The 71,871-nt window shown below is 48.8% G+C and overlaps 1 protein-coding gene across 2 annotated transcripts; it reads right to left on the bottom strand.

Moving 5' to 3' along the window:
• Positions 1–13,015: 13,015 nt before the first annotated feature.
• LOC123403953 lies at positions 13,016–40,163 on the bottom strand. 2 transcript variants are annotated; one of them, XM_045097855.1, is made up of 12 exons: positions 39,548–40,157; positions 32,292–32,389; positions 32,116–32,202; positions 31,814–32,027; positions 31,307–31,434; positions 31,035–31,223; positions 30,848–30,923; positions 30,630–30,762; positions 18,205–18,318; positions 18,015–18,108; positions 13,903–13,982; positions 13,016–13,383 (listed from the first exon to the last, which is right to left on the bottom strand). In XM_045097855.1, the coding sequence occupies exons 1-11, from the start codon at positions 40,109–40,111 to the stop codon at positions 13,946–13,948; spliced, it is 1,734 nt and encodes a 577-aa protein (XP_044953790.1). In that variant the 5' UTR covers positions 40,112–40,157; the 3' UTR covers positions 13,016–13,383; positions 13,903–13,945. The 2 variants fall into 2 exon arrangements, with proteins under 2 accessions (XP_044953790.1, XP_044953791.1); XM_045097856.1 differs by lacking the exons at positions 13,016–13,383; positions 13,903–13,982; positions 18,015–18,108; positions 18,205–18,318 and adding an exon at positions 28,387–28,579 and having other exon boundaries at positions 39,548–40,163.
• Between the last annotated feature and the right edge of the window lie 31,708 nt (positions 40,164–71,871).

Raw genomic sequence — 71,871 nt, 5'->3', positions numbered from 1 at the left:
ACTCTTACTTTCTCAAACTTTTTATAACTATCACGCAATACATGAGCGCGAGCCATGGATATAGCACTATAGGTGGAATAGAGTGTGGTGGTGGTTGTGAGACAAAAAAGGAGGAGATGGTCACATTGACTCGGCGTATCAAAGAGCTAAGGAGATGCCCATTAATAGACATCAATGTGCATGAGTAGGGATTGCCATACAAGAGATGCACTAGAGCTATAAGTATGTGAAAGCTCAAAAGGAAAACTAGTGGGTGTGCATCCAACTTACTTGCTCACGAAGACCTAGGGCAATTTTGAGGAAGCCCATCACTAGAATATACAAGCCAAGTTATATAATGAAAATTCCACTAGCATATGGTAGTGACAAAGCAAGAAGCTCTCAATCATGAAGAACATGGTGCTATCATGAAGCACAAGTGTGGAAAAAGGTAGTAGCATTGTCCCTTCTCTCTTTTTCTCTCTTTTCTTTTTTTTCTTTTTTTCATTTGGGCTCTTAGGCCTCTTTTTTCCTTTTTTTTATTTCCTCACATGGGACAATGCTCTAATAATGATGATCATCACAATTTTATTTACTCACAGCTCAAAAATCACAATGATGACTCCATAGGAAATGCCTCCGGCAGTGTACCGGGATGTGCAACGATCTAGCATGGTGTATGACGTTCAAACATCTCGCTAGCTATCTTACAATCATGCAATGGCAATATGAGAGTGACGGCACAAGTCATGAGACGGAACGGTGGGAGTTGCATGGCAATATATCTCGGAATGGCTATGAAAATGCCATAGTAGGTAGGTATGGTGGCTGTTTTGAGGAAGGAATTTGGTGGGTTTGTGCACCGGGGAGAATTGTGCGGCACTAGAGAGGCTACCAATGGTGGAAGGTGCAAGTGCATCTATACCGTGGACTCACATTAGTCATGAAGAACTCACATACTTGTTGCGAAAGTTTTTATTAGTAATCGAAACAAAGTGCTAGACGCATACTCCGAGGGGAAGGGTTGGTAGGTGTTAACCATCGCGCGATCCCGACCTCAACACAACGGATGACAATCAATAGATCAATTATGCTCCGACTTCCTAACATAGCAGTTCACCATATGTGCATGCTATGGGAATCACTAACTTCAACACAAGTATTTCTAGATTCACAACACCCTACTAACATAGCTCTTAATATTACCGAATCCACGTCTCAAAACTAATTGAGAGGAATCAAAACTTCTCTTTCTATTCAATGCACATGAAGATGGAGGTTTTTGCATCCTCTTTGGGTATCTATCACCTTTGGGACTACTTTCATAGCATAAGCCAACTACCAAATCATGCACCGCCGTGCTCTAAAGATATAAGTGAATCACAAGAGCAAAAGTATCTAGCTCAAAAGATATAAGTGAAGCACTATGAGCGTTCTAGCAAAATCACGATGAGTGCATGTATCTCTCTCTCAAAAAGGTGTGCAACAAGGATGATTGTGACACAACAAAAGGAAAAGACTCCTAAGATACAAGACGCTCCAAGCAAAACACATATCATGTGGTGAATAAAAATATAGCTCCAAGTAATGTTACCGATGGATTGAAGACGAAAGAGGGGATGCCTTCCCGGGGCATCCCCAAGCTTAGGCTTTTTGGTGTCCTTGAATTTGCCTTGGGATGCCTTGGGCATCTCCAAGCTTGAGCTATTTCCACTCCTTATCTCATCGTCCATGAGAACATCACCCAAAACTTGAAAACTTCACAACACAAAACTTAAACAGAAACTCGTGATAACATTAGCACAAGAAAACAAACTACCACTTCTTTTGGTACTGTAGAAAACTTGAATTCTATCTATATTGATATTGGGCTACTGTATTGTCACTTTTCCATGGCTAGTACCCCCGATACTAACCATAGTTTCATCAAAACAAGCAACCAACTCAACAAAAACAGAATCTGTCAAAAACATACCAGTCTGTAGAAATCTGTATACTTCATATACTTCTGGTACCTCAAAAAATCTGAAAAATTACGACTACCTGGGAAAAACGCATATCTACCAGCAAAAAAAAGAATCAACTAATGAAAAATCATCTCGTGAGCAAAAAGTTCCTGTCTTTTTCCAGCAGGATCAAACAACCATTACCGAGACTAGTCATAAAGGTTTTGCTTGGCTCAAACACAAAAAGAATCACAAAAAACACAATCACAACAGAATTATGGAAGTGTGGACGCAACAAAACAGAAAGAAAAAGATAAATTCATTGGATTGCCTCCCAACAAGCGCTTGTTTAACGCCCTTAGCTAGGCATAAAAGCGATAGAATCACATATCGTCGTCTTTGGTGCTCAAACCATAAGTGGCCCTCATCATAGATTCATACGGCAATCTTATTTTCTTTCTAGGAAAGTGTTTCATGCCCTTCCTTAAAGGAAATTGAAATCTAATATTCCCTTCCTTCATATCGATGATAGCACCGATAGTCCTTAGGAAAGGTCTACCAAGAATAATAGGGCATGTAGGATTGCAATCAATGTCAAGCAAAATGAAATCCATGGGTACATAGTTCCTATTTGTAATAATAAGAACATCATTGATTCTTCCCATGGGTTTCTTGACAGTACAATCAGCAAGATGCAAATTAGGAGAACACTATTCAATCTCATTAAAACCCAGAACATCACATAAAGACTTTGGAATCGCAGAAACACTAGCACCCAAATCACACAAAGCATTGCATTCATAGTTTTGATTTTGATTTTGATGGTAGGTTCCCACTCATCATGAAGCTTTCTAGGGATAGAGACTTCCAATTCAAGTTTCTCTTCAAGAGATTTTATCATAGCTTCGACGATATGATCGGTAAAGGCTTTGTTTTGGCTATAAGCGTGTGGAGAGTTTAACATGGATTGCATAAAATAAATGCATTCAATCAAGGAGCAACTATCATAATTGAATTCCTTGAAATCCACGGTAGTAATTTCATTACTACTCAAAGTTTTAACATCTTCTACTCCACTTTTATTTCTTTTAGCATCAAGATAGATGGACTCCGAATCGTTGCGGCACTTTTCCACCAAAGTGGATTCATATCCAGCCCCATAATCATTAGGTTTGACACAAGAAAACAAAGATTCAATGGGAGTCACACCAAGCACTTTAAGATCTTCGTGATTCTCATCACGAGAACACGCCTTTTTAAGCCATTCATGTCTAGCACGAATTTGAGCGGTTCTTTCTTGGCTCTCAATCATGGAAACACGCATAGCTTTCAATGTTTCATCCATGTTGATTTTGGGAGGAGCACATCTAAATTTCAAAGCATCAACATCACTAGACATTCTATCAACGCTCTTAGCCAAATCGTCAATTTTGAGTAGCTTTTCCTCTATGGACGCATTGAAAATCTTTTGAGAGTTGATGAACTCTTTGATATTACTCTCTAGATCAGAGGGTAATCTATTGTACTTTCCATGAGTATTGTTGTAGGAGTTGCCAAAGTTATTAGAGGAGTTACTAGGAAAAGGCCTAGGAACATAGTTTCCTCTAAAAGCATTGTTGTTGCCAAAGTTATTCCTACTAGGAAAATTAACGTCCAAGCTAGCGTTGGCACTCTCAATCAAAGAAGACAAGGGTATATCATTAGGATCCAAATGAGCACTTCTACTAGCAACCAAATTCATTAACTCAACCATCTTAGCACTCAACGAGTTAATTTCTTCTATAGCGTGTACCTTCTTACTAGTAGGTGACCTTTCAGTGTGCCACTGAGAGTAGTTTGACATGATGTTGTCTAAGAGCTTTGTGGCTTCCCCTAACTTGATTTCCATGAATGTTCCACCTGAGAAGGAGTCCAAGATATTTCTAGAAGCGAAATTCAAGCCAGCGTAAAAGATATGAATAATCATCCAAAGACTCAAGCCATGAGCGGGACAATTTCTTATCATTAATTTCATTCTCTCCCAAGATTGTGCAACATGTTCATGATCAAGTTGCTTGAAATTCATGATTCATTACAGAGAGAGATGATCTTAGCCGGCGGAAAATACTTGGATATATAAGCATCTTTGCACTTATCCCAAGAATCGATACTATTTTTGGGCAAAGAAGAAAACCAAGTTTTTGCGCGATCTCGCAACGAGAAAGGAAAAAAGCTTCAATTTAATCACGTCATTATCCACATCTTTTTTCTTTTGCATATCGCAAAGCTCAATGAATGTATTGAGATGGGATGCGGCATCTTCACTAGGAAGGCCAGAGAATTGCTCTTTCATAACAAGATTCAGCAAAGCGGCATTCATTTCGTATGACTCCACACTAGTGGCGGGAGCAATCGGAGTACTAATAAAATCATTATTATTAGTATTCGAGAAGTCACAAAGTTTGGTGTTTCATTCATGGTGACTTCAGCAAGCAAGCAAGCACACAAGCAAACAAAAAGCAGGCAAGAAAAAGGACGAACAAAAAGGGAGAACGAAAAAGGCAAACGAAAAAGGCAAATTGGTGAAGTGGGGGAGAGGAAAACGAGAGGCAACTGGCAAACAAAGTAAATGCAAGAGATGAATTTGCGACACCTACTTGAATGAGTTCTTGACTTGATCTTCCTCCCCGGCAACGGCGCCAGGAATTCTTCTGCTACGGCAACAGAAGTCCTTCCCCGGCAACGGCGCCAGAAATCCTTCTGCTACTTCTCAAACAACAGCGCCAGAAATTGACACGTTGACGGAGACTAGGCTTGCGTTGGTTTTTCCCTTGAAGAGGAATGGGTGATGCAGCACAGGAGCAGTACGCATTTCCCTCAGTTTGAGAACCAAGGTATCGATCCAGAAGGAGGGTCTCGTCAAGTCCAGAGTACCTGCGCAAACACAAACAAGCTTGAACCCAACGCTTCAAAGGGGTTGTCAGTCCCTTCAAGATTGTTTGCAAAGTGAGATCTGAAGGCGGAAAGTCCAACGAAGTAAAAGTGTAAGGCTGAAAATATGGTGTGGAATAGACCCTGGGGGCCATAGTGTTCACTAGAGGCTTCTCTCAAAATAGCAAATATCACGGTGGGTGAACAAATTACTATCGAGCAATTGATAGAACCACGCAAAGTCATGACGATATCTAAGGCAATGATCATACATATAGGCATCACGTCCGAGACAAGTAGACTGATACTTTCTGCATATACTACCATTACTCCACACATCGACCGCTATCGAGCATGCATCTAGTGTATTGAGTTCATGACGAACAGAGTAACGCCTTAAACAAGATGACATGATGTAGAGGGATAATCTCAAACCAATGATGAAAACCCCATCTTTTTACCCTTGATGGCAACAACACGATGCGCGCCTCGCTACCCCTTCTGTCACTGGGTGAGAATACCGCATGGTATGAACCCAAAACCAAGCACTTCTCCCATTGCAAGAATCATAGATCTAGTTGGCCAGACAAAACCCACAACTCGAACAGAATTACAAGGATATGAAATCATGCATAAGAGATATCAGAAGAAACTCAAATAAGATTCGTAGATAATCTGATCATAAATCCACAATTCATCGGATCTCGACAAATACACCGCAAAAGAAGATTACATCGGATAGATTTCCATGAAGATCATGGAGAACTTTGTATTGAAGATCCAAGAGAGAGAAGAAACCATCTAGTTACTAGCTATGGACCCGTAGGTCTATGGTGAACTACTCACGCATCATCGGAGAGGTCATGGTGTTGATGAAGAAGCCCTCCGTATCCGAATCACCCCTCCAGCAGGGCACCAGAACGTGCCCCAGATGGGATCTTGCGGAGACAGAAGCTTGCGGCGGCAGAAAAGTAATTTCGGTGATCTCTTAATTTTTTTGGGATTTTTAGGGCATTTATAGGCGCAACCCCTAGGGCAGAGGGCGCCCAGGGGGGCCACCTGCCTATGGGCCGCGGCCTCCCCCCTGGCCGCGGGTGGGGGCTTGTGGGGCCCCTGAGGCTCCCCTGCCTTGGCTCTCAAGCTTCCCGATCTTCTTCCGTTCTGGAAAAAATCTTTTCGGGGATTTTCTTCCGTTTGGACTCCGTTTCAAAATCTCCTCTGAAAGGGGTCAAAAACATGGAAAAAACAGGAACTGACACTTGGCACTGAGTTAATAAGTTAATCCCAAAAAAAATATAGAAGGCATGCATAATATCCAAAGTTTGGCAAGATAATAGCATGAAACCATCAAAAATTATAGATACGTTGGATACGTATCAAGCATCAATTGTTGATGGTTAGTAAAACCACTAGTTTCAAGAAGGGCAAGGGCTAGAAAGGATACTTCATGAAACGGCAAACCAGTTGCTGCTCTAATGAAGAAACCCAAGATTGAACCCAAACCCGAGACTAAGTGCTTCTGTTATGAGGGGAACGATCACTGAGGCGGAGCTACCCTAGATACTTGGTAGATAAGAAGGCTGGCAAAGTCGACAAAAGTATATTTGATATACATGATATTGATGTGAAGTTTACTAGTACTCCTGGTAGCACGAGGGTATTGGATACCGGTTCGGTTGCTAAGTGATTAGTAACTCGAAATGAAAGCTACGGAATAAACGGAGACTAGCTAAAGGCGATGTGACGATACGTGTTGGAAGTGTTTCCAAGGTTGATGTGATCAAAAACATCGCACGCTCCCTCTACCATTGGGATTGGTGTTAAACCTAAATAATTGTTATTTGGTGTTTGCCTTGAGCATGAACATGATTGGATCGTGTTTATTGCAATGCGATTATTCATTTAAAGAGAATAATAGTTATTCTATTTGCTTAAATAAATACCCTCAATGATTTATTGAATCTCAATCGTAGTGTTACACATGTTCATAATATTGGTGCCAAAAGATACAAAGTAATAATGATAGTACCACTTACTTGTGGCACTGCCACTTGAGTCATGTTGGTGTAAAATGCATGAAGAAGCTCCATGCTGATGGATCTTTATGCTCACTCATTTTTGAAACGTTTGAGACATGCAAACCATACCTGTTGGTATAAACGCATGAAGAAACTCCATGCGGATGGATCGTTTGGATTCACTTGATTTTGAATCACTTGAGACATGCAAAATCATACCACATGGAACAAGAAAGTAACTTGTTGGAAGCAATGCATTTTGATGTGTGCAGTCCAATGAGTGCTGAGGCACGTAGTGGATATCATTATGTTCTTACTTCGCTAATGATTTGAGTAGATACAGGAGTATTTACTTGATGAATCACAAGTCTGAAATGTTGAAAAGTTTAAAGCTATTTCAGAGTGAAGATCGTCGTGACAAGAGGATAAAATGTCTACGATATGATCATAGAGATGAATATCTGAGTTGCGAGTTTTTGGTACACAGTTTAGACAATGAGGAAATTATTTCACAATTCATGCCACCTAGAACACCATAGTGTGATGGTGTGTCCAAACGTCATAGTCGTGCCCTATTTTATATGGTGCATACTATAATGTCTCTTATCGAATTACCACTATCGTTTATGGGTTATGCATTAGAGACAACCACATTCACTTTAAATAGGGCACCGCGTGTTTCCGTTGAGATGACACAGTATAGACTATGGTTTGGAGAAACCTGAGCTGTCGTTTCTTGAAAGTTTGGGGCTGCGACACTTATGTGAAAAAGTTTCAGTCTGATAAGCTCGAACCCAAAGCGGATAAATGCATCTTCATAGGATATCCAAAACAGTTGGGTACATCTCCTATCTCACATCTGAAAGCAAAGTGTTTGTTTCTAAAACAGGTCCTTTCTTGAGAAAAGGTTTCTCTCGAAAGAGTTGAGTGGGAGGGTGGTGTAACTTTATGAGGTTAGTGAACCGTCACTTCAACCAGTGTGTAGGAGGGCGCAGGAAGATGTTCCTGTGGTGCCTACACCAATTGAAGTGGAAACTGATGATGGTAATCATTGAGCTTCGGATCAAGTTACTACAAACCTCGTAGGTCGACAAGGTCGCGTACTACTACTAGTGGTACGGTAACCCTGCCTTAGAGGTCATGTTGTTGAACAACAATGAACCTACGAGCTATGGAGAAGCGATGGTGGGCCCGGATTCCGACAAGTGGCTGGAGGCCATGAAATCCGAGAGAGGACCCATGTATGAGAACAAAGTGTAGACTTTGGAAGAACTACTAGATGGTCGTAGGACCATTAAGTAAAGATGGATCTTTAAAAGGAAGACAGACGATGATGGTGAAAAGTCACCATTAAGAAAAGCTCGACTTATCGCAAAGATGTTTCCCACAAGTTCAAAGAGTTGACTATGATGAGACTTTCTCAGTCGTAGCGATGCTAAAAGTCTGTTGAAATTGTGTTAGCAGTTGCTACATTATTTATGAAATATCGCACATAGGATGATAAAATATTGTTTCCTCGAAGGTTTCCTTGAGGAAAGTTTGTATGTGATACAACTAGAAGGTTTTATCGATCCTAAGGATGCTAACAAATATGCAAGCTCCAGCGATCCTTCTATGGACTGGTGCAAGCATCTCGGAGTTGGAATATACGCTTGATGAGATGATCAAAGCTTTTGGGTTTGTACAAGGTTTATGAGAAACTTGTATTTACAAAGAAGTGAGTGGGGGCACTATAGAATTTCTGATAAGTATATGTGGTTGACATATTGTTGATCGGAAGTAATGTAGAATTTCTGTGAGGCATAAAAGGTTGTTTGAAACAAGTTTTTCAAAGGAAGACCTGGATAGAGCTACTTGAAACATTGAGCATCAAGATCTATAGAGATAGATCAAAACGCTAAATAGAACTTTCAATGATATGCATGCCTTGACAGGTTTTTGAAGGAGTTCAAAATAGATCAGCAAAGAAGGAGTTCTTGGTTGTGTTGTAACGTGTGAATTTGAGTAAGACTCAAAGCCCGACCACGACAGAATAAAGAGAATGGACGAAGGTCATCTCCTATGCGTTAGCCGTAGACTCTAAAAGTATGCCAAGTTGTGTACCGCACGTGATGTGTGCCTTGCCATGAGTCTGTCAAGGGGTACAAAGAGTGATCCAGGAATGAATCACTGAACAGAAGTCAAAGTTATCCTTAGTAACAAGTGGACTAAGGAATCTTTTCTCGATTATGGAGGTGGTTAAAGAGTTTGTCGTAAAGGGTTGCGTCGATGCGAGCTTTGACACTAATCCGAATAACTCTGAGTAGTAAAACAGATTCGTATAGTAGAGTAGATATTTGGAGTATTTTCGAATAGCACGTAGTAGCAGCATCTATAAGATGACATAAAGATTTGTAAAGCACACGCGGATCTAAAAGGTTCAGAACCGTTGACTAAAACCTCTCTCACAAGCAAGACGTGATCAAACCCCAGAACTGTATGGGTGTTGGATTCGTTAAAATCACATGGTGATGTGAACTACATTATTGACTCTAGTGCAAGTGGGAGACTGTTGGAAATATGCCCTAGAGGCAATAATAAATTAGTTATTATTATATTTCTTTATTCATGATAATCGTTTATTATCCATGCTATAATTGTATTGATTGGAAACAAAAATACATGTGTGGATACATAGACAAAACACTGTCCCTAGTAAGCCTTAGTTGACTAGCTCGTTGATCAAAGATAGTCAAGGTTTCCTGATCATAGACAAGTGTTGTCACTTGATAACGGAATCACATCATTAGGAGAATCATGTGGTGGACAAGACCCAAATTATAAATGTAGCATGTGATCGTGTTATTTTGTTGCTATTGTTTTCTGCGTGTCAAGTATTCATTCCTATGACCATGAGATCATGTAACTCACTAACACTGGAGGAATGCCTTGTGTGTATCAAACGTCACAATGTTACTGGGTGACTATAAAGGTGCTCTACAGGTATCTCCAAAGGTGTCCGTTGAATTAGCATGGATCAAGACTCGGATTTGTCACTCCGTGTGACGGAGAGGTATCTCAGGGCCCACTCGGTAATACAACATCACACACAAGCCTTGCAAGCAATGTGACTCAAGTGTAAGTCACGGGATCTTGTATTACGGAACGAGTAAAGAGACTTCCCGGTAACAAGGTTGAAATAGGTATACGGATACCGACGATCAAATCTCGGGCAAGTAACATACCGAAGGACAAAGGGAATGTTATACGGGATTATATGAATCCTTGCCACAGAGGCTCAACCGATAAGATCTTCGTAGAATATGTAGGATCCAATATGGGCATCCAGGTCCCGCTATTGGATATTGACCGATAAGTGTCTCGGGTCATGTCTGCATAGTTCTCGAACCCGCAGGGTTTGCACACTTAAGGTTCGATGATGTTTTAGTATAGTTGAGTTACATGTGTTGGTGACCGAAGGTTGTTGGGAGTCCCGGATGAGATCACGGACGTCACGAGGGTTTCCGGAATGGTCAGGAATCGGAGATTTATATATAGGAAGTTGGTGTTTCGATTCCGGAGAGTTTTCGGGCATTACCGACAGTGTACCGGGAGTGACGAATGGGTTCCAGGAGCCCACTCGATGGGCCCACCACGCCCCAAGGGGTCCACGTGGGTTTATTGGATGTACAATAAGGTATAATGGGCTGACAAAGTCATCCAAGGAAAGCCCATGAGGAAAAAGTGGAAAATCCAAAAGAGGTGGGAAAATAAGGAAGGAGTCCTAATCCAAGTGGGATTGGAGAAGGACTCCTCCCTCCCACTTCGGCCGACCCAAGGAGGGTTTCCTTGGTGCGCCAAGGCTGCCCAAGGCTGCCTCTCCCCTCCTCCTATATATACTAGAGGTTTAGGGCTTTTAATACACAACTTTGCCACGTGCAACTCAAACCTACACCTTGTAGTTTTTCCTTTAGATTAGATTTCTGCGGAGCTCGGGTGGAGCCCTGCAGGAATAGATCATCACCAACACCGGCGCGTCGTCACACTGTCGGAGAACTCATCTACTTCTCCATCTCTCTTGTTGGATCAAGAAGGCCGAGATCTTCATCGAGCTGTACGTGTGCTGAACGCGGAGGTGCCGTCCGTTCGGCGCTAGATCGGAACGGATCGTGGGACGGATCGTGGGACGACGGTTATTTGAATCATGAAGTTGTACCACTACATCAACCGCTTTTCTTAACGCTTCCCGCTGAGCGATCTACAAGGGTGTGTGGATCAAATCTCCCCCTTGTAGATGAACATCACCATGATAGGTCTTCGTGTGCGTAGGAAATTTTTTGTTTCCCATGCAACGTTCCCTAACAGTTCTTCCATTTCAGCAGGAGCCAAGGCAGCGGTACACCTGATGTACGATTATCCTTAGCGTGTGTGGGGGGGGATGCAGTCGCTGATGAGAGTGATAACCCTATCCTGGCAATTCTTTCTCTCCAATCGCCGAGTGAGAGAATGGCCCTCGATCGATAGGGCCGTCATCAACCCCCAATCCTCGAGGGTCACCGTCATATCACCGCATGGGAGATGGAAATTGTGTGTCTCGGGCCGCCACTAGTCCACCAAAGTTGTGAGAGCTGAGTGGACGAGCGTTGGCGGCTGACGCTTGAACTGCAACATGAAACCCAACAGTCGGGCTCTCGTGAAGTACGGCGTGTAGCGCTCGTCGTACTCTATCTCAATGGCATTGGTGTGTCCCCTCTCCGTAGTGGCGGGAGCATCTATCAAAATGTAGAATCAAAATAATTAGCAACTTATTTTCATCCATTTGAAATCTTTGGTTCAACCATGGTAATTACCACTCTATTCTCAATGAAACGGGCACAATGACCCTTGTCGAACGTAGGGTAAGCATGAAAGTACTTAGTGCTTATGTTGTCCGGAAGAGGGGGGATGCTAAAAAATTTGCATAAACATAAGCATTGTAAGCATGAGCATAAATAAAAGAACATGATTCATTCATTTATTCAGTTTGTAAAAAAACATGAACTAGGGTTCATCTTAAGCATTATTTCTTCAACAACATCCAATATACATCATGCGTCATATCATATCAACATGCATCATATCAAAACAAACATATGAATTAATTCCTCCAACATGCGTCATATCATCACTTTTTCAAAAAAAACATGAACTAGGGTTCATCTTAAGCATAATTCCTCCAACAACATTCAATATTCATCATGCATCATATCATATTAACATGCATCATATCAAAACAAACATAGGAGTTAATTCCTCCAACATGCATCATATCATCATTTTTCAAAAAAAGACATGAACTATGGTTCATCTTCACACTACTATTCCAACTAGTGACTAGAGTTAATATTCAACCCCCATAGAAAATCTAGAATCAACCTAAGACAAAACTAGGATCCAATTAAATCTAGTTTAAAAATAGGATTGGTTTGAAGCTATTTGACTAAAACTAATTGAAGGGATCGAAGAAGCTTACTTTTCTTGTTTCAGAGCCATCTCGATCCGCAAAAACGGTGAAGAAAAGAAGAAAATCCAAGGGGGGGATGGAGGAGATGAGAGAGGAGGCGAGAGGAGTTCTTCCTTTGTTCTTCGGGCGTCTGGGAGGGAAGAGATGGGGGTGGGGCGAGCGGCCCGTGGCTTATAACTATCCAGAGGCTACCGCCAGGGAGCCTTGCGATAGGGTGGGACGAAGGGGCGGCAGCTGTTTAATGCTATTGACGTGGATTAGTTGCCTACCATCAAGGTCCCTGGCAGTAGGGTATGTAACCTTACCGCCGATCTCCCTGACGGTAGGCAAAAGGGTCAGATAAAAAAAAATCAAATGGGGTCACATCCAACTAATCTATCCACAAAGGGTCAAAACACGAAATTTTGCCTCAACTAAGTCCTGGCTCAGCCTCGCCAGGCACACCACACCTCGACTGAATTATCCAAGTGTGTTTTCCAAGCAATTTACCTAATCAGATGTAACACCTGCATCCATCAGGTTATGGTCCTTACAGCCTTGCGGGATTTGAAGAGGCGCACACGCTGGCCCTTCAGACAGGCAGCAACAATGCGGTTTCCCCAGACAGAAGCGCTAGAGACTATCGCCAGGCACCACCTCTCACTATGCCTACCCAGGGCACCAACCAGACGCGCCACACATAATCAATTAAAGCTCTCATGTTCGAGACAGGAAGTAATCCTTTCCTGCCATAGAACGATTAATAATTATATAAATACAGACAGGTAAATTTGACTGTACTCCATTCAAATGTCAATGATAAATTTCCCTCAATTTCAAAACATCCAGGGAACAGACTTTGGAAGGTGCTACAAAGTCTTGTCGGAGTTTCCATATGGAAAAGATAAAACATGCCACAAGGTTTGTATCCAGATGCTGTGACTGAATCTTCGAGAATTGTTGGTTGTTCTGTAACTGTACAACCTTCCTGTAGAAAAACTGCTGTCTTCTTACGGCCTCTACATTGCACATGTTCCCAGGTCTCGGCTAGGGTGGGTAGTCCATCCACCTGCCAAAACAGAACATCAACACAAGATGAGAATAATCCACAGCTCCCACTCTGAACTGAATACTTAGATCAATAATCATTGGAGATACTAAGAGCGTAAATACTTAGTAATTCGATGCGATGACACACGTTATGGTGGCACATAGGTATAATATGATTTTATCCTATCTATTTTTTATAAACTAGCCTAAATTATTGTTTCAGGGGCAATACCAGCAACACTAGCATAAGTGATATTCTTTTTACACGCACTAGCTTTTTCCTGACATAGCATGGGCAAGGGGTTTGAAGAAGCAACTGAGATCCCCTGTACAAATTTCTGCACATCTCCGCTATTATCTTTTACATAAGTTTCCTGATATAGCATGGGCAAAGGGGTTTATATACGCTTTGTTGTTAGAACATAAATATAGTGACGGCGTAGTTGTAAAAGAACATATTTCCATTTCCCTGTAAAGGAAATGTGGTGTATCCCAGAACCCATAAAAAGAAAGGCACAAAGAAAGGACAAGTAAATACCATGAAACAGTTGAAAGAGCAGGAGACTGGGATCAGTAAATCATTACGCCCAGTTATGATTTCTCCGCAGACGTCGGGATCTATTTTAAACAGTTGCAAAAAGATACAGGGTTAGCCAACAATTACTTCCATAGTGAGAATGAAGGCCAACTTGCCAAGCTGGTAGAACTTCTCAGGTTAAAAGAAAAGGAGAATAAAATATCCAGCCCAATCTAAACAGGAAATTTGTTAATACCAAGCATATTGACACAGTTCTACACAGTGAAGGAAAGACTGAAAACATTTTTTTTTTCGAGAAAACGCAAGCATTGAAGGGGGGGGAGGGGGGGGGAGTTACATCCTCCTAGGAGGCTAGTACATCGGTGTTACAGGAAGATCAATGGACGTCCCAGGATGAGGGCAGAGATATCCTAAGCCCTTTAGCCCCGGCTTTAGCCCACCATCGGGATTCGTCCTTGATCTTGTCAACGAGTTCATCTAGCGACGGAGTTACATGGTCGAAAACACACGCATTTCTATGCTTCCATATCATCCACGGCACCAAGAGTACAACCGAAAGCAGCGCTTTGCGAAGCGGGGTTGGCGTGGCATCCCTCGCCCGAAGCCACCAGTCCTGGAGCGTGGCATCCTGAGCTGGCGCCGGAGCCGGCAGGCGCAGCCAGGACAGGATCTCATGCCAGGTCTGCCTCGCGAATGGGCATGTGAGCAGCAGGTGCCAGATCGTTTCCGGCTCTTGGTCGCAAAGGAGGCACCGAGGGTGGTGAGGAAGGCCATGGCGGGCGAGACGCTCTGCGGTCCAGCAGCGGTCCTAGTTGGCGAGCCAGTGAAAGAACTTTACTTTCGGCGATGCCCAGCCCTTCCAAATCAGCTTCCACGAGCGGCAGGTTATAGATCCGTGGAAGGTGGCCCGGTAACATGACCGCGCTGTGTAGATGCCATTGGCCATCCAGTTCCAAACGAGCTTGTCCGGCTCGGTGGACAGGATGGTGTGCGACACAAGCAGCCATAGTCTGAGGTACTGTCCAATCTCTTGCAGGCCAAGGTTTCCGTGGATATCCCGCGCCCATGCATTGCCGCCGATGCCCTCCGCCACCGTTCGCGATTTCCTTCGGTTTTTGTGATGCACAGGTACAGCAAGGGCGCGTGCTCGCGGATGGACTGACCGTGGAGCCAGCGGTCCTCCCAAAATAGGGTTGTCGCTCCGTCCCCGAGCTGCATGGTAGTGGAGGCGTGGAAGAGGCCGCACTCCTCAGGGGTAAACTGCAAGTCCAGGCCTTGCCAAGCCCGGTCAGTGTCCGTCCTCGAGAGCCATAGCCACCTGAGCCTGAGGGCAAGCCCGGTGCGCTCAAGGTCGCGGACACCCAGTCCACCATACTCGATCGGCCGGCAGACCCGTCGCCAGTTCACGTGACAGTGCCCTTCATGGGCAGCCTCGCGGCCAGCCCAAAGGAATCCTCGCTGAATCTTCTCGAGTTGCTTCAGGGTTTTCTTCGGGGACGCAAGGGCGAGCAGCTGATGAATGGGGATAGCACTGAGCACTGACTTAACGAGCGCCAGCCGCCCGGCCTTGTTCATGAGCCATGCCTTCCACGACGGGAGGCGCCCAGCCACCGTGTCAACAAGCGGCTGCATCTGGGCCGCGGAGGGACGGGTGGTGAGCGGGATGCCAAGGTATGTGATAGGCAGGTCCGTCGCCGGGCATCCAAGAATCTCCAGCAAGTCAGCAGTCGACTCGTCACCATGCAGCGCCGTGGCGGAGCTCTTGTCGTAGTTCACGTGGAGTCCGGAGGCTGCACCGAAGACCCCCAGAATGCTCTTCATAGCGAGGACCTCATCGGTCGTGGCGTGGCAGAACAGCATCACATCGTCGACGTATAGCGAAATAGCTAGGATATCACGGCGAGGGTGAAGGCGCCGGAGGATGCCGATCTGCAGGGCCCGCTGCATGAGGCGGCCGAGCGTGTCGACAGCCAGGACGAATAGCTGCGGGGATGACGAGTCACCTTGGCGCAGCCCGCGGCGGTGCCATATCGGGGGGGCGGGCACTCCTTTAAGCATGACACGAGTGCTAGCCGACGATAGGAGGATGGCAAACCACTCCCGAAATCTCGCTCTGAACCTGTATTGGCGCAGGACCTCGAAGAGGAAGGGCCAGGATATGGAGTCAAAGGCCCGAGTGAGGTCGAGCTTGAGCATAATTCTCGGTGCGCCCAGGTGGTGAAGCAGCTTGAGGGATTGCCGGACAAGGATGAAGCTGTCGTGGAGCATACGTCCGGCAATAAAGGCATTCTGGTAGCGGCTCACCAGGCTGTCGAGCTTTGATGCTAAGCGCAAGGACAAAACCTTTGCAAAGAGCTTAGCCACAATATGGATCAGGCAAATCGGCTGGCAGTCGCCAAGCCTGTGGGCGTCGGCGCGCTTCGGCAGGAGGGTGAGCAGCGCTTGGTTGAGTTTGCTGAAGCCGCGCCCGCGCAACGCCTAGAGTAGCTCGAAGACCTCGAGGATGTCCTGCCTGATAATGTTCCAGCAAGCGCGCAGGAACTCCACGGTGAAGCCGTCCGGCCCTGGCGCCTTGTGCGCGGGCATGCGCCTGATCGCCTCCCAGATCTCCTCTGGGCTGAATGCCGCCTCCAGGCTCGCCAGGTCGACGGGCGTGATGAGATGCTCGAGGTCTAGCGTGTGGGCTCGGTCAGGGGCTGTGCCCAGCAACCCGTCAAAGTGCGCAAAGGCCGCCTGGGCCATCTCCTCATGCTCGCAGAGCACCTGTCCATCGACAAGCAGGCTGTGCACTCGGTTCTTCTGTCGGCGATACGTGCATTGCCTGTGGAAGAAGCTCGTGTTCGCGTCGCCATCCGAGAGAAAGGAAATGCGAGCGCGCTGCCGGGCAATCGTGCGCTCGAGCGAGGCCAAGCCAAGATAGGCCATCTTGAGCTGTTTGCGCAGCCAGTCTTCCGGGGGGAGCGCGCGAACCTCCATCGCCTGGTCAAAGTGCGAAATCAGCTCACGGGAAATAGCAAGTTTGTTCCTGATGTTGCCCGTAGACTTGGCGCTCCAGCTTGTGAGGGCACGGCCTGTAGCCTGCAAGCGCCTGACCAGCCGCCGAAAGGGGTCGGGGTCAGTCACCGATCCCCAAGCCGTGGCTACCGTATCGTGAAAGCCGTCGAGGCACAGCCAATACTCCTCGAAGTGGAAGCGCTTGTGAGCCGAGGGCATAGGCGAGCAGTCCAGCAGCAGTGGGCAGTGGTCGGATACGACGGATGCCTCAACCGCCAGAAGATCAATCATGTTGTGCAACCGTCTTGAATGCACAAGTATTTACAGAAAATTCTTTTTGAGACCCAAACAGTTGAGCAACTGAGCATGGCTTACAGAACATATATATTGGTTATAATAGTATACAAACAAATATTTTATCTCGATACCAGATATGAAGAAACTAAGACTCGGGCTATTCGTTTCCAAAAAGAAACAGAGGACCAGAACTCCACGAAATTAAGGCATCAACTATCTATTTAGGAACTCCAGACTACATTATTCAAGCATCCGGAAAACCACTAGTGAAAAAAGTTCACCTAAGCTTATTTGGAGAACCTTTCAATGTAAATCGGTTACCTTCCTAAAAAATAACCATATCACCAATGAAACTTTATTGAAGCATTTGCAGATGAAATACTGGTGATGGTGAATGCTGGCTAGCTACTGCTTTTCATGAACATGTGAAATGTATATTGCCAAGGAAAGCCTTTTGACAGCATACTGTAAGACAGGAAAAATATATATATGATCCTTTCTTAGAATGCTACACCCTCTATTCGTTAAGATCAGACGTTCTGGCAATTTAATTTCAACAGCCAAAACGTCTTGTATTAATGAACAGAGGTGGCACTTCATAGCATTATGCTTCACTATAATGTTAAATTTCCCAATCATGGCAGCACAAATACACAATACCAAAAAAAACTTTTTACGTAATTAATTTAGCAGATCCAACATTAAATAGCAGATGGGGTAACTACAGTAAACACATTGGTGGCAGAAAACAACTTGAAGCAGCAGGCATACAGGCTTTAGGAAAGAGGGTTACTGAAAAATAAATTGGATGAGCTCGATACCTTGTAGTTACATGATCTTCAACTACTTTATGCTCGTCTTCAGTGAACATGAACCACATGTCTTTGTTCTTGGTTCTATTTTCTTCATCGAACTCTGATATAAACATGGTATTGCTAGTCACTATATATTGCTAATCACTATATATTGCTAATGAGTAAAATGAAAACTAACATCGTAATAATTACAAACCTTGACGCATGATGTTTATATTGTTATTACAATAGCCACCCAGCTTCCAGTATTTTACTCCTTTGTCTTCCATAACAGGCGTGGTCCTATGAACACGTTTCAACACCCCTAATTCTGGCACAGTTGGGAAATACAAGAAGAAAATTAATATAGAACAGCTATATACCTTTATTTTGCTGAACAAAGCTTGGACTATTTACACATCACATGAAAAAACAGAAGGATAAGAAAGGCACCCTAACTCGCGAGTCAAACGAGACTTGGACCTAAGTGATGATGCATACGTCTACACCTCCCACCAACTGAATTAGGCTCATGTTGGTTGTAGTAATTAGTAAAATAAACAACCAGTGTATGTTTGAAATGCTAAGAGAATGGATTAAACATTTTCAGTTAGTCCACGTTCCGGAAAATAAACTACCCGGCCAGTCTAAGACTTCACATTATACAAATTATGAACACAAAAATATACCAAAAGTTACAAGTAGAATATAAATTAATTGAAAATAAAAACCTTAGACACTCGGATTATGCTTATTTTGCATACTAAAGGTTGTCAATGAAAGATTATGTGAGGTTCAAAGGGGTTCTTCATGATTGCTTCTGTTCTACCTTATTAACTATAAATAGGGATTAATTACTTTAGTTCTGATTTAAGACTGACTTCTGTATCATATTAAAGAAAACAGACAAATTCTCAATTCAAATTTTTAAGGTGCATCTCATATCCACCCCTTTTAGTAGGACAAGTTATGACGACTAATCAATATTACTGCCAGACCTGGCTTTAGAAGCATTTGCTGTAAACCTCAAGCAGCCCATGGCGCACACCTTCTTTAAAATCTAACACCAATTGTACAAGTTCACACTACCACCATCTAGATTTGCCATAGCTACCCACTATTTAACCTAGACTAGATTCAAGTGAACGCTATTGTGTCCTGATGGGGAACACAGTAGTAACTGTGATGGATAGTAGGAAGAGAAACGAGATGCGAGACTAATATTCCATGGTGCCATCACAAAGACTGCAAGTGATACGGCACGGAGAACAAAGAGGAAGAAGTTTGGTAGGACAAAGAGTGCGTATAAAGGAGGTGATGCAACATTATTGGGCAGTCATATAAGTGGACCAACCAAAATAAAAGAACATGACTAAGTGTTGATTATATTCTTTTCGTAAAAAAGAGTTGACTATATTGCACCAGGTGCATCACATTTCTCCCTCTAGCAAGACAACTTATCATCGTGTTGTAATTGGCTAGCAACCAGTCTTAACCTCGGCAGAATTTTTTCGAGAAAACGCAGTGAGATACATGCGTTTCTTTGTATTGAAAAGGAAGAGTTTATATTACAATCCTCCTAGGAGGGGCAATGCTGGGAATTGAAAAGCCTATGACTAGTGTACATCCCAGGTCTGTGGGTAGATGATACGGAGACCGGCCGCTCCTGCCTTGGTCCAGAGCGACGCCTCTTCCTTGATCTTGACGACCAGGTCGTTCAACGAGGGTTGTGTGCCCTCAAACACACAGCTGTTACGGTGTTTCCATATCATCCACGGGGTCAGCAGGGTCACGGAGGCGAAGCCTTTGCGCATGGGGTGCGGCATGCTCCGCTTGGCGCGGTGCCACCAGGCGAGAAGGGAAGTCTCATTGCTGGGGGCGGCGCAGGGCAAGCGGAGCCAGGCGATGATGCTTTGCCAGACCTGCCTGGAGAAGGGGCAGCGGAGGAGTAAGTGATCCAGAGTCTCGGGGTCCTGGCAGCACAAGATGCAGGGGTCGTGGTGCTGCAGCCCTCGGCGTGCTAGGCGGTCGGAGGTCCAGCATCGATCCTGGTCGGCAAGCCAGTGGAAGGACCGTACTCGGGGTGGAGCCCAACTCTTCCAGATGAGCTTCCAGGAGGCGCTGGGGATGGATCCTTGGAGGGTGATCTTGTAGCAGGACTTAGCGGACTAAGAGCCATTCGTAGTCCACTTCCAGGAGAGTTGGTCAGGCGTGTTGAACAGGGTGGTGTGCTCGATGACGTTCCAGAGGCAGATGTACTGGCCAATCTCGTGGACACCGAGAGTGCCCTCGATGTCGCGAGCCCAGGCGTTGGCATTGAGCCCTTCAGCAACTGTCCGCTCCTTTCTTCTGCGCTTGGGGATGCAGGCGAGGAGCCGCGGAGCTATCTCGCCGACAGAACGGCCGCCGATCCAACGATCGATCCAGAAGAGGGCCGAGAGGCCGTTCCCCAGGGACATCGTGATGCAGGCGAAGAACAGGGCGCATTCGTCCGCCGAGAACTGCAGGTTGAGCCCGCTCCAAGCTCTGTTCCGGTCGGTGTGGCTGAGCCAAAGCCATCACAGGCGGAGAGCCAGCCCGGTGCGCTCTAGGTCTGGAATGCCAAGGCCTCCAAGCTCGATGGGGCGGCATGTGCGCCGCCAGTTCATGTGGCAGTTACCCCCATTGGCAGCCTCGCGGCCCGCCCACAAGAAGCCATGCTCGATCTTCTCTAGTTACTTGATAGTCTTCTTGGGCGGAGCAAAGACAAGCAGCTGGTGAATGGGGACTGCGCAGAGGACAGATTTCACCATCGCGAGGCGCCCAGCCTTGTTCATAAGCCAAGCCTTCCATGACGGCAATTGGCCCCTCACCTTGTCTACCAGAGGCTGTAGCTGCGCCGCCGTCGGTCGCCGGATCATGAGAGGGATCCCCAAATAGGTGATCGGGAGCTCGGCGATGGGGCAGCCGAGCAGCTGCACTGCCGCGGTTGCCGCCTCCTAGTCACAGCGAATGAGCGTCGCTGTGCTCTTGGCGTAGTTGACGTGAAGTCCGGAGGCGCGGCCGAAGAGGCGCAGGATGCCCTTGACCGCGGTGATCTCGTCCGGCGAAGGATGGCAAAACAGCACGACATCGTCGGCGTACAGCGAGATTGCCGGTACCGTATGCCGCGGGTGTAGTCGCTGCAGGAGACCCAGCGATGTAGCCCGGTTGACGAGCCGGCCGAGCACGTCGACGACAAGCACGAAGAGCTTCGGGGACAGCGGGTCGCCCTGCCGGAATCCTCGGCGATGCCAAATCGGGGGGCCCGGGTCGCCATTGAGCAGCACTCGGGTGCTCGTCGAAGATAGCAAGATGGCCAGCCAAGCTCGGAAGCGGGTGCCGAAACCGTAGCGGTGCAACACCTCGAAGACAAAGGACCAGGAGGTCGAATCAAATGCTTTGGTCAGGTCCAGCTTGAGGAGGGCGCGCGGGGCTTTGAGCTGGTGGAGAAGCCGCGCCGATTGCTTGACGAGGACGAAATTGTCGTGGAGGCTGCGCCCAGGGATGAATGCGTTTTGGTTCGGGCTGAGGAGGCGATCTAGCTCAGGGCCGAGGCGGAGGGAGAGCACTTTGGCGAACACCTTGGCGACGAGGTGGATGAGGCTGATCGGCCTGTAATCCCCGAAGGTGGCGGCGTCGGCCCGCTTGGGGAGCAAGGTGAGCAGCGCCCGGTCGAGGCGGTCGAAGCCTCGGCCGCGCATGTCGTAGAGCTGCTGGAAGACGTCCACAAGGTCTTGCCGCACCGTGGGCCAGCAAGCGCGCAAGAACTCTGCAGTGAAGCCGCTGGGGCCCGACGCCTTATGCGCGGGGAGTCGCTGGATAGCGTTCCAGATTTCCTCGGCAGCGAATGGCTCCTCGAGGGCGAGGAGGCCGTCGGCGGGCTCGATGAGCTCGTCAAGATGGAGCGAGCACTCGCGGTTGACGGCGGTGCCAAGCAGGCCATCAAAGTGTCCGAAGGCCGCGTCCGCCATGTCGACGTGGCTAGAGATCGTGTGCCCGTCGATGCTGATGTTGTAGATTCTGTTCTTCTGCCGACGGTAAGTGCTCTGGCGGTGGAAGAAGGAGGTGTTGGCGTCACCGTCCTTCAGCGAGATAACCCGCGCTCGCTGGCGGGCTATGGTGCGCTCGAGCGAGGCAAGCCCGAGGTAGGAGACCTTCAGCTGGGAGCGTAGCCAGCTCTCGTCGGGGGTGAGGGCCCGGTCCTCTTGCGCCTTGTCGAAACGAGAGATCAGCTCCCGCGCGATAGCAAGCTTGAGGCGGACACCACCAACCGAGCGGGCGCTCCAGCTGGTGAGCGCGTGGGCGGTGGCCTGGAGACGTAGCACCATGCGCTGGAAGGGATCGCAATGAGTGACGGAGCCCCAAGCCATGGTCATCACGTCCTGGAAGCCATCTAGGCGGAGCCAGAACTGCTCGAAGTGGAAACGTCAGTGAGCGTGAGGCAGGAGGCAGCAGTCCAGCAGCAAAGGGCTATGGTCGGAGATGACCGACGCGAGGCAGCGTAGGTGGCACTCCCCATGAAGCTCTTCCCAGTCGGAGGTGCACAGGACGCGGTCGAGGCGCACGAGCGCCGGCGGCGATTGCTCGTTTGACCACGTGTACCGGCGGCCGTTGAGGTAGACTTCCTTGAGCGCGAGGTCGTCGATCAGGCGGCGAAACTTGCCCATCATGCGGCGCTTAAGGTTGCGGTTGTTCTTGTCCTCCTCGCGGTAGATTAAGTTGAAGTCCCCGCAGAGCATCCATGGTCCAAGGCAGGCAGCTCGCACGTCGCGAAGCTCCTGTAGGAAGGCTATCTTCGCCGCGTCGGCTTGGGGCTCGTAGACCACGATAAGCCATCAGGCGAGGGCGCCAGGCATGACAACTTGGGCAGAGAGAGTGTGTGTGGCGAGCGACTGGTTGGAGAGGGCGACGAACCGGCTCTTCCAGGCCAAGAGTATGCCGCCGCGGGTGCCGACTGCCGGCAGAAAGACGTATTTGTCGAACTCGGTGCCAAGCGTCTCAAGGACGGTCGACGAGCAAATGAACTCCATCTTAGTTTCTTGAATGCAAACAATGGATGCCTCGGTGGTACAGATCAGCGAGCGGATAGCCGAGCGGCGAGCGCACGCGTTCAAGCCGCGGGCGTTCCAGATTACAAGTTTGAGGTCGTAATTCATGGTAACATGTTCGACAGGAGCTGCACCCAGCGATTAGATCGCGATGGGGCCGCCGTCCACCGGGGTCGCGGTCGGCACCGGTCCCGGGGGGAGGCAGCTCGCGATCGACCAGCGCTGCGATCACAGCGAGCACGGACCGGGGAATGGGCGCCGCGAAGATGCCGTTGTAGGCCCACAACTCGGCGGCGGTGATCTGCTGGTTGACGCCGAGGATGCCGAGGGTGCGGAGGACCTGCACCTGCGCCCGACGCTCAGCAGTGGGAGGAGCAGCGGTCTTGGAGGCCGATGAGGACGCAGATCGGCCCCGCCGGGGAGAGAAGTTCAGTGCCGGCTGGCGCGGGCGCTTTCCTGGGGTGGGGAGGACAGCGCTGATGTGCTTAGTGGCGGCCGAGAGGAACTCCCCTAGAGTCCATGTCTCGGTGGGACGCCGGTGACGCGGTCGCAGCATGGTGATTGGCGGGGAAGCGAAACGGCCCGCAGGGGAGGCGAGAGGACTGCATGGCGCGTCTGCAGGGCTGATTGGCGCATTCGCAGGAGGTGGGGTAGACGGGGTGCTGCCATGCGCGTCAGCAGGGGGTGGGGCAGCCGCAGTGGTGGTGGGCGCGGTAGTGGTGGGCGCACCCGCATCAGCCGCGGTAGTGGTGGGCGCATCCGCGTCTGGCGAGAAGGTGGGGGCGGGACTGGCAGGGTCCACCGTCATCGCGCCTCCACCGACCGGGCCAGAGTCTCATCATCTGTGCAGGGATCGGCCTCGGCAGGGATCGCTGCGTCCAGAGATATGGACCCCACTAAAAGCAGCTGATCCGGTTGGGCAGAGGGGGTTGGTGCAGCGCGAAGCTGTGTCCCGATGCCCTCTACGATCGCGTCGGGCGGCCGCGTGGTCGAATCTAAGCTGGGGCCCGCGCCAAAGTTGGGGGCCTGCGAGCGATCCAGAGCCACAGGTGTGGGCGCCCCCTCTGCGGCATCTGATCCTGTCGGCCTGGGGATCAGAGGCAGGGCAGGTTTGACTGCTTTGTCGGGCACTTTTCCAGGCGGCTGACGAGGTCGACGTGTACCGCGGGCCCCGCGTAGGCCAGGCCAAGGGCGGATGATGAGGAACGGGAGGGGCGCCGCCGGCTGGGTCACAGTACGCCGGACTTCGCAGGTCGAAGACCAGCCAGCAACCCCTGCGATGTCGTCGACGCGCTGCGGGCGCGGGTTGCGCGGCCAGGGGAGGTCGTCCATCTGCATGCCGTCGGCGCGACCAGCAGGGATGCAGCCTGTGTGGCGTCTCTTGCGACCACGGCGACGTTGGCGGGCACGCCTGGCAGGGTCGTCGTCGCGGCGCTCCTGGTCGCCGTCCTGGCCGTCGTCGGGATCAGCCGCGGGGGCGTGACTTCTCGGCGCAGGGGCGTTCAGCTCAGCGCGGGCGAGCGTGATGGCCACCTGGTACGTGAGGGTGGTGATGGCAGGGGCGTCCGACTAGTGGCGCAAGGGGAGCGACTCGACGATCTCCAAGGTGGCGTGGCGGTGGATGCGGGCCGGGTCGGGTGTAGCCTCTCGATCTAGCAGCTGCTGCCCAGGATGTGCTCCGCCGTGGAGAGATGCCAAGCCTGGGCGGGGATCCCACGGAGCTCGAGCTCGACGCGGTAGTCCAACCTGCCAGAGCTGGCATGCGCGAGCTTGCACCATGGGCGCAGCGAGAGGGAGAAGCGAGGGCCGGAGATGAAGTGGTCGCCGGCGAGGTGGTCCTTGAGCTCGCGGGAGGCGAGGACGATGAGGAAGTCCTCCGGGTGGTGGAGGTGCACGGAGAAGTCGCCGGGGTGCAGGGCGAGGGAGGTGTGCAGCAGCCCGGCCACCTCCTCCGCGGAGACGGCGGGCCGCGTCCCAGTGATGGTGGCCACCATGGCCCGGCGCAAGACGCCCTCCGTCTCCTCGATCTCGACGGAGCGGGTGAGGATGACCCGCACCGGAGCAGACGGGGCATCGGGGCGTGCCTGGACCTCCATGGGGGGCAGCGGCGTTGGTGTGCGGAGCGCCACGGGACGCGGCATCACCGGCGGCGCGGTCCTCGTCGTAGCTGCGCGCGGGGAGTGGGCGCGAGTGCTGGTGCGGCGGCGGTCTAGGCATTCCCAAGACTCGTGGCCAGACACAAGGCAACGGCGGTAGCGGACGTCTCCTGTGCAGTCGCGCACCCTGTGGCGCGAGTCCAGGCAACGGAAGCAGAGGCCCGTCGCCTCCTCGACCGAAGGGCTGCGGGGACAAGACGGAGCGGGGCCTTGCTCAGCGGCGCGCCGAGGGCGGGGGCGTCGGTCCCGACGTCGAGGGAGTTCGAACCCCTCCTGGTCGACCTCGGCTACGGCTCCAGCACGCTCCACCTGCTGCTTCCCAAACGCGGCCCGAGGCGAGCCGTGGCCAGCACCCTGCGCACACCAGCCGCAGGAGGAGCGGGTGGGTTGACGCGGGGCGGCGTGGCAGCCTGCTGGCGCGCCGTTGGGGCCGGGGAGCTCGGGGAGGTGGCGACCTTGCTGTAGGAGCGCGCGGAGGAAGAGCCGTCGAGGGAGACCTGCCTGCGGCGCTCGTGGCCGGAGGAGCTCGCCTCGCTGGAGCAGGAGAGGGCCATGGCTAGGGGAGGGCGCCGGCGGAGCTCGACTGCGGCGGGAGGATGCGGGGCAGAGCTAGGCTAGGGGCGGGTGGAGTGGGGAGCTGGGCGGAGAGCGGAGCGGAGCGGAGAGCGAAGCGGAGCCATCAACCACGGCAGAATGACTCATCTCATTTGTGGCATAAGCCCTTTCTAGCGGTGGTCCACCAACATTTAGTATGAGGCAGCAAATATGAGCAAAGCTCAAGCAATTACGACTTGGCAGGGTACATAATGAGCATCCCGTCGGTTAACAACAAGATGATGCCAAAATAAAAGCAACATCGGCGACACAAGGAATTCCCAACGATGTTTGAGTAGCTATCTATGTTGATAATCGCAGTTGGATCTCACTGATATTGGCAGCATGTCAATGTATGTCTCAAGGACCAGTGATGGTTGTGTTCTTCTCAAGAACAGGCTCACAAGAAGAACACATTGATGTTTGTATATTCCTAGTGTATGCCAACGAATGTTGAGTTGTTGATGGTTACTTCTTATACGTAATAAAAAATTTGGTTCGGTTGGTCCGTTCATGCTTGATACTTAAATTTTAGTGCATGTTGAGTCATGGCCACAACAATTGCGCATTTGATAAGACAAAACAATGGCTTTGATGCCAAGTTGCCACATCCTCGTTGCTTGATCTTGGAAATTAAGTTGGCAACGCAAGAAATAACTTATGTCAGCAAACCATATTGTCCTAGGGTCGCGATGGTACGAGATCAAAGAGGAAAGAGGATTTGTAGAATAGAGAGGATGTGTAGGGATGACAACACAAGCGGTGGAGATAAGAGAGATAAAATTTATTGCCTTGTGCTCCCAAAATAGCAAGTCAAATCTTATAAGAATCACACAAACATGGAACCTGATACTATGGTAACTAATTGATAAGGTAGTAACTTAAGATATAAGCAAACTAAGTGACCAAGCTTAATTAACTAATGTTCGTATTAACTCCCCTACAAAACGCATGCACTGGTCCATTATGAGCACGATGGCATCTCCACCCTTGGAAAGACAACGCATTCTATCGTCGTAGTTTAGGGGAGCTATTAGTGATTGTCTCCATTGTTAGATTTATCTGGAAAAGCACCAATGCTAACAAATGACTTCAATGGAAAGGTGCCCATTTACTCGTTTCAAGGATGAGCCATCTACCCGTGATACACTATCTCATTTAACAAGCATTGGGGAATGAGATGGCTATCCTTTGAAAACACCGATATCTCATAGAACTACAAAACCGAATGTCGCTTGTAAGTTCATCGGATTTCAAAACTTCACGGCCATGCCGATATGATATGCTAGTCTGATAACCAAGCTTGGGTTAATTTGGATTGTTATTATATCCTAAATTTGTCGTCGTATGAGGAATCTTCATTGAATTGAATTTACTACCAAATGGGATAGCGTTCATCATGTGTATGTCCATCAAAACTTGACTGGGTGGGTGTAATAGGATCACCATGACTCTCGAAGTGCCATGAGGGATCGACTTAGTGCATTCACGAAATGGTGATCTAAGTTTTCTAGCGGTGGTAGGTCAAAAAAGGAAGATGTCCAATGGTGTAAAGAGCAAGGCTTTTAACATCAAAATTGGTAGGTTGGTGACACCTATAGAACACTATGCGACATTCATATTTCAATTATCGTTTGTATCCATCCTTGTCGCAATTGTTTGTATTTTGACAGGGAAAACAATAATGGGTCCGGTGGTGTCTAACGTCTTATTCTCGTCGCAAGGATAATGCGAGGTTGTTGTTGCATCTCAAAAACCTTCTTACTCCGCCCATTAAGTTGTATAAATTGCTTACATTGACTTTGAATAGTTGATCAATGGCCATACAAGTACATACCTTAAAAGTCATAGAGAATGGCTTTAATATGAACCTGTTACACCCCTCACACAAGGAATGCAAGTATTTCGAGTAAGGGGGAGTACAACCTTCAATCGGGTGCCATGAAGAAGATATTCACAACAAAGTGGAGAGAGGGGAGAGAGAGATGGGCCAAAAACCCTTTAGGTTGGTGATCTCCGGTGGCGGTTTGCGTTACTCGGTTTTAGCGGTGCTCCATCTTCCATGCTGGCAGAAGGTGATAAGGTTCCCCTTCCTGGCGACAAGCTGACAATGTCACAACGGAAGCCGAGGGCTCCTAGGAATTTCTTTGTGGTTGGTTGCTCTGCTCCCTTCTCTTCGTGTCATCTTGGTGCCATGCTTCCTCCTTCTTCGACGGCCATCCCCGGTAGCTTTCCTGCTCCTTTTGGTTGTGCGTGGATAGCGGCGGGTTGCCGGCAAGGTATATCCCAAGTCTAGGTGGTCGCTCTAGGGCTACTTCACACTGCGAGGCTAACATCCTTCTAGCTCTCAAGTGTGCATTTTTGAATTCCAATGGAGCGACACCTTTCGTTCCAAGGCGAGGGGGTAGAGTCCCCCTTAAGTGGTAGAGATGGAAGGTGTTGTGCTTGCTCCAGTTGCAAGGTGTACATTGAGTATAATTCCCCTAGGATGGTCAGCTATGTCTTGCTTGGCTGCTTCGGCCATGATTTCTTCAGTGCCAAGCATGGAGCGCTTCTTCTTTTGCAAGTTGTGCTCTCTTCTTTTCCTTTTCATAGGTGCTTGTAATGGTTGTAGCTGTGTTTGCTCTCCAGTAAATCCCATTGTATCAGTTCAGCCGTTGTGTTTCCCTGGTGTGTTGCATTTCTTGGCGGTTGATGGCTTCGTTAAATCAATCGGGCTCATCTAGAGCCTTTTGTCCAAAAATGATGTGTCGTAAAAGGGGAACACAAAGCACTATAGTGGAAACAAGTTAGCCAACATATAACAATCTTGATTTACTTGACTCTAAAAGGATGATCAAGTTGCATTTTATCATGAGTTAAAAATTCCATCCCATTGTGACAACGTCATGGAGCACGTATGAATAAATTAAGGTATCAACATATTACCGTATGTTTCCTTTTATGGTATCCTTTACTATCCATATCCATAAACCCTATTGACATATCCATATCAGTTGCTCTCTTAACTTAATTTCACATGTATTAATTGGTGCAAAATAACCTAGAATATCTTGAGCCTTACATATACTAATTAATATATCCTTTCATGTCTCTACGGTAATCCAAGAAAAAAGTTAAGCAATAAATCCAAACTACACGGTTAGTTATGTCACATAATATAAGGCTAATGCTGAAAAGACTTGACACCCATTCACCCGGAAAGAAAAAAAGAAGAGGCTATCTTCTCTTGGATGGTTATGTCACATGCATTTGAAGTTCCTGCCCTCTTGTAAATATTTTGCCTCATGTTCTGTGGGACATGGGGACACAATTATTTTCTGGCAGGATAAATGGTCTGACTTGCCATTGCTTCGGAAATTCCCTTAGTTGCATTCTTTTGCTAGAAATGAAAAAGAATATTTGCGAAATTTTAGTGCAAGAAGTGATTGGGCTGATAACTTTCATCGGCCTTTGTCTAATCAAGCCTATAATCAATTACTCCAAGTCCCAAGCATAATCCCAGTGGTTGATCAGAATAGTAAGGACAGATGGCAGTGCAATGGAATTGCTGACAAATTCTCATTTATGAAAATGTATAAATACCTGGTGGGCGAATTTGAGGCTCCAAAAGTTTTCAAATTAATCTGGAAGATTGCTAGTAGACTCAAGCATACATGCAGAATAGAATTAACGCAAGATACTTGCTGAAACGAAAAGGTTTCATGACGACTGATCACTCCTGTCCTATATGTAATCATCATCGTGAAGAAACACTTATGCATCTGCTTTGGGATTGCAGTTTTGCTCAAAGTTGCTGGGACACTCTCATTCCTGGAAGTAAATGAGGTACATCTGTCTATGAAGATACATTGTTGGCTCTTGAGGATCTACCAAATTCTATTAGTATGGAGATTGTTATCCTGGGATGCTGGAACGTCTGGCTTCAGGGCAGAATTGGAGATATGCCCTTAAAGATGATTTGACTCGACTTAAGTTCAGAATCAAGGACAAACATGTTGTTTGTTTCCAGGAGTGGTCCACTTCTAGTACTATGATCATGATACCTAGAGCTGGAATTGGATGACTCTCTCTTTTACCCGTAGGTCTTTTGCAGTTTTCTTTCATTCATATTTGTAAGATAACTGTTTCTATTAATGAAAATTATTGTAGATCAATTGTTCTACTGTCCAGGGTTTCAAAAGAATGTCTAGATGTATGAAAAAATTGGGTTGGACTACTCTAATAATACTTTTATATAATAAATACTTGAATTTATCCATTTGTTAACCCATAGTCAGTACACATTCATGGATGGTAGGAAGACAATTTGACGTTAGTCAAAGTTAGATACTCCTTCCAGTCTTAACGTTGACCATTTTCTTCTACTGCTCCCTCCGGTCTTTAAGAAGATAATGTTTTTAAATACTAACACAATCTCCAAAATAGTACATAAATTATTAGTTTCCAGTTTGGTATAATTCTAAAACCTGATAAGATTGTCGTATATATATGTGATTTTCACTCACTCAGTCAAAATATTCTAGAAGATTTGGTGGTTAAAGTTTTAAAAGTTTGACAAAAACTATGCCCAAAATATTGTGTTTATGTGGACTATACTGAGACAGATTAATAAAACCTAGTAAAGTACTTATATTACAAAGATATTTTCTAGAAAAAGTTAGACATATTAAACAGTGCAGGATGGTGTACTATAGATGATGTGAAATAATATAATAAACAAAAGTGAAAGATAGTAAACAGACTTAAAACTACACAGATGAACAAAGCTAAACAAATAGAACGCAGGAAATGAAGATAAATCAAGGCATACTGCCACAGACCATTCCAGGCTGCCTGCTTGACTTCTTCCGCTTCCTTTATTTGAGAAAGGATATTATCAGCTTCCTCATTGCTAGCAGTATCTCCTCCTTCCATTACTTTAGCCATCTCATATCTTCTTTTTAGCTCATTTTGCTATGAAACAAGACAAAAAACAATGATCATTAATGTCAACCAAGTGACTTGACCACAAAAAAAAGGAACTTCGCAGGATAAATACCTTTCTGGTTGCAGCTTTGATTTTTTGTGTGGCCACACATTCTCTATCTTTGATGTCAATGCAGGTCCTCAACTTTCTGACAAAGTTACAAGATAATTAATATGACAGTGGTGAAGTGATGCCACGTTTAAAAAAAAAGACAGTGGTGAAGTGAAATACTCCAGCAAATATGGTAGGCTGTACTTACTGAGAAGATAATGCCTCATCACACAGACAATTCAGCACCTCCAGCTTGCAAGAAGGGTTCAAATATCTATATCCTGATACCCCCTGATTTAAGCAGCTAAGAGTGAAATGTTCTGTATGTAACGTCAAAGTGATGTACTGGCCGACTTTTTTTATCCATTCATCTCCATGTCTTGGATACTCAAAAGGTCTAAGAAAAAAATAACCTCATTTACCCAGTTATTGACTGCATGGGCAGAACTACAAGGAAATACCAGTTTGGAGTATACTTACTTATCTTTGCCATCTTCTATGACGGACAACAACTTTATGTGAAGGTCAGCAACAGCTGAAGACACCTCTTCAAGTTGAGTTAAGTCACTGAGAGTTTCTTCTGGTTGCCCCTCCGTTATTCGACAGACCTGCTTAAATCATTTGGTACATTATTTATTATACAGAAGAAAAGGTCTCCAAAAGCAAGCAGGCAGCTAAGAACAGTTAAACATTTTCATTTACAGAAACAGATACCAAGTTTGGTGCCAGATTATAAAAAAAATACAAATAAACTTTCTTTAGATTGTAAATTGACAAATCATAAACAATATGCCCCTCAAGTTGATGATCTATTTTGCGTTAACAAGACAGAAGTAATAAGAAAACAACATAATTGTTTAGCTCGGCAGCATTCTCAGACAACTTAACTAACCGTAACTAGCTAGCGTAAATGAGGAGTAGATGCATCAATGGTTCAATACAACACGAAATGATAAATAATACATACTATTTGCTTTCCGTAATTACCTGGCCAAATGAGCGGCAGAACTCCAGAAATTGAATAGCAGCACCAACATCTTCAGACTGCAGCTTTATACCTGCAATGCAAGTCACAAGAGTGCCCCTGGGTACAACTATTTCATCCTTGAGAGCATCATTGCTCTCAGTTTGCACCAGGTTGACCTTCGGCCTCTTGCTAGCACAGACCATTCGCCCCGTCGGAGCCTCCCCTTTGCGCTTTCTGCCAAATAAAACCAGATAAAGAGATCTCTCAACAAGAACAAAAATCTAAAATCCCTCATGGCAAGCATCTGCTTCAGATTGTTTACCTGCACCTGCTGCAGTTGCAGTCATTCCTGCATTTGGGGCATTCCCAGGCCTCCTTCTTCAACACCTCTTCCGCAATCAAAGGGTACCTGTTAAACAAAGAGAACATCAACAAACAAACTCAAACAGGATTGCCTACCACAGGCTCTAAGAAAAAGAAGAGATGAAATTATTTTACCTGTTACGTATGCAATTCTTGCAGTATCTGAGAGAGCACTTGCCCCTCTTATTGGACCCTTTGCAATCTGCCGTGTCCCCTGTTTTTCTCTGACGGCACTGAGGAATAGCAAAACAGAAGGAAAAAATTAAACGGAAGACCATTTCTCTACAGAAACAGTAGGACTCTGCTGCATACTTTCTATAGATTTTGGTTTATATTACAAGAATGAAAGGAAAAGGAGCTCAGGGCTAAGAGGCCCCTAGAACGACAGAACCTCCATATAGAAAGGTTCGGCAATCTCTGTTTTTAGGCTCGAAATGCAGTTGATGCAGCTGGTCAGTATGTCGGGAGCTCCAGTTTAGACAAAAAATATTGCCAGCAGACTCTAGCGAAAAGACATCTGAAAAATAAGTGGTCTCTGATCTCCATCACGTCTTCTCCACATATAACACGATAGTAGTCCTCAATAAAAAAATTCCTTCAGCGAAGCATACCTCTGGTATCAAGTCTGTGTTTCTTTTGACAGGAAGATCCGATATCACCGTATCTGCTTCTTTCAGCAGATGGAGGCTTATCGAGTCAGCAGAGGGTTTATGTGCTCAGTTTTGTAAAGCTGAGGTACAACCCAACTGGTAATGTCCTTGATACATTTTTTACCGGTGAAGCATCCCAAGCAAGGAGAGGAATTGAGTTCGGTTTGGAACTGCTTAAAAAGGGGGATAATTAGGAGAGTCGGTAATGGTAATTCTATTCGAGTCTGGAGGGATAATTAGATTCCAAAGGAGCCTTCGCTGAAGATTCAGCGTAGCAGGAGATGTTCAAGGATACGACGTGTGGTCTAATGTTACTGGATGGTGAACAGTGGAATGAACCTTTGATAAGGGAAGTTTTCTGGCCAGGTGATGCTGAGTTGATCGTGAAGATGAATGTATCGAGAGGAGACCTTGAGGACACCCAAGTGTGCAACTTTGAGAGTAGTGGATAGGGTTGCTTACAACTTGAAGCATGCTGACCCAGCGATGGCGAGCAGCAGTAACAATCCTGATGGGGAGCAGTCCATGTGGTCGCTGATTTGGAAAGCGCCCATGCCAAACAAAATTATAGTTTTTGGCTGGAGACTGGCGTCAGGCAATCTAGCCACTAAAAGAAAGAAAAAAATGGCAAAGGTCCCTGGAAGCTGACAACATTTGTAACATGTGTGGGTGTGCTGAAGAAAATGGTTTTCATGCGGTGGTGAACTTCGCTAAAGCCCGTGTGTTGAGGGAGGAACTCCGAATTGCGTGGGACATCCCACATGAGCATGACTTTCAGTATTCGGAACCAGAGTGACTCCTTCTGCTCCTCTCTAGGATCAGACCTGAGCAGCACGGCCTCATGCTTCTTATGCTGTGGCGTGCATGGCACCTAAGAGCATCTCTAACAGAAGCCCTAAAAACGCAGCCATGCCCAGAAAACTTCCTTTTAGGTCACTTCGGGCAAAAAAAAGCCTCCAATAGAAGCCCTATAGGTATATGGTGCACAAAAAAAATGTATGGCCTGCCCAAATTATTGTTACAACTGCTGCAAATATACATCACCACCAGCAGTTGCCCAAAAATCAATTCGGCTGCGGCGGGAACCCCAACAAGTGAAATTTCGCACTGCCGACTCGCCACCTACAGTGACGGCCGCCGCCAGACGCCACCGCCACTCCATCAGCCGCACCCAGCCCCGCTGCCACCCCGCCGGCCAAGACGTTTGCCGCGACCCCCTCCGCCGCCTCCGGTTCGGGTCATTCCCCAACCTATACACCGGCCGAAATGATTGTAGCCGCACTACCGTCGGACGCCGAGGTCGATTAGCAGCCAGGAGACCTCCAATTGACCAGTGAGACCACCACCAAGCCGCAACTCCGTTTGGAGCACTCTGCGCCAAGGCAGCGCCGCCAGAGTTGGCCGCACCCTCGGCTCCCCTCCGGTTCCTGGTCCCTCCTGGCTCCTTTCCTAGGCAGCCTGGCGGGCATGCCTGGCGGGCATCTCAGCCCTTGCGAGCTACTCCAGCCAAAATCGAGCTCGGCGCCAGCACTTCCATCACAGGAACTGGCCGTTCTCTGTCGTTCTGGAACTCACAGGTTAAATGGCCTCAACCCGTTTATATTGCCTACCCAAAGCTGGAAAATAAACATCTCAGTTGTGGATGGCTTGACTGATAAAAGATGAATTACACACATAAATTGGAACCCAGACTCTGAGGTCCTAATTGAATACATTGATTTCTAGCATAAATCATCTGCCTTCTCTCTGTCCAATGTGTTGGATAAGGTGGAATGGAAGTGGACTGAAAATAAGAAATATACTGCCAGCTCCGCCTACACTATTCAGTTTATTTGCAAAATTGATTCTCCCCTCAAGAAGCTTATATAGCAAATCAAGCTCCCCACGAAGGTCAAATTCTTTTCATGGCTGAATGATCAAGGAAAATGCCTAACTGCGGATTATCTTGCTAAAAGGAGATGGACACATGATCCCATTTGCTCCCTTTGCATGAGTGCCCATAAAGCACTGCGCCTGTTTGTTCACTGTCGTCTCCCTACAGGTATAAGGGGGTCTTTTCCTCGCGAGGTTAATTTTTCCCTTCCCTTTGATGCCGAATGGTAGCACTTTAAAGTTTGCTAAACTGGTTTTTTTTACAGGAAGAATTCCAGAGCCACTGGAAAGCTGGTGGGGTGGTGGTCCAGTTAAAGGAGAGCTCGTCTTCCGAAGCATTAATCCTGATGGATATACCAAGTGCTCTGAGGGCCTCTGCCATCACCGCTGTCTGGTGGATACCGAGCCCTAATCTATCGATCCGTGTGTGGCTTTGCTGCCCTCGATGGTGAGGTGGCGGACCCTCAAGTTACAAGTTATGGTTTGTTCCCTGATTATTTCGAGCCTGTGTGGCAAAAAGGAAACCAAAGCAAGGTGATCCCAAGACAGGGACGGCATGGAGGCATGTCATGATCACTGCAACACCAGAACAGCATCCGATGGAGCAGCAACCTTCACTACTGCAGCAGGCAGCAGCATTGAACAGTGGATCCAAGTCCAGCACAGCCCAGCACTGTGCCGTCGAGGTGCCACTCCAGATCTTATGGTCTGATGTTCGATCCTTTCGTTCTGACCGGCGTCGCACTAAATCACCTTAAATGGCTGGTAAAGCACTACACATAACGCACAACGGAAGGCACATAGTGGTAGAAACTAGGGTTCTACCGGGTCCTGGCCGGAGGTTGTAGGGGAAAGAGGGGATCGGTTGTGGTCGCCGGCGCAAGGGCGCCGTCTCGCACTGATGGGGGCGCCGGCGCGATGGAAGAGGCGGCTAGGGTTAGGGCACCGGCTCCTAGTTGGAGCCGATCAAAATAGATTGATCTTTGCTTAATCTCAAAAGTGTTGATTACATGACTATATATAAGTTCCCTAGGCTATAATAAACTGGGCTAAGCCCCTAATATTATTAAGATAACTGGGCCAGTTTGGCTAACTGGGCCTATGGTCATAACATTTCTCTCCGCCTGCGCAAACAGCTCGTCCTCGAGCTGGACATCTAGAAAATGTTGGCGGAACTCCTTGAGCTGCTCCCAAGGTGCCTTCGGAGGGTTGAACTGGTCCGAAGTACGTCATGCATCAAGGCCTGGAATGTCGCCGGCGCATTGGAGAGACCGAAAGGCATCACCCAAAACTCGAAGTGATCGTGATGGTAGCCAGAACGCAAGTCGAGCGTAGGGAATAAGCGTGGCCCTGGCGGCTCTTCCCGGAGCTCCTCCACGACCGGTATAGGAAAATTGACCCTCGTCGTCGTGGCAGTGAGAGCACGGTAATCGAGGCAAAAACGCCACGAGCCCACGGGCTTGTGAACAAGGAGTACCGGTAAAAGGTCGTCGTGCCGCTGCAGGAGATGAGCCAACAGGGGCGGCTCAGAGTCTGCTATGGCGGTCGACAGCTGAGAGGGAACTGCTGGAGATGTGCCACCCTCGCCCTTCCACTGCACCATGCGCCCTTGACGCCAGAAAGTCATGGTCAATGCGTCGAAGTCCCAAAGGATGGGTCCGAGCGTCCGCCCAAGTCGACGCCGATGCACGTGATGGCAAAGGACTCGTCGCCGATGAGGATGGGAACCTGCTGCGCAATTCCGTGGCAGCGGAGACGGTCACCATTAGCCACGGTAACTCAGAGCTGCTCGCCGCCCGTCGGCTGGAGGGCCAGGCGACGCATAGTAGACGCGGGCAGGAAGTTGTGTGTAGAGCCCGTGTCCACGAGAGCTAAGAGGAGCTCCCCATTAACCGTCACTGGCAACAGCATCGTTGTTTACGCTCGTCTGCCGGCAAGGACATGCACGGAGACCACGAGAGCGGTGGCTGACGCCGGGGCTGCCGCCTCGGCAAGCTCGGAGGAAGTTGTATCCTCCGCGACATAGTCGTCCGCCTCCAGGTAGAAGAGGCGCGGGCAGACGTGGCCTGGCACGTAGGGCTCACCGCAGTTGAAACATAACCCCTGGCGACGACGCTCGTTTTGTTCGGTCGGGGTTAGCCGACGGAACGGTCGAGTTGCTGCCGTGGCGGGCGTCCCTATCGCCGGCTGGGCAGGCCGGCTGAGTGCAGACATAGCCGGCTGAGGGGGTGGGCGAGGTGCCTGGGCCGGGAACGCCTGCTGCATAGCCACCGCCCGCTGCTCGAACGCGCGGGCATAGTACATGGCCGTCTGGATGTCCTGTGGTCCGCGCATCTCGACATCCACGCGGATGTGGTCGAGGAGGCCCCCGACGAAGAGCTCGGCCCGCTGGCGAGTCGTCACGCCAGGCGCGTGACACGCCAGGGCCTGGAAGCGGTCGGCGAAGTCCTGCACCGTGGAGGTGAAGGGTAGGCGGCCAAGCTCCGCCAACCGGCTCCCTTGGATCAGAGGCCCGAAGCGTAGGAGGCAGAGCTCGCGGAAACGCTCACATGGAGGCATGCCGCCCTCGTCCTGCTCGAGAGCGTAATACCACGTCTGTGCGGCGCCTCGGAGGTGATATGAAGCGAGCCAGGTGCGATCCGACACTGGTGTCTGTTGCCCCCCAAAAAACTGGTCACATTGGTTGAGCCAGCTCTGGGGGTCCTCAATGCTGTCATAGGTGGCGAAGTCCAGTTTGGCGAAGCGCGGCGGCGTGTGGGTAGGGCCGCCCTGGTAGTACGGCTCGTCGGCACAGAGTAGTGCAGGGGTCGGCGTCGGGTACCCATCGGGGCCAGAGAAGCTGGAGGGCACGTCGTACTGCGGGGGTGGCGCCGGTGGCGACTGGATGTGCGGCGGCGCCGAGGCCATCGTGTACACTGGCTGTGACGACCCGGTCACCCAGGCCGGTAGAGGGACGGCGAGGGGGGAAACCGGAGCTGGTGGATCGACACCCCTGGCGCAGAGGTAGGGCCCGGCCCGAAGGTGGTTTGTGGCGGCGGCGGCAGCTGCAGGGTCGGCTGCAGCAGCCCGGCCGAGGGTGGCGGAGGCTGCCAGGGCAGCCACGACGGCCCGGCGCGGTCTGGTGGTGACGCGACCGGCGGCGGTCCGTAGGGGATGGCCAGGTAGAGCCGGATACCCTGAACGGCGGTGGCCAAATCGCGGACCGCGCCGGTCAATTCCTCCGGGGTGAGGACAGCAGGACGCGGCGCGGCGGAAGAGCCCGGCGCGGGCAGTTGCGGGGCGCCGGCCGTGGTGATCATCGGGGTGGTGGTGGTGGACAGCAGCGGAAGGGTTGAGGTGGGCGGCGGCGATGACATGATCGCACCGAAGCTATCTGATACCAAACTGGTAGAAACTAGGGTTCTACCGGGTCTTGGCCGAAGGTTGTAGGGGAAAGAGGGGATCGGCTATGGTCGCCGGCGCAGGGGCGCCGTCTCGCACGGATGGAGGCGGCGACACGATGGAAGAGGCGGCTAGGGTTAGGGCACCGGCTCCTAGTTGGAGCCGATCAAAGTAGATTGATCTTTGCTTAATCTTAAAAGTGTTGATTACATGACTATATATAAGTTCCCTAGGCTATAATAAACTGGGCTAAGGCCCTAATATTATTAAGATAACTGGGCCAGTTTGGCTAACTGGGCCTGTGGTCATAACACATAGTTTCCAAAACAGAACCAAAAACGCAGAAGAAGGAGGACGCACAGCAACACAAATACGAACACCACCCTAAAGAACAAGAGTCCACATGATAGGTACAATTTTTATGAAACAAACACTGCAAAATTAGCAAGTGATGATGTGCATCCACCACGTTTCTGAATATATAGATTGATAAATATCCATATTGTTAAACCTTTTAGAAGGACAAATATCCATATCTATGACAAGAGTAATTCAATGGCAGAAAATAAAATAAGCCAAATTTCAGTGTACTTGTTCCAACCAACCTATTAATTAATATAATACTGATTCGATAAGTAACTAGAGCAATATGGTACTTCAACTAAATCTCTAGCATTTCAATGCACGTTCCAAGTTGAATAGTACTTATTTGGTAGGAGGAGGTGTTATCAGCATATGTATGATTCATCAACTATCATCTCTGAACCTTATTTTCTTCCGAACCTAATTGCCAAAGTGGTGGAACCAAAATCACAGCCCCCCTAGTGCAAACACGAATAGAACTAAAAGGTACTAAGAAGCACCAGATGGCATTTAGGTGGTCTTACCATCATCTTGTTCCATGCAACAGATTGCTGGGAGCAGCTCCCCAAATGTAAAGATCAATACAAACATGAGGAATCATCCAACGATTGTGGCAGTTCCCTAGAAATAGGCAATATAGTAGCACTAACCTAGTGGAACGATGTATAGGATCCTAACAATTAGTATCGCATCCTCACTTTCAATATTCATAGGACAACCAATCATCCATGAGCAGCGCCAAGAATTTATCTACCAAGTGCACTACAGACAAGATGTCTGCCAGAAATTATCTTCCAGTGAGGGATGGATGTCTGCCAGAAAAGATTTGACACAAAATAAATCCCAGGACTTATTATAATGATTATAAGCATCCTAGGAGCAGGTATTATATGCCCAGTCCACTACTACCCCTCAAGCCCTAGCAGAGCCGTCGCCTGCTCAAGCCCAGTACTAATCGTGGGACATTGGTCGCTAGTACTTATCTGCACGAAAGTTCTTCTCTCCCGATCCCCATCCTCTCAATATGTATCGGATCTTGCGAATTCGTTCAGTAATCGTAGCGGGAGCGTAACACTACTCGTCCATCCATGATAAATTAAATTAATTAACGTACGAGGGGCTCACCTGGTGACATGTCCACGGATCGACGGGGACGCTGAGGAAGTTCGCCTCCAGGCCGGCGCCAACCTCGTCGCCGGCGGCCTTCGTCCCCGGGGCGACGCCATCCGAGGCACCGCTGTTACTCTCTTCAGCACCCACCTCAGAGCTGGCGCCGCTCCCCTCCGAAGGCAAGCCGTTCGTAGACCAGCCCTTTGCCGGTGGAGGAGGAGGGCGAACGATCCCACGACCGGAGCTGACGTAAGCCCCAGATCTAGCGTCAGATCTAGGGTTGTAGTTCAAGTTGGAAAATCCGCCGTCATCCACCTTAAGCCTCAGATCTAGAGTATCACTAGATCTAGATTGAGAAGGCAAAGATAAAGTTGTTATTGCAGGATTACCCTCCTCTTCTTTGTACGAAGTCGGCGATAAGTCCCAATTCTTATGTTCATGTTGTTCATGCTTCCTTTGAAAATTTTGACGAAGCTCATCTTCGTAGCAAATCGAATCTGACAAATTTAATTTTCCATCATCAAAATGGTGCTTGCCATTAGAATTGTACTTAGAAAACGGACCACACGAACGATCCATCACCGTCACAAATCACAAAAGGGAAGGAGATGGTTGGGATGATAAGAAGAGTGTGAGGACAAGTCTAGATGCACGAAACCTAAACAGGCAGCTCACCCATAAATACTTGATGTGGGTGGGCAACTTGGGGCTAGATACAAGGGGGAGGGATGGGCTGATGGGGGTGGGCCAACTTGCAGCTAGATACAAGGGGGAGGGATGGGCTGATGGGGGTGGGCCAACTTGCAGCTAGATACAAGGGTGAGGGATGGGCTGATGGGGGTGGGCCAACTTGCAGCTAGATACAAGGGTGAGGGATGGGCTGATGGGGGTGGGCCAACTTGCAGCTAGATACAAGGGTGAGGGATGGGCTGATGGGGGTGGGCCAACTTGCATCTACACACAACGGACACAGATGGGATGGACATGGACCGAGTTCAACTAGCATGTGGTCCACCACGACAGCGACTGAAGGCCCAAAATTTGCAAATGTTGAACAACCAGCTAGGATTTCACAAACACCTCGATGTGTCGTTGCTCCCCTAGATCCAGGTGGCGTGCGCGAGGAGTGAGACGACAATGAGCTTCCTGGAGCTAGGATTTCACAAACACCTCGATGTGTCGTTGCTCCCCTAGATCCAGGTGGCGTGCGCGAGGAGTGAGACGACAATGAGCTTCCCACCAGGAAGGAAGAGACAAGAGACTCTGACAAAGGATTCCATGCTAGGTTGTTGTCGTGGGAACAATTCCAACAATAGAAAGGGGTAATGTAAAGGAGCATGATCTATCGAGATGTAAACGGATGACACGATGTTTTTTAGCGAGTTCAGGCCTCTCAGAATGGAGATAACAGCCATATGTCTCGTGTTCCGGAGAGACTTTGTTTTTTTAATCATAAACATGGAGTTACATGGTGTATTCGAGAGAGAGGGAGAGAGAGGAGAATGGGTCTCCATGCGTGAGCTAAGTCGTGAGAATAATGGTGAGAGAGCGAAGGAAGAAGAAAATGACCCCGCCTTGAGCTATGTAATGGGGGTGGCTTGTATAGTGTGTGCCACCCCTTCGTTTCTTTGCAGCGGAGTCGAGGTAGTGCGAGCCACACCCCCATGTGCAAACGCACAATGCTTGTTGGCACCACCATCCCTACTAGCTAAACCTCCTGAAGCGTCGCCTCGGCCACCATCGCATCCCAGACAAAACACATGAGAACACGACAATCCTCCCCATGTGCAAACGCAGAATGCTTGTTTGCACCACCATCCCTACTAACCAGACCTACTGGAGCGTCACCTTAACCACCGCCAGGAGAGGAAGGAGAAGCATACACGACTTCACCTCCACACACATTCACTAACATGTACGGATCAAATGGAAAGACAAATCCATATCATCAATTTTTCTTCTGGTTCTAAAATGTGAACTCCAGAGTTATCATCATAATCCATAAATTACAAACAAGGCTACAATAACCCCCTCTTGCATCATTTGGGTCATCTTTGCTTAACCGCATGCATGCCATGAACTAGAGAATAAGCCACGAACCTACACAACGATGAGATACATATATGTATCATACTACCTTTGTTGTCACTTGAGTATCAATTGGTATCATAGTAATACTAAGATGTAGGACGGGCCATCGTGATGTGCGGCAATAGGGAGGAGCAGCGGCACGGTGTTGGCGTGCAAGAGGCGGCGTGTGACTGTCGTCGCCGACAGCCCTGTTCACCCACAAGGGACTCCGCTAGTTGCCATTCCCCTACTGTACATAACACAAGACAACACAGCACACACCCTTCTTACACTAATTGAACTTTGTATATGCACGAATCAGATCAGTTAAACATCACTGAATAAGAAATTAACATCGATGAAAGGTTGTCTCTCTTATTATCACCCATTAATTCTTCACGTGTCAAGAGGGCATGAAGAAAGAGCAAAAGGAACCATTGCTTTCACTGCCCGTAGAGTTCAGACCAGATGGATAGGCAACAGTGAATTCCGGTTTTCACTCCTTATTTTGACACTTTAAATGTTAATTATTCCATTTAGTAGGATTCATTAGGTTTACTCCATTTAACAGCAATGTTGTCACCATTTAGCTTGTTTAAAATTTTATGAGCGTTCTGAAGAGAAGGTATCTTGTCAGGTCCATCTGGCATGCAACATCAATGAATTTTTCCTGTCTATTTTTCTTCATGCTAAACCTGTCCTTGCAGCTTCTCCCGATCGGACCAGCTTGATATGATCGCACCAAAGCATGTCGGTCGCTTCACCGGCCAATGCATGAGTCAGTTGCAAAAGGGTGACATGTACACATGTAATCTTTTAATAAGCATCTTAATTCTGTCTATATCATACACATCACCGACCAATGCATGAGATATAGAATTTTGAGAAACATAAATTGCTATGATAGAGATGGTCAAAATCATGTGGGGTGGGTACGACTTAGAGTGCTTGTTTATTCATCAACCTCACTGATTTGTTGGACTAGACGTTATTACAGACCCGCCATCAACTAAGCATAGCGTGATCCCTGCTATGTAGCCAAAGCATGAAAAACAATTGAGTGTAGCCTTATGGGATCACGTACAAGGGCGCGCCCACGCCGACTTCGATGAGCTTGACGGAGCCGTCAGCTGGATTCCGTTTCTTGCTTTAATGCTGCGGCCATACAACACTATTCGTGGAGGCATGGAATAATTGTTGACACCATCATTGCCGCCGCTGCATGAAAATCCCTAACCCTAGGTTCGAGCAAGGCTGACGGGTGTTTGCGGTTGAAAGATTGGATGGGCGATGCAATCGATTGAAGACGAGTGTGGTGCGCGACTGACTCAGGCATTGTGTGTTTGACGCGACGCAAGCGATCTCCCTCGGGCCAGGCCCCGTCGGGAGAAACCGGGAGGAGAGAAAAATATAGGCACGAAAAGAAGTCAATGTGGCATGCCAAGTGGATCTAATAATTGTGACATGCCGGTTAAAATGCTTGTAAAAATTTAAACAGGGTAAATCGTGGCCGAAATTTTGCTAAACAGGATAAAACGTATGAAATCTTGCTAAATAAGGTAACTAGTGTACAAATGTTAAAATAGAGGGTAAAAACCGGAATTCATTCTCAGAAAACTGTAATTTATGAACACCTCGACATCCAAACAACACTTTTCCAGGTTTCAGTAAAATGGTTCTAAATATTTAGTAAAAGGAATATTTCATTATACATATTGATTTTCTTCTATTCCACTAAACCCTACTCCCAAGCTATTGGTCGTTTCTGTTGAACAAGTAATGCCCTAGCCCGGCGTAGTAGATAGGATTAGCTTTCCCTCTTTCAGTTAGCAGAATAAGCGGGACGATAACCCGACAGTAGTTCAGGTTAGTTGTTTTTCAGTTCAGTTTCAGTTAGAGTTTTAGCTAGCTTTGCGCGCCTGTTTACTGAGCATGGGATGGCATGCTGCCGCAGCTAGCGGGCGCGATTCAGCCGCATCACGAGGGTCGTGGGATGGCACGACCATTAGACTCGGGTGGTGGTTGATTCTTGATGTAATTCTGCTTTCAAATAAGAGAAATAGAAGAGAGAAAAGCTGCAGTTCTGCACGCAGCACAAAACCACTGTCTTCGTCTACCTTCAGTGAACCACGAGAGGAAGCGAGGGAGCGCCGGCAAGAGCATTCCGTAGCTTTAGGTTCCAACAAGTGGCATCAGAGCCGCGACGATCCCTGGAGACCATGGCCGGCTCGCGCTCCCCCAACGGCACACCCGCGACCGGCGACGCTGCAACGGCGAGTCGCACTGGGAGGACTAACGACGCGGTCGACGATGGCGCACGATCCATAACTCCGACACGAGGTCGGAGCCGCACATGCAGGCGCGGGAAGGAGATCGTCGTGCACGAACGCACGGTCCAGGAGCGTCTCGTCCCGGCCGGTTCCACGGTGTGGCCCATGCTCACCCCGACGAACTACTTTGAGTGGTCCATGCTGATGCAAATCAACATGGAAGCCAACTTGATGTGGGACGCCGTGGTGGGAAACCCGTCCAGCATCCCCAACGACAAGGCGGCGCTGGCGGCCATCCTGGGTCTATCCCACCGGAGATGGTCGGGGCGATCGTGGTGAAGAAGACGGCGAGGGAGGCGTGGGAGACAATCAGGACCATGCGCATGGGCGTCGCGCGTGTATGAGAGGCCACGGCACAACGACCGCGCTCCGAGTTCGAGACGATCGCGTTCCGCGATGGCGAAACGCTCGACGCGTTTGGCATGCGGATCACCTCCCTCGTCAACCATCTATGATCCCTTGGTGATGTCATGGACAAGGTGAGAGTGGTTCAGAAGTTCCTCCGTGTTGTCCCCTCTCGGTACATGCAGATCACCCTCGCTATCGAAACGATGCTCGATCTCAACACGCTCTCCGTTGAGGAGCTCGTCGGTCGTCTTCGCTCCGCGGATGAGCGCTACCTCACCAACGATCAAGGTGGAGGAGGCGGGGCTCAGCTGCTGCTGACGGAGGCGCAGTGGCAGGCACGCAAGAACCAGCGCGCCCAAGGCCAGAACGGTGGCCAGGGCGGCGGACAAGGTGCTTCCGGAGCGCCAGGTGGCTCCGGGGGGCAGGGCGGCGGTGGAAATCGTCGCCGCGGCAAGCAGCAAAACCGTCGAGGCGGAGGCTCGGGCGGTGGTGGAAACGGTGGCCGTGACGGCGCGCCGAACGGGGAACACGACATGTCTCAGGTGAAATTTTACAACTGCAACAAACTCGGGCACTACTCGAAGCAGTGCACCGAGCCGCGCCGAGAGCGCAAGGATCAGGCGAACCTTGCGGTGGCACATGACCAGGATGATGAGGCCACTCTCCTCCTGGCCACGGTCACCAACCTCACCGTCACCACCGAGCGCCCGGTAGAGCGAGTTCTTCTGAACGAGGAACGCTCCCAGGCGCGCGCCCAGGAGGACGGCATCTGCGACACCGCCTGGTATCTGGACACTGGTGCTAGCAACCATATGTCCGGCCGCCGCGAGATCTTCTCCGAGCTCGACGTGGGAGCGCGGGGGATTGTGAAGCTCGGCGACGGCTCCAGCGTGCAGATCGAGGGCAGGGGAACGATCCTGTTCGAGTGCCGCAACGGCGAGCACTTGACGCTCTCCGAGGTATATTACATACCCCGCCTCTGCAGTAACATTCTGAGCATCGGACAGATGGATGAGGTCGGCTGTGAGACAACGATCCATGCTGGGGTCCTTCGTCTCCGCAACCCCGACGGGCGTCTCCTCGCCTGCGTGGAGCGCAACGCAGGGCGTCTCTACATCCTTCGTCTCCGCAAACACAGAATTAACCCGACGCCGACAAATACAGTACAAGAGCAGACACGGAATTAACCAAGCAAGCTACATCCAGAACGCTACGGGAGAAAATGACCGGCGATCCTTAAGCATTTGACACGACCTAGTGTGGCGTTCAAACATCTGCAGCTCTCCCTTATGACTGTATCTGAGGCGAAACGTGGTGACGTTGAGCATGCATCCGGAGGTGTAACCAGACCTCATCCCCTCGCGCATCACACACCCCACGAGGCAAAACCTGGCGCCGCCCATGCAGGTGAGAGTCGGCTGCTCCACCACCTTCTCCTTGCTCCAGAGCTTGTCGCCGGCCATCTTCCAGTCCAGGTGCGCCATCTTCATGTCACCGACGGCAGGGGTAGGGGAGGCGACCTGGCAGGCGCCGACGTAGCTAGCCATCCTCGTGAAGCCCAACCCAGGCGTCGAGGTAGCCGTCGAAGTGGCCTCTGTTCATGAAAGGCAGCACCCAATCCCCATGGGGCGTCCACTCGGAGCGGCCGGTGTAAAAGGAATAGGTACGAGAGCGCTGATGAACACAGCCAAACGTGGTGCAAGAAGACAAGAAGATGGTGTGTCCGTCCGGGTGCGCGGCATAGGAGCAGATCCTCTCGTACTCGGTGAACGGCAAGGGCGCCGTGCTTCTCCAGGACCAGTCCATGGTTAGCACCGAGGAGTGCAGGTCATCGTTGGTGGTGGAAGCAGACAGCACCTCCACGGCTCGAGGCTCTGTCAGAAAGTACGAAAATGCATACAGCGCGTCGTCGCCGGCGGGTAGGAAGATTTTGTAGGCGTCCTGGAGCGCGTCCGGGACGGGAGGGCCGGTGATCAGCCCGGTGGCGTCGGTGTCGTAGACGAGGGTGGCGGGGTGTTGGTTGCTGGCTACCAGGATGTGGCTGCTGCCCAGGGAGGTGAAGGCCATGCGGTGGATAGGATGGGGAGAGAGCAGACGAGGGTGGCGCGGTGTTGGTTGCTGGCTACCAGGATGTGGCTGCTGCCCAGGGAGGTGAAGGCCATGCGGTGGATAGGATGGGGAGAGAGCAGGCGAGGGTGGCGGGGTGTTGGTTGCTGGCTACCAGGATGTGGCTGCTGCCCAGGGAGGTGAAGGCCATGCGGTGGATAGGATGGGGAGAGAGCAGACGGAAGACCGGGGGGGGGGGGGGGGGGGGGGGGTGGTTCGTCGAGGAGGCTGTTAGAATAAACCTTGCAGTTCACGTTGAGAGTGGTTAGCTGTTAGCAGTTTCAGGTAGTCGTTTGCTTCGTTAGTAAGTTCAGTTAAAGACATTGCAAGAATAGCTCGTCAGGGCGTCGATCTAGTCCGAGTCCCGCGGTCTGACCCGCTCGTGGGATGGCACGAGCGTTGTGGGAGGAGTGGCGCATAATCCGGTGGTTTAGTGCCCCGTTTCTCGTCATTGTAACTAGGCATAAAAGGAGGATCAATATACCAGAAAAACTGCGGCAAGTAGGGCAGGCAAAAAAAACCTCGTCGTCTACCTCTATTGATCTGCTCAAAGCTCCATTAGTTCGTCGTAGAATCCAACAATTGGCATCAGAGCTTGGTTCCGATCCACGCGATGGCTGGAACCGACGATTCTAGTAGCAGCAAGTCGCCATCGACGCCGCGAGCAAGAATCTCCGACGGGACAGACGTCGCCGTGGCAGAGAGATCCATGGCGCGGGTGGTGCGCGACACGGGCGGCGCGGTCTGGCTGCTGCTAACGAAGACGAACTACACCGACTGGGCATTGCTCATGCACGTGATGATGGAGGGCCGACACCTCTGGGACGCCCTGCAAACAGGAACCGCCGAGCGCAACGATGATCGTCTGGCGCTCGAGGCGATTCTGCGCGGCGTACCACCGGAGATGGCACCCACTCTTGCGTCCAAGGCTACGGCCAAGGACGCGTGGGACACCCTCAAGACCATGCGCCTCGGCGTGGCGCGCGTCCGCGAGGCCAAGCTCGCGACGATCTCCAGGCAGTACACCGACATCAGCTTCATAGACGGCGAGACCATCGATGACTTCGCCATGCGCCTCACCAATATGGTGGCACAGATGGCACAACTCGGGGAGACCGTGGCGGACAAGGGGGTGGTTCGCAAGTTCCTCTCCCTTGTCCCAAAGAGGTACTCACAAATCGCCGTGTCAATCGCAATCCTAGTTGATTTGGATACACTCTCTGTGGAAGAGCTCACCGACAGGCTGAAAGCTGCGGAAGAGAGGTACGACCTCGACCAGACAGAGTCTGGCGGGTCTGCATGGTCACCGGCGACACCGGCATCATCGACGACTACATCGACCTCGTCGAAGAGCACGCTGAAGTCCACCTCGGGCGCACAGAAGAAGAGTACGACTCCAAGTGGTACCTAGACACAGGAGCCTCCAATCATATGTCGGGCAGCGCGGCGTGCTTCAACGAGCTCGATCGCAACGTCTCCGACACCGTCAAGTGCGGAGACGGGTCTGTGGTGGCAATCCACGGACGCGGCTCCGTCCTCTTCACCAATTGCGATGGAGGGCACCATGTGCTGACCGGCGTCTACTTCATCCCCCGCCTCCGGAGCAGCATCGTCAGCATCGGGCAGCTGGACGAGAGTGGCTGCAAGACGGCGATCGTCGACGGGGTCTTCACCCTCAGTGATCGCCGCAGACGGGTGTTCGCACGTGCAGCCAGGGCGCAAAACCGCCTCTACCCATACGACATGCAGCTAGCCAGGCCAGTGTGCCTGGCAGTACGCAGCAACACTGACGAGGCATGGCGCTGGCACGCAAGTATGGGCACATGAACTTCACCTCACTGTAGTTGCTGAGCCGGCATGGCATGGTGCGCGGCTTGCCGGCGATCGACCACGTCGACCAACTCTGCGATAGCTGCCTGGCCGGCAAACAACGCCAGACGTCGTTCCCGGACAAAGCACACTATCGGGCGAAGCACGCGCTGGACTTGGTGCATGGCGATCTATGTGGGCCAATAACCCCGGCGACTCCCTCCGGACGCCGGTACTTTCTGCTTCTTGTAGATGACCTCTCCAGGTTCATGTGAGATGCGATCCGCCGCTTCCAGGAGCGCGTCGAGGTCGAAACCGGCCGCAAGCTCCGTGCTCTACACACGGATCACGACGGTGAATTCACGTCCATCGAGTTCGGCGAGTACTACGCTGACCACGGCGTGCAGCGACAACTCACGGCGCCCTACTCAGCCCAGCAAAACGGGGTGGTTGAGCGTCTGTAATGCCCCAAGTGTAGAACCTTCCCTTTTTGGACCTACTTCAAGTGGGACCACCTTGTCAGAGATTGTGGTGTTAAGTTGGTACCATGATTTCATGTGTGATCCTTGCTATTTCCTTCTCATGCATGCATGCATAGCATATCATTGCATGCCCATGTGCTCTTGTTGTTGCAAAGTGGCCATTTGATTACATGTGGTATTTGTGGTCATGGTGTTGGATGTGATCTTGTGATAACATGTGATGATGGTGTGTAGAAATAGTGGTTGCTTGGGATTCCAAAGCTCTTTGCAAATTTCAAACCCTTTCCCTTTCCTATTATCTTTTGTTCAAAATTCCATCTTTATGAGAGCTGTTTTAAAATGTCTTGTATTTAGAGGTTATTGTGGGGATGATGATGTGATGATGTGGAGTTTTTATTTTTGTCTTGAGGATGTTTATAAATCACAAAACAGTATATTTAGTGCTATTTTGTATTTATTTAAATGCCCCATAAAATTCCTTTTGCATTTTATTTTAAAAGCTTAGGTATTTTTAGGCCCAGGGACATTTTTGTTTTGTTTTTTTTTATTTCAGCAGTAGTCCTGAGGGTTTTTCTTCTTTCTCTGGTTTTGTTACCTAATTAGAATATCTCCAGGGCTGTTTTTCTTTTTTTCCTTCTCTGGTGGGCTCCCTCCCACCCAGAGAGGCCCAGTACCTCCTCCCAGGCCCATTACCCCTTCGCTGTAGCAGCCCAGGCGAGACACCTCTTCTTCCTCCCGACGTCATGCACGTACGACCTACTGGCAGCCTCCCGATCAGCGAGCCCTTGATCCAGCGGTTCGAGCTCGTCCCCCGAGGCTCATAAAACGCTCCTCTCCCTCCCCCAGGCAGGTAGGGTTCCTCCTCTCCCTCCTCTTCTTCCTCCCGCGCCGCCAGAGACCTCGTGGTCGTTCCCAAAGCCATGACCAGCTCCGGGTCAAGCTCGTCGCCGGCGTAGCGGCCACCCCGTCGCCTCCCCGCAGCTGCGCAAGCAAGAGGACCCAGGAGGGGTCCCATTTTCGCGCGGAGCCGGAGCCGGAGCTTCTTCCTCGACGTCCCCGACGTGCGCCTCCTCCCTCTGGTTCGGGCGGCGTCTTCCTGCAGCGACCAGCACCGCTCCGCCCTCCTCCCTCGTCTCTCCTCGGTGAGCAGCCGTAGAACGTTTCCTTCCTCCCCTATGCGCGCATGGGCTCGAGTTCGCCGTTTCGTTCGCTCGGGCTCAGTAGCAGAGAACTTCGCTGGCTAAGGCAGCAGCTCTGCTCGTCGTGGTAGCGGCACTAGGGTGGCCTCGAGGCAGGGAAGGATCCCTGTGGACCCTACTTCCTCCTCCGCAGCGTAGTACAGCCGTTGATGTTCGTGGAAGTCGCCGCTGTCTCCCTCCGTTTCGTTCGCCGGCGAGCTGTGTAGCAGCACAGAGGGCTCGTGTTTTGTGTGTGCGTGTGGTGCAGAGTTGGGGTGCATGTGGGGCTCGCCGGATTCGGCAGCAGGAGGGGTGCCCTCCTCGTAGCCAGCGCACCCCCGTCGTAGCGCAGCAGCAACGGTAGGGTAGTGCACCGACGGCCTCTCTGTTGCCGGCGCACCCCGTGCAGTGCAGGCACGCAGAGAAGCAGTGTATTGTTTCCAATACTACTCTCCTCTGACAGTAGCCGTGTCGTAGCGCGTTGGTGTATTTCTCTGCTTGTTACCTGGAGGTGCAGGATTCGATCCCTAGCTGATGCACTGCCCCTTTTTTTTGCTGATATCTCGACAGTGCCTAGTGCAGCAGAATAGGGTTTCTTGCTGTGTAGCCCTGTTCTAGTAAGCCTGATCCTTAGCAGAGTGGTACTGATGTTTCTGTTGACTAGGGGAGGTGCAGAGTTCGAATCCTCTTCCCCCCATTTTTTTGTTGTGTGTATCTTCCATGTTCCTGGGCATGTATATGTGCTGTGTGCACTAGGTAGATTGGAGGCATTATTTTTGCTACTATCAACAACTTGTGGATTCTGTTCCTTTTGCTCCAGTCACATATCTTGAGGGTGAGCTTGTGGATTCATGGGCATGTGTTGGGAAGTTTTGCATGCAAGTGTGTGTTAACTTGTGAGTTAACTTGTGTTCCTTACTAGGCTAGAGCATGTGGGTGCTAGTTGTCCTCATGATGGTGGCCTTGTGCAAGTTTGTGTGAGTGTAGGGGTGCCCTCCCTCACCACATATATATGTGTGTGTGAGCTTATTCTAGTGTTTATTGCAATCATAACATTTGTAGGTATGTGATTGATCTAGGGAAAGATGTGCTTGTGGATGATGTGGAGTATATGTTTGTGTGTGGAACTTCTCCACCTTTGCAAAAACCATGCACCTTCACATGTCTATATGTAAGAGGGCATGGTGTTTGTGTGTGGGGATAGTTTGGTAGAGGTGCTTGTGATGTTGGTGTGCATGACACAAACATGGGGTTCAAACCCCCATGTCACTTTGTCATTGTGCACATGAACTCATCCTATGTAGTTGTTATCTTAGAAGGGTACTTTATGGAGTGCATATTCAGTTTTGTTGCAAGATTGGTCTTTGATTCCATGGAATAGGTGGAACCCAAGGGCATGAGTTTTTGTGTGTTAGTAGTAGGGGTTTTGCTCTACACCATAGTGGTGTCAATTACCTCTTGGTGTTATGTGTCTGCAAACTAAGCCTAGACAAAGTGGGCTTGTGGCTGAAAAATTCCAGATTAGTGAACTCTGAAATTTCACTAAGTCTGGGATGCTGGAAACATTTTCTTCTCTTATAGATGAGGATGTGCTGGTCATTCTGTTGAGAACTAGCCTTAGTTCAGTGCTAGGATTTTGAACCTGGTATGTTTTAGAAGCTCCCTGTCAAATTTAAAATCATTTTGAGTCCAGTAGGTTGTGTTTTGGTTGCTGTCAAAAAGCTTCAGAACAGAGACAGAAACTCAGGTGCAGGAATTTTCACTAAGTCCCTGAGATCTGATGGTTTTGGGAAAGTTTGTGGCCTTGTATCTTCTAGATTTTAATTCCTTTTGCTGTGATTCTTGCTGGTGCTTGTAGTGATCTTGGTTGGCAACAGCCACATATGTTATTTGTCATGTTTGAAGACCTGTAGCTATGTTGCATGCAGCTCCCAAAGAGCTAAGATGCAGATTATGGCAGATTATGTAGTGTTGTCATTTTGATCTTTGTGTGTGCTTAGATGGTGTTGTGGTGTTCTTCCTTGCTCCAATCCATTCATGTTGGGTTGTTACAGGTCTTGGCAACCTGGGAATACCAGATTTGTGCCAAATGTGAGTGTGGTGTTGAAACTTCCACGTAGAGCTTCTTATCTTGTTTCGTTGATTCCCGTTGATCCGTAGCTCCGTTTGCAATGTCCTTTATATGGTTTTGCACCGTTTTCACGAGCCGCATCTGTTCTTGTCATTCCCATGCATGTCAAAATAGCTTAGGGCACAGTTCTGTCTAGAAACTTGCTGTAGTTTATTTTGCTTGTGCTAGTGATAGAAATAGTGGTGCATGCTCAACTTTCATCTCATGCATCATGTGATTGTTGCATCTTGTGGTGCTGATGTTCATTGGCTGTTATTCTTATGTTGGGTAGCACCGGGAGCGGAGAACGAATACGTGGAGTCAGGAGAATACGTGCAGGACGAACCATAACCATTCCAAGCTGAGGATATCACAGGCAAGATGATATGACCTTGATTCCATCTCTAGACTTGTTATGTTAGTTTCGTTCCATGTCATATTGCTCGCTGCCTACCACTGAATTTAAATTGTCTCTTCATATGCCATGAGCCCAAACACCGTACTCCTTCCTAGCAAACTTGTATGGCTAAGTAGGCTTGCTCAGCTTCTAATGTTAGCTTTGATAGTTGCAGGTGCTTTGCCTCATGTGAAAAACATGAGATTTGATATCATTATCTTAAATTCTGTTATTTATTTAATGCACCTATATACTTGGTAAATAACGGGATGCCTAGCCTTTTGTCGGGTGCTTTGTTCCGTTATTGCCGCCTTAGTTACCGGTTACCGGTGTTTGATTCCATAATGATCGCTCCTAACACGTTCGGGGTTGTTATGGGGACCCCCTTGATAAATCGCGTAGTGCTAAGGCTTGTCCGGCAGGACCCAACATTGGTGTTAATTTGCTAATTACTTAATAATAAACTGCATAGGGAATAGCTACCCTGAGGATCTAATCAACAACCCGGGCCAGTGCTCCTCATGAGCGTTGGTCCAAACTGGGCAGACTATGGGGCCACCACAGGGCAACCTGAGGTTTGGTATACCTATAGTGTGACTCATCCGGCGTGTCCTGAGACTGAGATACGCGGCTCTTATCAGGGTCGTTGACACGTCGGGAGGTCCTTCTAGCCTTGCCTTACCTTAGCGGTATATCTTGCGTATAGGAATCCCAGTGAAGCTTTGGTTTTCCCCAGAGTTGAGGTTTTCCTCTAAGGAATCCGATGAGATCACGATATTCGTGATAGAGGATGCCTTTGCGGCCTGTGTTCGTTAGTGATTGACTAGTTGGAGCACCCCTGCAGGGTTTAATCTTTCGGAAAGCCATGCCCGCGGTTATGTGGCAACTTGGAATATTTTGTTAACATCCGGTATTAGAGAACTTAAACATAAACTAATAAAACTGCCAACTGTGTGTGTAACCGTGACTGTCCCTTCGAAGATCTCTCTTCGATCGGGAACACGGTGGGGTTATGAATGCCGTAGGTAGGTGTTCAGGATCACTTACCGATCAAGTAATCCCGACCGTTAGCGTAGACCACCTTCACTTCTCTTTTGCGTAAGTTAGCCACTTATTCAAACATAGGATGCAACAGCCTGATACACTTCATCCCTACCCTACCCAATAACATGACTAGTTCTGGCACCAAGGTCTTAGATTGCTGAGTCCCCGTGGCTCACGGATTCCTCCGAAACTCCCAGCAGGTACAGGTACCCCAGAGACAGATGATCCCGACGGCACCTAGCTGGCGTGGCAGTACGACGAGGAGACAGACCGCCTCTACGTGAACTATCCAGAGGACTGAGCCGTGGTCGTGATCGTGGGCCTGCAGCAGGGTAGCATAGCATTTTTCCATGTTTTGTAGTCCGTACCGGAACTACCTTGTTTGTATCTGTGTTATACTCTGAGTTATTAATAAGAAGACAGTTGAATCCCAAATTGTCTACTTGTATTATTATTTTGTGCTATGTTACTTGCTTGCGAAACGCTTAGATGTGCTTCTTTCCTATTCGGGGGCCTCGACCCCCAGATCGGAAAGGACCGCATCTTGGTCGTTACAAGTTGGTAATCAGAGCCTTACGACCATAGGAGCCTTTGTGTGATCGTATCTGGCCTAGTCGAGTCTAGAAAATGTTTTGACACCGACGAAGAGCGTGTGCGGGATGACCCCGTACGAGGCGTGGCATGGCGCACGACGGGCGGTCCACTTCCTTCGCACGTTTGGGTGTGTGGCGCATGTCAAGAACGTGTGCCCGCATCTAAAGAAGCTCGACGATAGATCGACGCCAATGGTCTTCATTGGCTACAAAGACGGAGGCAAGGTGTATCGCGTTTTTGATCCAGTGGGCGGTAGGGTCCATGTGACCCGAGATGCCGTCTTCGACGAGGCAACCTGTGACAGCCCGAGACCGACGCCCAGAAGATTCTCCCTTCTTTCCATTTTCGTCGTGTGTCTATTTTTATTTGTCGCATCATCAGCATTGCATCGGCGTCTCCGTTGCCACCCGTTTTCAAACTTGCATTCGTTAGTAGTTGCCGGTTCTCGTCGTTGTCCGTTCTGAGCCCGACCGCACACGCACGCGTCCGAGGCACCGTCATAACCCTGTTTTTCAAAGCGTGTATAAAACTTTCTCCGATTGAGCTGGAATTTCTCGTGCGGTATTATTTATTTATAGCTAGGCCGTCTGTCGAATTTCGTACCCGAACGGTCGACATAGCGACACTGTATTCGGTCTATCGTCGGACGTTTGTCGGTGTTTTAAAAATCGTTGTCGCGCCGCCCGTTCTCCCTCTCGTCTCCGGATATCCCCTCTACACGGCCGCGTACCCATTCCCGTGTTTGGAATCGTCCGAATCCGAACGCACAGTTGGATCCGGAACGAAATTCCGGGTAACCTAGCCCCCCATTTGTCTATAAATAGACCCTCCTATTATTTTGGGACAGCCTACCCTCCTCCACCTCGAAATCCATGCAAAACCTAACCCTAGTGCTGCCTCTCCCACCTCTCTCTCCTCCCCCAGCCGCCGGGCCCGCCCGAGCCCGCGCGTGGCCCGCCCAAGCCCGCGCGCGGCCCGCTCGAGGCCCATCCGGCCGCCACCTGTTCTGCCCGAGCTCCCTGCCCGAGCATCCCTCTCCGCGCCGCCCGCAGTAGGCCGTGCCCTCGCCGGAGCCTCCCACCGGCCAGAGGCCGCCGGAGTTCGCCCCTAACTCCGGCCAGCAGCCGCGCACCAAGGCACCAGCAGCCGCCCGAGACCTGCAGCACCGCCAGCAGCCGCCGGCGCTCAGCCCCGGCCGCCTCGCGCCGTTCCCCGCAGCTCCTCGCCGGCCGCCGCCGCGAGCGCTCGCCGGAGCACCAGGCGCTCCTCCCCCCTCCAGATCCGGTGGATCCCGGCCGGATCCCCCCCGCGTCGCCTGATCCTAGCCGGATCCCCCCTCGCGCCGTGCTCCTTCGCCGGAGACCAGCTCGGCCGCCTCCAGTCTCCCGCACGGGGGGACGACGAGCGCCCGATCCCCAGCAACCCCGCCTGGGCCTTCCTCCGCGGGCCGGCTGCTCCGCCAGCCTCCAACGTCGCTGGGCCAGACGCCCCGGCCTGTTCCACCAGCGCCTCCACAGGCCCAGGCCTCGGCCGCCCCCCTCTCAAGCGCCAGGCCAAGAGGCCCAATCGAGGTGAGCTATCCCTCGCCCCGAAGCGCATTTTAGTCATCTCGCGCCCATGTCCTGTACCCCATTAGCATTTAGATTAGGCCCGGTAGTATATTTTTTTCTTTTTAGGGATTTTTTCAGAATAATATAAATTCCAGAAAAATAGACGTTTAATAAAACCCCCGTAACTTCTTATTCGTAAGTCGAAACGAGGAGTATTTTATATGGTTTTGGGGTAGCTTCGCGAGTAGAACACGATTTCACCACTTGCATATTTGTTTCAAGTTTTTTAGCATGCCTAACACCTAGTTTAGCGTGCTGTCCTTTTATGTTCGTGTCCCGTAATATTTTCCGCGCGTGTTCGTATAGCCCGAATGCCGTATTAGAAATACCTACGTTGTAGGAACTATTTTTCCGTGTATTTTAGAGCAGTCATTTGTATTTTTGCGTGTAGCGATTTGCCGGTAGTTTATTTTCCCGTATATAGGTGATTATCTCGCATTAATGTGTGGCATTATTTTGTGTTGCAAACTCCAGATATTTTATATGTTTCCGGGGTAGAAAAATCCCATGGATTTTTCTGTGCAATTGGTTTTAGCTTTTAAGCAAGTTAGTTCACAAGATATTTTGCTATGTTGCCCTTTTGTTTAATTCGTAGGATTTATTCCGTGCGTCGTTTGACGGAGTTGTCAACTAGAGAGTTGATCTTGGATGTTTTGTTTAGCCCCTGGTGTTTTTTAGTTGCAATAGAAATGCATGTTTAGGTGTGATTTGCTTGCTCTCAAGTTTCTAGAAATAGTGCTGATTTGGAGGTGCTGAAATATTTCTAAGTCTGGATTCTGTTATATTTTGTTGCTGTCTTGTCTTGCTTGCATCTTGTGATCTGTAGCTCTTTTGAGGTTGGTCCAATGGAGTTAGTTGTACCCCTTGTGTTTCTCTAGCATGATGTAAATTTTCATGCCATTTGGAGTCCTATAGCTATATGTTTTGCTGCTGTCAATATTGCTTCAGGCTGAAAACTGCACTTTCATGAGGAGTAATTTTCACTAAATCTGAAATAGTGAGTGGGATGCCTTTTTGTGACTTCTTTCCCTAGTGATCCATGATGCCACGCTAGTTGTTGTTAGTTGTTTGTAGTAGTGATTCTTGCCCTTTTCCGAGCCATGCCTTGCTTGAGCTTTTCGGAGCTGTGTAGCCGAAGTTGTGAGGCGTAGAAAATGCTATGTGGCTGATTTTGGCAGATTGTAGTCAATTCTTGTTTTGCTCGTAGTTTTTGAACTGTAGCTCCGATTTGATCGAGTCCTACATGAAACTTGCTTAGAATCTTGTGCAGTTTCATTTTATATTGCTGGTTATATGTTTTGAAGTGCTTGTGACCGCCGTTACACACATATTGCATTCATGCCATCATATCTTGCGGTGCTTGTATCTTTTGTTCCGTAGCTCCGTTGGAGATGTTCTTTATGTGTAGATTGCTTTCCTTGACGCGTAGAATCACGTGAACCTATTTGTTTTGCTGTTTAACAACTAATTAAAGGAGTTAAATTCAGATCTGGAGAGAATTGTAAATTAACATGTGAGGTTGTTTCGGAGGTGCTATATTACATTTCCGACCTCATTTAAAATGTCTAGATAGGTAGTTTAATTGTGCTTCACCTCTTGCCATGTTTAACCACATTTCATATTGCCGTGTATCTAATCGGGATAGAACTAAATAAATAAACGTGGAGTTTCGTCAATATGCAACTCTTTGCATATTGAACTTCACTTAATGTGTAGTGTTTGATTGTGTGAATTGTCATGCCGTGACTTGCATGTATTCAGTAGCTCATGCATCATATGTTTAGTGCATCGTGTGGTGAATTTTGTGTGTTGATTTGTGTTTCCGGGTTGCTTCGTCTCGATAGAGTTCCGCAACGTGCCGGATTGTGAGGACTCGTTCGACTACGTCAGTTCGTCTGCTTCACGGAGGCATTCTTCTTCCAAGCGGGATCTCAGGCAAGATGATCATTTCGCCAGATACCATTACTATCATTGCCATGCTAGTTATTTCGATGCTGTCGTTTATGTTCCAAAATCGAGCGCTCCTAACACGATCGGGGTTGTTATGGGGACCCCCTTGATAATTCGTTTTAGATTAAAGCTGGTCTGGCAAGGCCCAGCATTGGTACTACATTTGCCTAATCACCTAATAATAATGCATAGGGACCCGCCGGCACCCGCGGACTAATTTAATCAACCCCCGGGCCAGTGCTCCTCATGAGTGTTGGTCCACCCACCTAGCAGTCGGCGGTGCCACCACGGGGCAACTCGAGGTTTGGTTCCCGTCCACTTTGCATAGACGGTGTGTCCTGAGAACGAGATACGCGGCCCCTATCGGGTTCGTCGACACACCGGGTGGCCTTGCTGGATTAGTTTTACCTTTGACGAGATATCTTGTGCATCGGGATTCCGGTGATGCTTTGGGTAATCTCAGAGTTGAGGTTTTCCACTAGGGAATCCGATGAGATCGCGAGCTTTGTGATTGAGGATTTCTATGCGGCTTGTGGTAATTTGTGATGGACTAGTTGGAGCACCCCTGCAGGGTTAAATCTTTCAGAAAGTCGTGCCCGCGGTTATGTGGCAACGTGGAAACTTTGTTTAACACTGGTTCTAGATAACTTGAAGTTAACTTAATTAAAACATGCCAACTGTGTGCGTAACCGTGACTGTCTCTTTCGTGAGTTCTTTCTCCGATCGAGGACACGGTGGGGTTATGTCTGACGTAGGTAGGTGTTCAGGATCATTCATTAGATCATTTGTAGATCACGTCTGCTATGCGTAGTTCTTCCCCCTCTTATTTCTGGTACTTGTAAGTTTAGCCACCAAATATATGCTTAGCCGCTGCTGCAACCTCACCACTTAACCATACCTCACCCATTAAGCTTTGCTAGTCGTGATACCTTTGGAAATGAGATTGCTGAGTCCCCTGTGGCTCACAGATTACTATAACACTAGTTGCAGGTACATGTAAAGGTTACTTGACGCGAGCGCGTTGATTGTTCATTTGGAGTTGCTTCTTCTTCTTCTTCATCGATCTAGGATGGGTTCCAGGCCGGCAACCTGGGATAGCAAGGATGGACGTCGTTCTTATTTTCTCGTTTGTTTTTCGCCCGTAGTCGGACCCTGCTCTTACTCTTGATGAATATGTAATGTACTGATGTGACTCTGATGTAGCTTGTGGCGAGTGTAAGCCAACTCTATGTTATACCTCTTCTTTTTCAGTACATGTACTTGTAACGATATCCATTCTTGCGACACGACGAGATACGCTTCTATCCCTGACGAGGCCTTCGTGCCAAATTGAGGATATGGTCGCATCTTGGGCGTGACAAGTTGGTATCAGAGCAGTACCGACCTAGGAGCCCCCTTGATTGATCGAACTTGGCCGAGTCGAGTCTAGTGAAAAAATACTTTGAGTCTAGTTATATATCCGAGAGTAGGATTCTTTTTTCTCCTCTTCTATGCTCTGGTGAGGATTCTTGATGTAATAATTTACTCTACTCCTCTTCCCACTCAAATTTTTTTTAGGATCACGCGGATATTCTTGGGATCTATATGATGCCGATGTGACGGAGTTCTGTCTTGGTGCCTCCTGTCTGAATTGATTTTCTTTCGGGGAGTTGAGCTTCAGGGGATTCTTGAGCAGATCGTTATCATTCAGATTTCTTAGTATCTCAGAACGAAGGATGTTCGTAATTGTTTCAATACTAGTAGTGGCGAGATAACCCCGATGTCCCCAGTACTGGTGCAGATTGTTCAGGAGTACCGCCATACTTTGTATCGTTGTGATCACGAGGGTCTGGTGTAGATGAAGGTCCGAGATTCTGGTTGTGTGTTGACGGATGTGATACAGGTGACGGGTTAGTATAGGAGTTGTGTGATATTACTCCTTGTATCCGTGTACCAGATTGCATGACCAGATATTTCGGGAATTCATAGGTGGGAATTCAAGTAGTTACTTATAGGACAATCTTCCAACAAATGCATGATGTTAGGTTGGGGGTCAACATCTAGTGGATTCGTTTGTTCACGGTCGACTTACAGCGGTACACGTTGTGTCTTAAAGAGTCCTTGTAGCTTGTTACGACTTGGGGACGCTTCGTATGTCAGGTGCACTGCCTTGCACTTGATGGCTACTGTAAATCGAGCCCGTGCGATCCTGTCCACGAAAATATCAGACGAAATCTTTCTCATGAGTTTATTCTGTCTAATTGCAAGCCGCATCCTTGTTTTGTTGAATTTGGTAATTCGTGTTGCTTCGATGTCAAGTGGTGATTTCAGATCTTTCTAAGTAGTGATCTCATATTCATATGGGAGTGCTAATCCTTTTGCTCTATCAATTGTCTTATCAATTCCTTTCAACCGGAGTTGTTATGTCAAGTCTTTTCAACCGGTGTGTTTCTCTCCAAGTGGATTCAATCCTCCCCAATTCTTGCAGATCAGTCTCTCATTTTATTCCGGAGTTCATCTCATCTGTCCCAAGTTGTCTTTGTTTTTCCCCGCCCTCCCGCCCTTTTTCTCAGTGATTCAATTTTCATCCAAGAATTTTCATTTCATTGTTGCTTCCGCTATCTTTTCTTCTGTGTCCTATCGGTGTTTCATTGTGAAGATTCTCAGGAGATTTGTGTCATATTTGTTCATCCTTGTCATCCTTATCGGTGAATTTAATTCAGTTGTCCGTGTTATCATATCCTTTTCATCCTTGTAATTCTTTCCTATGTTGGAAATTTTTATCAGTCTATCTTCTTGTTGTCGTTTCTCTCTATTCTATCCGGAGCGTTGAAGTTATCTCAGAATTCTTGTTCTCAATTCTTTTAGTTATTTCGAGGTGCTAACCTCATCTAGTTCTCTTCATACCGATGCAATATATCTCTTCTAAGCAATCTTTTCAATGGTGGTTCTTTTGAGTGGGCCCATAACCCACAGGTTCTTTCCCAGGATCTTATTTGGCTTTTGTAATCTTTCCCAGAGACCTCTATATCTTTCCAACTGTGACGTAAGTATGAATTTCATCAGTCATATCCCTTCTTCAAGATCTTTTGGAATTAATTCTCATATTTGGCTCAACCTTTCATTATTCTTTATTCCGGAGTATCTCAGTTATTCTTGGTGGTGTTCTCCTCATCATTTCAGTTTTGAAGATCGAAGGGGTTTTTCTCTCAAATCTTGGTCTATTCCCTTGGATATTCGTCATTTCAGCTTCGCGTTATCATCTTGAATTTGTTTTCAATCCTGAGTGATTTATTTCTTGATTGCCGGTGTTTTTTTTGAGTTGTTATCTTTCTCGTTCCTCCGAAGGCATCATTTTAGAAGATTCTTCGTTCTCAGCTTTCAGCTTTCATCCTCAATTCTTCTCAATTGTTGTCCCGTCGTTCGTCTCTCGGTTATCCGGTGCCTTGTTCAAGTTTTCTCTCAGGTGGCTCATGATCTCTTCATTCTCAGGTGTTTCCATGCATTCTTGGAATTTCCCATTCAGTTGTGAATTATTACCGGTGTTTCTTGCAACATTTCTTCTAGTTTGTGCTTTATCTATCTCTCTTTAATCTTTTCAAGAGGAATAAGTTGTATGCTAAATCCGTTGCTTGTCATCAATTAAACTTGATGAAGGATAAGCATAACATAATTCTTATTCCTGTTTCATAACAATTTCAATTCTTCTTCCGGGGTGGCTCACGATATCAATTCCTTTTTCTCAAGTGTTCTTATCTTTTCTTTTCCGGAGTTCCAAGTTTTCTCAAGTATCTCTTTGCGAAGTTTCATCTAAATCTTGGCAGGTCATAATCATATTATTTTCTACCTTCATATCTTTGCATCGTTCATTTGTATACGGAGGTCCTTCTTCGCGGTTCATCAAGGATGTGATTCATTCTCATGTGTTCTTCAAGATTCCTGTTGGAATACCTCAAGTATTCTTTCTCTTCCATTTTCGGTGCATTTGTTCTTCCGTTATCCTCTGAGGTGGTATTATAGCATTCTTGTTAGTGTAGGAGCCTCGAAGAGTTTTCCTTTCAAGAATGAGATAATTAAACCCACCAATTCTATGATCATGAGATATTTTCAACCCATGATTTCTTCATTGAGCTATCTTGGTTTGGATTCACCTAAAGCTTTTCCTATGGATTGTTGCTATCATGGTGCTTGTCATTAATCCCAGTTCTTAGTGCACCCTCTTGGTGTAAGAAGTGTTGACATCTTTGCTTTCTTCTATTCTTGTTTCTTTGAGTGGTTGGTTGTCACCTCATCTATGTTGACATGATTTTCATAAGCCCACTATTGTCTTGTTCTTTTCGTTGTGGTTTGTCCAACAACTCCGTTCAATTATTCTTGCAAGGATGCTTGCCAAGTTCATTTGAGATAGTAGTTGTCATTCTTTTCTTCATTCTCTTCTTCCGTATGAGCTAGTTCATATTCTCTTGTTCCGGAGGCATGGTGATGTTGCTCTTTTCGGTCTATTATGCTGTTCTATCAAGATCATGGTGTTCCCTTGCTCTATTTACTTGTTTGTTGTGAATATTGTCTAATTATCCTACCTTTTCGAATTTTTTGTCCCATTTTCCTATCGAAGTGCTGCCGAAATTTTCCGTGAATTCTTGCTTCTTTCTCATATCATTCCTCATCTCTTTGCTACCTTCAAGGATCGTTGGTTTCACTCGTTTGTCAAAGAAGCGACTAAATTTTTACCTCTTGCCTTCTCATCCTCTCCCCCTTTCATTCTTGGATCTCGGGGCGAGATCCTCTTGTAGTGTAGGAGAGTTGTGACAGCCCGAGACCGACGCCCAGAAGATTCTCCCTTCTTTCCGTTTTCGTCGTGTGTCTATTTTTATTTGTCGCATCATCATCGCATCATGCGCATCATCAGCATTGCATCGGCGTCTCCGTTGCCGCCCGTTTTCAAACTTGCATTCGTTAGTAGTTGCCGGTTCTCGCCGTTGTCCGTTCTGAGCCCGACCGCACACGCACGCGTCCGCGGCACCGTCATAACCCTGTTTTTCAAAGCGTGTATAAAACTTTCTCCGATTGAGCTCGAATTTGTCGTGCGGTATTATTTATTTATAGCTAGGCCGCCTGTCGAATTTCGTCGCGATCGGAGACCGACTGGTACCTGAACGGTTGACCGTAGCGGCACCGTATTCGGTCTATCGTCGGACGTCTGTCGGTGTTTTAAAAATCGTTGTCGCGCCGCTCGTTCTCCCTCTCGTCTCCGGATATCCCCTCTACACGGCCGCGTACCCATTCCCGCATTTGGAATCGTCCGAATCCGACCGCACAGTTGGATCCGGAACGAAATTCCGGGTAACCTAGCCCCCCCCCATTTGTCTATAAATAGACCCTCCTATTATTTTGGGACAACCTACCCTCCTCCACCTTAAAATCCGTGCAAAACCTAACCCTAGCGCTGCCTCTCCCACCTCTCTCTCCTCCCCCAGCCCCCGGGCCCGCCCGAGCCCGCGCGCGGCCCGCCCGAGGCCCATCCGGGCGCCACCCGTTCTGCCCGAGCTCCCTACCCGAGCATCCCTCTCTGCGCCGCCCGCAGCAGGCCGTGCCCTCGCCGGAGCCTCCCACTGGCCGGAGCCTGCCGGAGTTCGCCCCTAACTCCGGCCAGCAGCCGCGCACCAAGGCACCAGCAGCCGCCGGAGACCTGCAGCACCGCCAGCAGCCGCCGGCGCCCAGCCCCGGCCGCCTCGCGCCGTTCCTCACAGCTCCTCGCCGGCGCCGCCTCGAGCGCTCGCCGGAGCACCACCCGCTCCTCCCCCTCCAGATCGGGTGGATCCCGGCCGGATCCCCCCCTCGCGCCGCCTGATCCTAGCCGGATCCCCCCTCGCGCCGTGCTCCTTCGCCGGAGACCAGCTCGGCCGCCTCCAGGCTCCCGCACGGGGGGACGACGAGCGCCCGATCCCCAGCAACCCCGCCTGGGCCTTCCTCCGCGGGCCGGCTGCTCCGCCAGCCTCCAGCGTGGCTGGGCCAGGCGCCCCGGCCTGCTCCACGAGCGTCTCCACAGGCCCAGGCCTCGGCTGCCCCCCTCTCAAGCGCCAGGCCAAGAGGCCCAACCGAGGTGAGCTATCCCTCGCCCCGAAGCGCATTTTAGTCATCTCGCGCCCATGTCCTGTACCCCATTAGCATTTAGATTAGGCCCGGTAGTATATTTTTTTCTTTTTAGGGATTTTTTTCGGAATAATATAAATTCCAGAAAAATAGACGTTTAATAAAACCCCCGTAACTTTTTATTCGTAAGTCGAAACGAGGAGTATTTTATATCGTTTTGGGGTAGCTTCGCGAGTAGAACACGATTTCACCACTTGCATATTTGTTTCAAGTTGTTTAGCGTGCCTAACACCTAGTTTAGCGTGCTGTCCTTTTATGTTCGTGTCCCGTAATATTTTCCGCGCGTGTTCGTATAGCCCGAATGCCGTATTAGAAATACCTACGTTGTAGGAACTATTTTTCCGTGTATTTTAGAGCAGTCATTTGTATTTTTGCGTGTAGCGATTTGCCGGTAGTTTATTTTCCCGCATATAGGTGATTATCTCGCATTAATGTGTGGCATTATTTTGTGTTGCAAACCCCACATATTTTATATGTTTCCGGGGTAGAAAAATCCCATGGATTTTTCTGTGCAATTGGTTTTAGCTTTTAAGCAAGTTAGTTCGCAAGATATTTTGCTATGTTGCCCTTTTGTTTAATTCGTAGGATTTATTCCGTGCGTCGTTTGACGGAGTTGTCAACTAGAGAGTTGATCTTGGATGTTTTGTTTAGCCCCTGGTATTTTTTAGTTGCAATAGAAATGCATGTTTAGGTGTGATTTGCTTGCTCTCAAGTGTCTAGAAATAGTGCTGATTTGGAGGTGCTGAAATATTTCTAAGTCTGGATTCTGTTATATTTTGTTGCTGTCTTGTCTTGCTTGCATCTTGTGATCTGTAGCTCTTTTGAGGTTGGTCCAATGGAGTTAGTTGTACCCCTTGTGTTTCTGTAGCATGATGTAAATTTTCATGCCATTTGGAGTCCTGTAGCTATATGTTTTGCTGCTGTCAATATTGCTTCAGGCTGAAAACTGCACTTTCATGAGGAGTAATTTTCACTAAATCTGAAATAGTGAGTGGGATGCCTTTTTGTGACTTCTTTCCCTAGTGATCCATGATGCCATGCTAGTTGTTGTTAGTTGTTTGTAGTAGTGATTCTTGCCCTCTTCCGAGCCATGCCTTGCTTGAGCTTATCGGAGTTGTGTAGCCGAAGTTGTGAGGCGTAGAAAATGCTATGTGGCTGATTTTGGCAGATTGTAGTCAATTCTTGTTTTGCTCGTAGTTTTTGAACCGTAGCTCCGATTTGATCGAGTCCTACATGAAACTTGCTTAGAATCTTGTGTTGTTTCATTTTATCTTGCTGGTTGTATGTTTTGAAGTGCTCGTGACCGCCGTTACACACATATTGCATTCATGCCATCATATCTTGCGGTGCTTGAATCTTTTGTTCCGTAGCTCCGTTGGAGATGTTCTTTATGTGTAGATTGCTTGCCTTGACGCGTAGAATCACGTGAACCTATTTGTTTTGCTGTTGAACAACTAATTAAAGGAGTTAAATTCAGATCTGGACAGAATTGTAAATTAACATGTGAGGTTGTTTCGGAGGTGCTATATGACATTTCCGACCTCATTTAAAATGCCTAGATAGGTAGTTTAATTGCGCTTCACCTCTTGCCATGTTTAACCACATTTAATATTGCCATGTATCTAATCGGGATAGAACTAAATAAATAAACGTGGAGTTTCGTCAATATGCAACTCTTTGCATATTGAACTTCACTTAATGAGTAGTGTTTGATTGTGTGAATTGTCATGCCGTGACTTGCATGTATTCAGTAGCTCTTGCATCATATGTGTAGTGCATCGTGTGGTGAATTTCGTGTGTTGATTTGTGTTTCCGGTTTGCCTCGTCTCGATAGAGTTCCGCAGCGTGACGGATTGTGAGGACCCGTTCGACTACGTCAGTTCGTCTGCTTCACGAAGGCATTCTTCTTCCAAGCGGGATCTCAGGCAAGATGATCATTTCCCCAGATACCATTACAATCATTGCCATGCTAGTTATTTCGATGCTGTCGTTTATGTCTCGTTGCCTACCACATGTTGAATATCAGCCTCTCAACAATGCCATGAAACCTTCAACCTGTTCAACCTAGCAAACCACTGATTGGCTATGTTACTGCTTGCTTAACCCTGTTGTTAGCGTTGCTAGTTGCAGGTGCATTGCTTCCATGTGAAAGCATGGGTTCCTTGTTATATCACCATATTAAATGCTATTTAATTTAATGCACCTATATACTTGGTAAAAGGTGGAAGGCTCGGCCTTTCTAGCCTGGTGTTTTGTTCCACCTTTGCCCCCTTAGTTTCCGGCTACCGGTGTTATGTTCCATAATCGAGCGCTCCTAACACGATCGGGGTTGTTATGGGGACCCCCTTGATAATTCGTTTTAGATTAAAGCTGGTCTGGCAAGGCCCAACATTGGTACTACATTTGTCTAATCACCTAATAATAATGCATAGGGACCCGCCGGCACCCGCGGACTAATTTAATCAACCCCCCGGGCCAGTGCTCCTCATGAGTGTTGGTCCACCCACCTAGCAGTCGGCGGTGCCACCACAGGGCAACTCGAGGTTTGGTTCCCGTCCACTTTGCATAGACGGTGTGTCCTGAGAACGAGATACGCGGCTCCTATCAGGTTCGTCGACACACCGGGTGGCCTTGCTGGATTAGTTTTACCTTTGACGAGATATCTTGTGCATCGGGATTCCGGTGATGCTTTGGGTAATCTCAGAGTTGAGGTTTTCCACTAGGGAATTCGACGAGATCGCGAGCTTCGTGATTGAGGATTTCTATGCGGCTTGTGGTAATTTGTGATGGACTAGTTGGAGCACCCCTACAGGGTTAAATCTTTCGGAAAGCCGTGCCCGCGGTTATGTGGCAACGTGGAAACTTTGTTTAACACTGGTTCTAGATAACTTGAAGTTAACTTAAATTAAACATGCCAACTGTGTGCGTAACCGTGACTGTCTCTTTCGTGAGTTCTTTCTCCGATCAAGGACACGATGGGGTTATGTCTGACGTAGGTAGGTGTTCAGGATCATTCATTAGATCATTTGTAGATCACGTCCGCTATGCGTAGTTCTTCCCCCTCTTATTTCTGGTACTCGTAAGTTTAGCCACCAAATATATGCTTAGCCGCTGCTGCAACCTCACCACTTAACCATACCTCACCCATTAAGCTTTGCTAGTCGTGATACCTTTGGAAATGAGATTGCTGAGTCCCCTGTGGCTCACAGATTACTACAACACCAGTTGCAGGTACATGTAAAGGTTACTTGACGCGAGCGCGTTGACTGTTCATTTGGAGTTGCTTCTTCTTCTTCTTCTTCATCGATCTAGGATGGGTTCTAGGCCGGCAGTCTGGGATAGCAAGGATGGATGTCGTTCTTATTTTCTTGTTTGTTTTTCGTCCGTAGTCGGACCCTGCTCTTACTCTTGATGAATATGTAATGTACTGATGTGACTCTGATGTAGCTTGTGGCGAGTGTAAGCCAACTCTGTGTTATACCTCTTCTTTTCAGTACATGTACTTGTAACGATATCCATTCTTGCGACACGACGAGATGCGCTTCTATCCCTAACGAGGCCTTCGTGCCAAATTGAGATAGGGTCGCATCTTGGGCGTGACACAACCCACTAGAACTGGGAGAGCGAGGATCACGCCGCCGACCTCAACACCTTCACTGTCGACTACGAGGTGTACCGGGTCCCCACGATGGCCGACAAGATTGTCCCCAACGCACCACCACGAGAACCAAGTGGTGCATCAACCCCGGCGGGAACAACTCCCGGATCCTCGGCGGCAGCAACTCCAGGAGGAAGCGAGATCGCTGCCACGCCGGAAGGACCGGAACCTACAACTCCTGATGTCCCTCCCACACCAGTAGATCCAACCAGCAGCTCCCGTATCTTGTTCGCGACTCCACCAACACCGCAATCGGAGATGTACGACCACGGCGACAACCCTCGCGCACCTCATCACTTCAGGCGCGTGTCTGATCTTCTCAGATCACGCCCTGACGCTATGCGTGAGTAGGAGGAGCAGCTGCTGATGGCAAGTGCAGAGGAGCCATGCACATTTTCAGAAGCAGAACAGGACCCCTGCTGGAGGAAGGCCATGCTCGAGGAAAGCACATCAATTGAAGAGAATCACACCTGGGAGCTGGTCGATCTTCCCCCTGGCGAACTCCCCATAGGCCTAAAATGGGTGTTCAAGGCTAAGCGCGACTAGAGTGGGGTGGTGACCAAGCACAAGGCAAGGCTGGTTGCGAAGGGATTCGTCCAGCAACAAGGAATCAACTTCGACGATGCATTTTCCCCTGTCACCAGGATGGACTCCGTGTGGCTCAAGCTTGCCCTCGGAGCACAGGAGGGATGGCGCGTCCACCACATGGACGTGAAGTCAGCCTTCCTCAACGGAGAGCTAGCAGAGGAGGTGTACGTCAAGCAACCTCTTGGCTTCGTCGTTGCTGCAGAAGAGCACAAGGTCCTGCGTCTGAAGAAGGCGCTTTACGGCCTCCGTCAAGCCCCACGCGCCTGGAACATTAAGCTGGGCACCACTCTCTCCTCTTTGGGGTTCATGAGGAGCAATTCAGAGCATGCAATGTACGTCCGCCAAGGCCTACTGGTGGGGGTATACGTCGACGATCTGCTCATCACAGGTCCAGACGACGAAGCAATCTGGCGGTTCAAGGAGGAGATGAAGACCACATTCAGCATGAGCGATCTCGGCCTGCTCACCTACTACCTCGGCATCGAGGTGCACCAGAGCGCGCACGGCATCACACTCGGCCAAGCCACGTACACGCGCAAGATCCTGGAGAAGGCCGACATGCTGGAATGCAACCCCTGCCATGCACCTATGGAGGCTAGGCTCAAACTGAGCAAGGATAGTCAGGCCCCCCCTACGGACGCCAGCGACTACAGGAGCATCGTCGGCAGTCTCAGGTACCTGGTTCATACTCGACCAGACATTTCGTTTGCAGACGGGTATGTAAGAAGGTTCATGGAAGCGCCTACGACGGAGCACCTCATGGCAGTTAGGCATATCCTACGCTACGTCGCCGACACGATCGACTACGGCTGCAGCTACCGAAGAAGCGGCAGCCCTGTCCTGACAGGGTACAGCGACAACGACCTGGGAGGCGATCCGGACACGCGCAAGAGCACCATAGGGTTCTCTGGTATCTCGGTGACAATCCAATCTCCTCGCAGTCGCAGAAACAGAAGGTGGTGGTGCTCTCCTCGTGTGAGGCAGAGTATATGGCCGCCACGGTGGGGACGTGCTTCGGGGTGTGGCTGACCCGCCTTCTGAAGGACTTGATGGGGAGAAAAGCTGATCCACCCATACTGAAGATGGATAACAAGTCTGCGATCGCCCTCGCCAAGAATCCCGTGCATCACGATCGCAGTAAGCATATAGACCCGCGATTTCATTTCATCAGGGATTGCGTGGAGGAGAAGAAGATTACGGTGGAGTTCATCGGCACTGAACTTCAGCTCGCGGACATTTTGACGAAGCCATTGGGCAAGATCAAGTTCCAGGAGCTGAGGAGCAAGATTGGAATCGTAAAAATAAAGTAGGAAAAACAAGGCTTAGGAGAAGATTGTTAGAATAAACCTTGCAGTTCAGGTTCAGAGTAGTTAGTTGTTCGTAGTTTCAGTTAGTCGTTTGCTTCGTCAGTAAGTTCAGTTAGAGACGCCGCGAGAATAGCTTGTCAAGGCGTCGATCTAGTCCGAGTCCCGCACTCTGACCTGCTCGTGGGATGGGACGAGCGTTGTGGGGGGAGTGGTGCATAGTCCGGTGGCTTAGTGCCCCGTTTCTCATCGTTGTAACTAGGCATAAAAGGAGGATCAATATACCAGAAAAACTGGGGCAAGTAGCACACGCAACCCCCCCGCTCGTCGTCTACCTCTGTTGATCTGCTCACACCTTCATTAGTTCGTCGTAGAATCCAACAGAGGCTGTGGCTGTGATCTTCGGGGCTGTCGGCGTCCATCTTGCGGATGGTGAAGCCCTTGTCCCAGTCGTCCAACACGAGATAGATGTGCTTCTTCTTGCACTTCTGCCGCTTATACATCCTTGAGTCGTGTCGTCCATACATTCCCATTTCTTGGTTGCAGCTATGGGAGATATGAAATTGGTGCTTGGGTTCGTTCTGGAACCAATCTGGCTTGCTAGTCGGAGGTGGAGGATATGTATTTGTAGAGCAAGCCAACTCCGAATTCGATCGCTTGTAGTCTTGCAATAATCAGTCAGCTGCTTGTCACGTTGCCGATTATATGCGCATGATTCAGAGACCACCAAACCCTCTAAGCAAACCCAAGTTTAATGTAACTCCTGCCTACACTTTCCGTCTATAGAGTAGACAATGAACATTTTTTTAACATAATTGCCTTGCATGTTGCATCTTCACCGTGGATCTCACGCCGAACATGAAAGTTCTTCAACTTCCCATCATATTGATTTGGAAACCATCACTAGCAGCCGACTTCCGCCAAAGGACGGATAGTAAATTGTAGCACCACTTAATGTGTCATCATATTGTTTGCGGTGTACCTTATGTGCCGACATCGGTAGCGAGCTCTTATGCTGCATCGTTGTCATATCCCTAGTTTATCCCTTGCTTTGTGCTAGCATTACTATTGCTTCAAGTTTAAATTTGTGCTTAAACTTGAAATGGGGATTAACGAACCCTAGCACTTCATTTGGAAACAACATAACAGGGGTGAAATACATTTTATCAAACTCTTTGGCATTTTAAATAAATCAGCAAAGCTGCTGAAAATGACAAATAACAGACTATAAATATTTTAGTTATTCTAAATATCCTGGAAATTATTATGGGGACTAGAAATAATATGTATAAACCCGAGGAATTATTTCAGGATTTTTATCCAAAATAATAATAACAAAGAGCAGAAATCTGAAAAAAAAACAAAATAGAATAGGAAATGCCTTACCTAGTTTTACCTGTGTAGCCCAGCACTGTAGAAGGCCGAGCCCGCCAGGGGTATCTCCGTCTTCAACCTCTGCCTACTCGCAGAGGCGAGACTGAGCACGGCGGTCGCCGCGCATGCGCCACGCGAGGTGCCTGCCTGCCTCGACCGCTAGCGCGATGTCGGGGATAGACATCCCATGTCGTCTGGATCCCGCTAACCCCTCACCCCTCGCCTTTCTTCCCCCTTCCCTGGCGGCCCTCGCCCCGCCATAGCCGAGCGCTGCTCGCCGTGACCATAGCCAGCGTGTCAGGATCGAGAGAAGTTCAGACTGGTTCAGTTAAAAGTTCAGTTACCAACGGTGGAGATCACTTCCTCGCGTACCGCTTCATCGTGGCCGTTGGATATTAACTGTAGTAAATCCTTTGTCGGTACTGTAGCTTTCCCTTTTCGGTAAAACCTTTAGCCTATATAAGCTGCCGGGTTGTGGCTAGCTGTCATGGTTAATCTTGCCTCTTGTCATCGAACAAGCATATACTTCGAATATACTATACATCGGGATGAACTTTCCCCTTTCTCCACAAGATATCGCCCTATAGATCGATCGGGTCCTGACAAATTGGTAATCAGATCCAACGATCCTCGGAGTTAGAGGGTCCATGGATGAAATTCTTCGTAAGAGCTAGGATTCCCACCCTTTTCCCACCCTGATTTGAGAGAGAGATCGAGGAGGCGCTAGCGGCGGAGTACGGCAAATCGACGGGTTACTGGTGGCGCTGGTGGTGGTGATTTGTTCGGGCATAGGTCGGCAGAGCAGGAGTGGTTTATCGAACTCCCTATTCGGTTCATAAAATCCCACGTCCAAGAACTGATCTGTATGCTTTTACGGGTGGCGAGGAGTGTGGCGACGGCAGGATCTGAGTTATAGGAAGGGTTGTTGTTCATCAGTGGTAAGATTCCAAATCAGTGACTTAGATTGAGGCGATGGGGCGCAAAGGCAGCTCTTGATGAGGACGATGTGCAAGAAATACTGTCACTAAGAGATGACTTCGGTGTTCTGCAAAAGGACAATGCAAGTTTGCGCAGTGATGTATCGAAGTTGCAGGAAGACATGCATTCAATCGATTCCAAACAAGGTGATATATCTAAACATGTTGGCAGTATCGAGAAGGCAGTACTGGATCTGAGTAAACAACTATCAACTATCAGTCAAGCTCAGCACACCTTGATCCCACCTGCGGGACAAAATGTATAGGAGGAACTAATC

The sequence above is a fragment of the Hordeum vulgare genome, chromosome 6H (genome assembly GCF_904849725.1).
Source record: "Hordeum vulgare subsp. vulgare chromosome 6H, MorexV3_pseudomolecules_assembly, whole genome shotgun sequence".
Lineage (NCBI taxonomy): Eukaryota > Viridiplantae > Streptophyta > Magnoliopsida > Poales > Poaceae > Hordeum > Hordeum vulgare.
Note: the sequence above shows the minus strand (reverse complement) of the source record. Positions and strands in the feature narration are given on the sequence as shown.

Coding starts and splice junctions, on each gene's coding strand:
- LOC123403953 (XM_045097855.1), bottom strand. CDS start 40,111: ATGGATCGTTCGTGTGGTCCGTTTTCTAAGTACAATTCTAATGGCAAG. Junction 18,319..30,629: donor CAAGCAGGCAGCCTGGAATG/GTCTGTGGCAGT, acceptor CAACTGTGCCAG/AATTAGGGGTGTTGAAACGT. Junction 13,983..18,014: donor GAAGATCATGTAACTACAAG/GTATCGAGCTCA, acceptor TGTTTAAAATAG/ATCCCGACGTCTGCGGAGAA.